Source organism: Xyrauchen texanus, chromosome 12, assembly GCF_025860055.1.
Source record: "Xyrauchen texanus isolate HMW12.3.18 chromosome 12, RBS_HiC_50CHRs, whole genome shotgun sequence".
NCBI classification, from domain to species: Eukaryota; Metazoa; Chordata; class Actinopteri; order Cypriniformes; family Catostomidae; genus Xyrauchen; species Xyrauchen texanus.
In genome coordinates, this window is record NC_068287.1 from 47,043,004 (window position 1) to 47,105,491 (window position 62,488).

Genomic DNA, 62,488 nt, shown 5'->3' on the forward strand with positions numbered 1-62,488 from the left:
GTTCCAGCTCGATTGGGGGCAGCCTCTGGAGTGTCGGGGACCCAGATCAACATCCCCACCTCCAATACCGGCACTGTTCGGAGATGTGACCCAGCTTTCTGCAACTGCAACAGACCGGCCCGAACCTCACACCCACACTAGTGGCAGCAGCTTTCCCCACCTGAGAGGAAGAATGGGTAGAGCTGGGGAGAGAGAAACATGAGGAATAATACTCCCCGAGGCCGGGGCACCGATTGCGCCCATGACCATTCCAGGGCTTGGGCCATTTGCTCGAAGGCCTCTGGATCTTCTTGCACCCCCATCTTCACAAGCAACACATGGGGGTTCGCTGCTGCCAGGGTCGTGGCAGAGAACCCCCATGCAGAGAGAGAAAAAAAAACACTTACTCGCTGGTTCTCCGATACGCCGTAGCTTGGTCCTCGGCCACTCCTCCAACCACTAATGGAGGACAGCTGTGCCTCCCGGGGCGGATCGGAGGCAGTCCTCTGGCCCTTGGCAGACGGAGCGCCTTGCTGTGTTCTTGGAGAACAGAAGGGGTTACCCCGCTCCAGGTGGTCGGCCGGGAGCCCCTCCCCGCTCGCAGACGGCGGTCATCACGACCCGCCCTGTTAAGCGGCTGGTAGGGGTCTCTCCCCGCCCCTAGCAGCCAATGGGGTTTTTACAAAAAATCTAGCTCCTAAAGTTGATTAAAATACCCACGGATGACCTCTTCCTACCCTCGCAATTGGTTAAGAGAAAAAGAATATCAAAAGAATAATAATAACAAAGAACCACAGAAAAAGTCAAAGTGAGGATCACACGTGTTGTGTAGAGCTCGTGCTGGTTGTGCAAACACAAAAAATACACAGAAAATGTCTTGATTAAAAGACCTGCATAAAGTCTCACAGATACAAACTATGCGTTTTCTGTTTTAATTTTTCTGGATTCCATTTTAAGTGTTTTAATTAAATGCCACAATCAAATGGATGTTTAATCAAATTGATACATACAGCTTTAATCAAATAAAAATATAATATATATATATATATATATATATATATATATATATATATATATATATATATATATATATACACATACACACTATATCATATCGTTTTGCTAATGAATTTTTTTGGTATCCCGATAATGTGTTAGTACCATTAAAGCATGCAACCCTACTCCCACCACACTGTTTATGAAAGTTCACTGAACCATGGAAAGTCATTTCTTTGGGCAAATCTTTGTCCATTGAGCATTTTAACAGATTTATATTGTGCCCGCAAATTTCTATTTATTTTTTTCCTGAACCTGTACCTTTGTGCACTGGATACATATCCTGACAAGTTCGACAAAACTCCCGGAAGTGACAGTGGGAACGCAACTGTCTGACAAGTCATAACAATAGTAAGATTATCATAATAAAAAATAAACAAACCAATGAACAATGTTATTTTCATTATTACTAAGTTTAATCCCTGAGGTCAATATGGTCGTATAAAAATCATCAAAATCCTCATGACCCAAGCAATCTATAGATCTTTAGGACAAACCGTTCATAAGTTATGGGCAAAAAAATATATTTTGGGGATTTCTTTTAAGGCATCAGTGGCGCTGTCACCAAACTCTGCATGAAACCTCAAATCATGGTCCTGATGAACCATACCAAGTTTTGTTTTGATAGGAAAAAGTGTTGCAGAGATACAGCCTGATTTCCAGTTTCTCATCTATTTGGACAATTTTATTATAGCCTAATTCTCTAATGTTTGTGTACATTTTGTGCAGCTCAGTCTGTAGATCATCTGAGACTAATTTAAAGACAATTGGTCAAAATTTGTAGGAGATAATGCAACAAGCATACAAAAAAAATAAAAAATAAGGTACAGTCCAATATGGCGACTACTGTACGGGTCGGATTTTCAAGGTAAGGGGTCCATTACAGTCACCATGCATGCATGGGAATTATTTCTCGTGAATCGTGTGAAACATTAATATAGGCATTTAAAGATATTGGAAATGTGTATAGGCTATAATATAGTATCTTATAATAATAAACAATAAACAGACACTTCACCATCACCATTCGATCTGAACTTGAAATCCCACCGTGTACATTTTCATTCTAACAATTTACACTTTAGTCCTATTGACTTCTCAGACTGAGTTTTAGTTTTTGATAAAGTATTGATTCATCCTTGAGCTTGTTGGATAATCAGTCTAATTGGTAGAATTCGGTATTCGCTTTGAAGTCATTATCCGTGCCTTTACAAATGAGGTATTTGGCTTTGGGCACATCCCTAAATGACACACTCACAAATCAAGAAACTGCAAATCTTTCAGTGTGTGTCTTGTAATTTGAGCTTGTCCTAAAAATAAGACGTGGGGTGTACATCACAAATAACATGGTATCACACACCTGACTGTCCTCTTCAGACAGTTGGACTTGCGGTTCATGGCGTCCTCCAGCTCCTCAGTTGGCATTCACTTGCTGCTCCTCGTCCTCCACCCCCTCCAACTGAGGCTTCAGCTGCTTCATGTCAGCCTTTCAGAATCAACCTTTAACTTCAACCACTGACTTCAAGCTTTTGTTATCTGACTTCTGAGGTTGATTTTAGAGTTAAATAGAGCCTCACCGCCTCACACTCCGTCTCTCGATGTCCACCTGCAGAATCAACTCCATCGGCTTCTTCTCTGTACGACGCAAAGTTTCTGATGCCTCTCCCTAAACACACATAAATTAATTCCCTTTGCCACCGAAATGGTGTTCATCCGGGGAAACTACGAATCCCGAAACCGGCCCACTTTTCCACTGACATGAGTACCGAATGATGATTTAAATGTCCACATTAAAACATAACCGGCCCACAAACAAACACAGTGGATCTTGGTCTTTGTTAACGAGTTTCACGAGTTTCAAAGCACAGCGTAATATCCAAAGAAATTTTGCCGCCTTCACGATCTGCTTTTGATGCAACATCACAGTTATAAAAACTAAAATTAATATAAAATGGTAAATGGTAAATGGTCTGCACTTATATAGCACCTTTTTAACCATAAAAAGTGCTTTACACTGCGTCTCATTCACGCATTCACACACACACTCACACACCAATAATGGCAGAGCTGCATGCAAGGTGCTAGCCTGCAATTGGGGGCAACTTGAGTATCAGTGTCTTGCCCAAGGACACTTCGGCATGTGGAATCAAACCGCCGGGAATCAAACCGCCAACCCTGTGACCCCAAATAACATTTATCATCTCATAACAAGGCCACAGGTCAAGGTCTGGGTGGAACACCCACATTGACTCCATTGTGAAAAAGGCCCAGCATAGGTCGAACGTCCTCAGTTCTACTCTGCAGTCATTGAGTCTGTCCTCTGCACTTCAGTAACTGTCTGGTTTGGTTCAGCTACGAATTCAGACATCAGAAGACTACAGAGGAGAGTTTGGACTGCTGTGAGGATTATTGGTTGCCCCGTGCCCTCCCTTCACAAACTATACACTTCTAAAGTGAGGAAAAGGCCTGGTAAAATCACTCTGGACCCCACTCACCCTGCCCACTACCTTTCTGAACTGTTGCCTTCTGGCCGGCGCTTCAGAGCTCTGAACACCAGAACCGTCAGACACAGGAACAGTTTTTTCACTCAGGCCATCCATATCATGAACAGTTAAATTAAAATGTCCCATTGAGCAACAATTATGTGCAATACATAGTTTAGACTATTTATATGTATCCAACATATCCTACCTCTTCTGCCATTACATTCCCTTGCAACAGATTTGCATTTGTACAAATGTATATATATATATATTGTCTTATTGTGTATTCTATATATACTTACATTTTCTATTCACTATTTAATTGTATTCAATTTTTTGTATTGTTTGTACACTAGAAGCTTCTGTCACCAAGACAAATTCCTTGTATGTGTAAGCATATCTGGCAATAAAGCTCATTCTGATTATCAGGCATTATCAACAAAAATATTCGTTTTCACTGTTATTCTGATGATACTCAGCTTTATATGTACTCGAGACCTGATGAAAGTTAGGAGAGTATATCAATAAAATCAGACTGAATGGCAAGACATTTCCTTCTACTCAATTCTGACAAAACAGTACAAATTATTGAACCAAAAACCTGTAAACCAGTGGTTCTCAACCCAGTTCCTGGAGCCCCAACCCCTACACTACACATTTTGGATATCTCTCCAATCAAACACACCTGATTGAACTCATCAGCTCTTAACACAAGATGCTAGAATATAATTTGATTCTCGATGGATGTACTGTTACATTGTCTTCTACAGTTACAAACTTGGGTGTTATGCTTGATAGCAATCTGCTTAAATATCACATTTCCAGTGTTTGTAGAAGAGAATTCTTCCACCTCAGAAATATTGTTAAGTTACGACTCATGCCCTCTGTTTCTGATGCCAAAAAGCTACTTCATTGGTTCATGACCTCTAGACTAGATTGTTGTAATGCATTACTGGGAGGATGTCCTCCATGTTCAATAAATAAGCTTCTGTTGGTTCTAACGAGAACCAAGAAATAGGATCATATCAGCCCAGTTTCATCATCTCTACAATGGCTGTTAAGTTTCATATAAAATTAAACACTCTGTTTATTCCTTACAAAGCTCTGAATGGCCAAGCTCCTCAGTACTTTAAGCAACTTTCTATCGCGCTATAAAGACTAAAGATTCATCTATTCAGCCGGGTATGCACCTAATTTATCCATCAACTCATAGTTATGCTCCATTAGTTAGGTCTGCCGGAACCACAAACACTTCTCAGATTCTATAACTCTGCTTTAAAGTGAATAGCATCTATGCTAATATTATTCTATTTGTTTCCCTGTCTAATTCTCGGGATACATATACCAAGGCTACCAGAGCCTGCCAGATCCAGCCCATTGTCCCACTTCCACCGCTATGTGTCGCTGAGCGATGACTACTAACTACAGCCTGTGCCATCCAGAGAGTGAGAGGCGCTTCTATGCTCACTGTCTGCATCTCTTTAGTCTACTACAATGGACTTCACTGAGGATAAACTGCTGCCAATTCCAACCGTACAACAAGGGATACTACACTGGCCACTGCTTCCATCTCGGACTTAAGATGGATTTACCGGAAATGAACGGCTACCAGTTTCCAGCTGGATTGCGAGGCACACCTCACTTACCTCTGCCTGCATCATCTTGGTCATAGGATTGTCTAAACTATCTTAAAATGGAATATATAGATTATACATTAATGCCAACTGAAGCCTTCAACAGCCAAATAAAATGGACACTGCATCTATGTGCACTTCCGCAGACCAATATAGGATGGACTTCAAAGAGACTCAATTATTAATCTTACAGTTCATACAAACTCCTTTAGATTTAAACATGCCTTCGGCATATTGCAGCGCCGTTTTGCAGCCCTCTTCAGCCTGTCTTGGCCTGTTTGGCATAACAAGGTTACCCGTTTCAGCTTATCGCTACTCATTCTGCCCCGTTTTGCAGCCGACCCACCAGGAAACGTCCCGGTTTTCCTATGGCCAATCCACCCCTGGTGCCTGGTTTCTCCCAAGGAGTTTTGGGTTCCTTGCCACAGTCGCCTTTGGACACAGTCAGGGGCAGTGTTGGGAGGGACATGTCACCAATATAATAACGTGCTTCAAACAATCAGATTACATTTTTAAGAGACGCACAAGTAATGCTGTACTTATTCAAATGAGTTACATGCATTACATTACTATTTATTTAATTTAGTAACTGACAAGTACAATTGTAATTGTGCCAGTGCACATGACTACAAGTCTTCACAGCAAGTGGTACAGAAACACAGCATGACAAAATTGAGGTGACTTGTGTATGTATTAGAGCAGGATGCTTGACTAATTGACCTTATTCTGTACATTGACAAATAGAAGAGTTGTGGCTGAGGAAGAGACAGAAGAGGAAGACTTTTATAATGCTATAACAACATGAAAGACACGAGTCATTTGGGATTTTTGACAAACATACCTGACTGGAAGTGAAGAAGTATAAAAGAAGCTGAGGAGAGATGCTTTGATGCAAGTCTTCACTTTCTCCTTTCTGTGCTTGATGATCAACGATATTCACTTCATCTGTTAGTGGTCATAATGTTTTTGGCTCATCTGTGTATAAAACATTTCTATAAGAAATGTACATGTCATGGAGAGCAATGTGTTTGCTGTCTGAAATCACATTATTACTCTTTACATGAACACTTTTTAGAAAAAACATACATGAAGTACTTTAAAATGGCACACACCGACCTCAATGCTTGGTACATGAAACACAACAAGGCTAACAATCAGGAATTGAACTGAAATTAAATTGACATTTTAAATACAATTCTGAATGAACAACCCTGAATGGTGTGTCTAAATTCATCATACAGCTATCAAAAGCCTGCTTTTGTAATTAATTCAATATTAAATATCCTTTAGACAACCACAGCCTGGTCAATTCTTAAAATAAGTAGTTTTTGCTCATCCCTGAAAGGCAGTACCTGGGCCTGCATAGTGCTCATCAGTTTCTCCAGGTTCCTCTTGGCCTCCGGTTCACTCAGACTGTTCTGCTCTTCTTCCAGCTGATGCAGTCGAGTTTTCATGTATATGTTTTCTCAGCAGTGAACATTTTCTCCGTTTTTCCCCACAAGACTTCCTTTTGGTCTTCATTTTGTGTCATCCACACTGTTTTTTCTCCATTTGATGACAGCTGTTTGCCGTGTATGTGCTAATCAAAGATTTGATTGGGTTGGTTGGTTGGTTTGGATGGGTTTGGATTGGGATTGGTTGGTTGGGGTGGTTGGGTTTGGTTTGGGATGGGTTGGGATTGGTTGGTTGGGGTTGGATGGGTTTTGGTTGGTTGGGTTGGGATTGGTTTGGGATGGGTTGGATGGGTTTGGGTAGGGATTGGTTGGGGTTTGGGTTGTAGGGGTTTGGGTGGGTTTGGTTTGGGTTGGATTTGGTTGGTTGGGGTTGGGTTTGGTTGGTTGGTTGGTTGGTTGGGGTTTGGGTTGGTTGTTTTGGGTTGGTTTGGGTTAGGTTAGGATAGGTTAGGTTGGATTTGTTGGTTGGGGTTGTAGGGGTTGGTTGGGATTGGGTTGGTTGGGATTGGTTTGGTTTGGGATTGGTTGGGTTTGGGTTTGGGTTGGTTTGTTGGGTTGGTTTGTTTTGGTTTGGGTTGGATTGGTTGGTTAGGTTGGATGAATTTGGGTTGGTTTGTTGGGTTAGGTTGGGTTGGTTGGGTTTGATGGGTTTGGGTTGATTTGTTGGGGTTGTGTTGGGATTGGTTGGTTGGTTTGGGTTGGATAGGTTTGGGTAGGGATTGGTTGGTTGGGTTTGCGTTGGGATTGGTTGGGTTTGGTTGGGATGGGTTGGGATTGGTTGGGTTTGGTTTGTGTTGGATGGGTTTGGGTTTGTTGGTTGGGGTTTGGGTTGGATGAATTTGGGTTGGTTGGTTGGGGTTGGGGTTGGTTGGTTGTAGGGTTTGGGTTGGTTGGTTGGTTTGGTTGGGTTTGAGTTAGGTTGGGTTTGAGTTAGGTTGTTTGTGGTTGGGGTTTGGGTTGGTTGTTTTGGGTTGGTTTGATGGGTTGGGTTTGAGTTAGGTTGGTTTGGTTGGGTTGGGTTGGGGTTGGTTTGGGTTAGGTTAGGTTGGATTTGTTGGTTGGGGTTGGGTTGGGTTGGGTTAGGTTGGATTTGTTGGTTGGGGTTGGGTTGGTTTGGGTTGTTTGGTATTTGGGTTGTAGGGGTTGGTTGGGATTGGGTTGGCTGGGATTGGTTGGGTTTGGGTTTGGTTGGTTGGGGTTGGTTTGTTGGGTTGGTTTGGTTTGGTTTGGGTTGGATTGGTTGGGTTTGGTTGGTTGGGTGGGTGGGTTTTGGTTAGGTTGGTTTGGGTTGGTTGTGTTTGGGTTGGATGAATTTGGGTTGGTTTGTTGGGTTAGGTTGGGTTGGTTGGGTTTGATTGGTTGTGGGATTGGTTTGTTTGGGTTGGATGGGTTTGGGTTGATTTGTTGGGGTTGTGTTGGGTTTGGGATTGGTTGGTTGGTTGGGTTTGGGTAGGATTGGTTGGTTGGTTGGGTTTGGGTTGGGATTGGTTGGGTTTGGTTGGGATGGGTTGGGATTGGTTGGGTTTGGTTTGTGTTGGATGGGTTTGGGTTTGAGTTGGTTGGGTTTGTGTTGGTTGGGTTTGGGTTGGATGAATTTGGGTTGGTTGGGTTTGGATGAATTTGGGTTGGTTGGTTGGGTTTGGGTTGGTTGGGGTTGGGGTTGGGTTTGGTTGGTTGGTTGTAGGGGTTTGGGTTGGTTGTTTTTGGTTGGTTTGTTGGGTTGGTTTGGTTTGAGTTTGGTTGGGTTTGGTTGGTTGTGGTTTGGGTTGGTTGTTTTGGGTTGGTTTGTTGGGTTGGGTTTGAGTTAGGTTGGTTTGGTTGGTTGGGGTTGGGTTTGGGGTGGTTGGTTGGTTGGTTGGTTGGTTGGTGTTGGGTTGTAGGGTTTGGGTTGGTTTGTTGGGGTTGGGGTTAGGTTGGTTTGGAGTGGTTGGGTTTGGATTGATTTGTTGGGTTGGGTTTGGATTGGTTGGGTTTGGGTTAGGTTGACCACGATAAACTCATTGATATTTTGATAGAATGCACCTTCTGATTTACTCACTCTTATAGCAAAATATTTCAGACTGGATGTTTTCAGGTCTTCAACCAAACTCTAGCATTAGATACAGTTATCTAATAATTACCAAGTAGGCTGAGTAAAATAATAACACATTTCTATTACATGATTTTGTATTTTATTTATATAATTAAACCAAAAATATAATAAATGTACTAATTCTCTGACATCATGATATTAAAGGAGACTTCCAACTGCAAAAGACTAGAGTGAAGGAAGTAGTTGTGGAAATACTGTGAATATGCAGTGGGAAGAAAACTTGAAAATGCCTGAAAAATGTGAAAACATCTGAAATATGTTCTTAGTGAATACCTGAAGTAGCAAAATCATTGAGCTATCTGAAGAGTTCTGATAGATTAGATCTGAGAACAGGTTTTTAGCTACAGGATGTTCATTTGTCTTGTTACAGTGTATGTTTTATAGCTGCCATTTAACAGCATGGCATTCGCTGCAATAAAATAGCAAACCGAGTTGACTTTTAATCATGTGTAAGATATGAATTTGTAGAGATCAACAGTTCAATGTTCACTAGTTAAAATGATGAATACAACTGCACTAGTAAAAACATTCATTCTTGATTTATAAAATGACGTCGTCACTCGTGGAAATAAACACTGTTGATTAAATTTTATAATTTCAACTAGTTAAAACAGTCCTTGATATCATAAATGCATTTTACTAGAATGAAAAAGCTTTTATGAAATCTTTAATTACCCTCCAATATATTGATATCTGAAATCCATTTCCAGAAATCTGAAATGCCAAATCTAACATGTTCAAATAAATGTATAGAGATAACGAGCGTTTTCACTAGTTTTTTTCATTTTTTCATATCAGGAATGGATATTTGTACTAGTAACAATATAATTGACAGTGAAAATTCAGTTAATGATATCAAAAATGTATTTTGATATAACAAATGTGTATTTCTGTGAGCAATGACCTCATTTTTGATAAAGAATTCAAATTTTTAATAGTGCAAATGTAATTACTGATATGAAAAATGTGGACATTGTAATTCATAGCACAAACAAAATAAATAATAAAAATAAAAATGATATTCATTCAAGAAATGGTCTGAAGTCACTTTAGTGGGAGACAAATGTTTTCAGAACCTGTTTGGACAGCTTCTGCATTGCCTTGTGATAATCCGTGTGCGCGCTCTAGTGGCAGTAACAGCACACACACACACACAATCTATTGTGTTATTAATATGCATTTAATGAAACTAACTTTATGTAGGAAAATAGACAGGGGTGGTATGACAAGCCCCCCAAATAAACACTCAATAGCGCTACAACCAGTTCAAAAATATTCACTCTTTTGCACTTAATTTTTTTACTTTTGGGCCTAGATAATTTTTTTGCCTCTCCTCATGGTGATTGTAAACTCTGACCCTTACAGTGGCCGCCATATTGGATTATTACGTACATTTTTATTAATTTTTTATTTTTTTGCTTTAACTCCAACAAATTTTGAAAACGTGTCTCATTTTCCAAATGAGCTGCAGAAAAAGTTAACAGCTTTTAGCTTTTCACGAGCATTACCGAATTACATTGTAAAGTTGGCCAAGTAGCGGAAAAACAGGAAGTCCGGTTGTATCTCAGTGAAACTTTGTCCCATAGTGAAACATAATTTGGTATGCTTCATTAAGAGCACGATTTGAAGGTACATGCAAAGTTTGGTGACACTGCCTCATACAGGTTGAAGTCTATGGATTCTTTAGGTCACAAGGATTTGGTACCAATATTTGGTATTTATATGGCCATATTGGCACTCGACCATTGTGAATTAAAATATTAAGTAATGTATCTTTTGAATGGTTTGTCAGACTTAAACGAAAATTGGTGTGCATCTTCGTAATCATGTTTTGAGAATTCCTGAGTAGTTTGGAGACAGCGCCACATAGTGGTCAAAAAGCTTAGTAACAACTTATGCATCATTGCATCCTTCTCCCAAGTCTTCAGAAAATGGAAGATTTCATTCAAATCTGAATGAACAACAAATGTGTATTCAGACCCCCCATGTCATTAAGGGTTAAACTTACTGAAATATCATAAGAATGCTCATTAACACTGACATTTCTCTTTCTTCCGTGATACACAACAGTGATTTTCATGTCGTTTTTCATGACGTCTCTGCCTGAGGGGAAGCAGCTGGTCTGTTTGCTAGTATAGAGAGGATTTGGGCACTTTCAGCTGGTCAGAATGGGAGACTGCTGGTCAACCAGTTGGCCAGGGTGCAAAACGAGTTTAGGCTAGCTAAGACCAGACCAGAAATCCATCTTTGGCTGATTTTCTCCCAACAGGTGAAGGCATTACACAAGCACAGAAAATATGAAGACGTCAGATACTTGGTAAAGCAGTTTTTAAAAAGCCATTTTATTGCAATTATACCAAAGATTTGACAAAACTCCAGATATCATTCAGGAGCTGCAGAGAGAGATCATAACACAACATCACAAAGTCATTATTGGGTGACGACGAAAATGCAAGACAAAAAGAGAGATAGAGAGAGAAATGCTCATGAACTATTCATACATAATCAATAATGGTACATTTCTGTCACTTCCCAGCAGTGTGAGCGAAAACGCAGAAACTGAGCACAAGCTTTCCGGAGGGAGATTTCTTTAGAGCATGCAGAGCATTGCCATGCTAAGAACCCCTTGAAATCTTTCTCCTTTGTCTGTCTGAAACTCCCAAAACAGAGGGACCCATTATAGAATGCAGAGAATCAATTTATGCTGTCACAATGATCAGAAAGGTTGCCATGGAAACCCAACCATTTTCCATGTTTCAAAAACTCCCGCCAAAAGTGGGTTCCGCACAAGCCCGCCCCGTGCCGCCGTGCTCAGAGTTTACAGTGTGTGTGTGTGTGTGTGTGTGTGTGTGTGTGTGTGTATGGGTGTGTGTGTGAGAAACCGTCTACCCCTCCACCCGTTATGCCCTGAACATTAATAAAGACACATATACTGAAAATAAAATGACCAAAAACAGAAAAACAGTAATCTAAAGAGTAGATTTTTAAGGCTATAGTGCATAGTGCCATGTCTAAATGAGTGTGCGCATTGCCTACTCTTTCTGTGTTCCTTCAATCCGATGCAGTAGTGCCAAAACACGTCTCAACAATCTCTGATATTCTTGGTGCTGGTCTGCATTAATCTCAGAAATTCTTTCATATGTAAAAGCCCAAAAGCGTAACTGTAAGATGCCTGTACAGTTATCTGACAAACGCATTTACCAGCAGAGGTGCAAGAAAGAGAGCGCTATCATAGTAGGGTACACTGCTCGTCTGAATACCATCACAAATACTAGTGAATAAAATACAGTTTTGTAGAACGCAACGATGCTTTGGTCCCCTTCAAATAAGTTCTCCTCTTCACTTTTTTTTTTTTTTTTTTACATTTTTACTTCAGTTAGAAAAATAGATCCAGAAATGGGACTATCGTTGACAGAATGTGTCCTTACAAAAATATCATTTCGGTTTTTTCTTCTATCCTAGACAAATGACATGAAACACAAATTTGGTCCTCAATGTGAGTGAAGATGTTCTGTGTGAGCGCTGATTGTCAAGAGAAACATTTTATGTCTGTGTGAATACACTATGGCACTAAAATAAGAAAAAAAAAAAAAAATCTATCTCTGAGATTTTAAATGGACGTTACCATCCACGACGTGTGTGTGTGTGTGTGTGTGTGTGTGTGTGTGTGTGTGTGTGTGTGTGTGTGTGTGTGTGTGTGTAAATGCTGTAGTTCAGTGCTCCAGACAGCAGGGGGAGGTCCGTTCACTCTGGTTTGGGTTCGGCGGTTTCACTCTTGGCCTCCACGTCTTCGTCACTCTCGATTCCGGAGCGGCTGACAATGCGACGCATGGTGAAGGGGAGATCTCCACGCCTGCACACAGATTTGAACATCAGATATTCACTTGACCTCACAGGAGAATGGAAGACTAACCTCATCGTCCTTTTATGTTTTAAGTCTGCAACTCAATGCCCCAGTATGTAGCCAGTGTCACCACGAGACACATGTAGTTGTAGACACTATGAGAAGTGATACGATCATTAGGTGTGTCTCCAACATGCAAATGAGCAGTGATGCACAACAATGAAACTGAAAATTTGAATGGATTTTCTTTACCTCTATCTCGCACTACGGAAGAGAAAACATCTCCCCAACCACTGCCTCATCCATATTGTTCTGTATCGATAGTCATTTACATGAGGTAAAAAATTTACCCACAAACTAGTCCATTATTTTTCTAGATCAGATTCTTCATTTACATTTACATTTATGCATTTGGCAGACGCTTTTATCCAAAGTGACTTACAGTGCACTTATTACAGGGACAATCCCCCCGGAGCAACCTTGAGTAAGACACTCAACTCCAGGACACAATGATGGGGACTGTGGGGATCAAACCAGCAACCTCCTGATTACCAGTAATAAACATATATTGTTGCTGTATATAAACGAGCAAAGAATTCACCTCACTCATCTTTCTGTTCACTTCAATCCATCTTTAACTCACTAAAAATGAATATCTCTCTCTCATTAATAAAGCTGAGTATTGCCAATGTTCTTCAGGATATGAAACACACAGTGACACATGTATTATGATGCAATAAGTCTCGAGCAATCACGTTATAGTCTGGCTGCTTTAAGTGTGTGCGCTTGAGGGACGAGTGTCCCGTGACAGAGTGTGCATCAGCCGGTGCAGTTTCAATCTCTCCCCATCAGATCAGACATACACAACTCATAGAAGAGACGCTCACTGCACAGAGAAATGACTGTTTCTGAGTTTGTAGTTATTTACATGATCTGCTTCCTAATTAATTAAACTTTAATAAAGTTATAACTGCATTAAATATAACTGCAATAAAGATGTAACTCCGGACAGGACCGGGTATCTCAGCAAGACACTAACTACCTCACGAGTTTGAATCCAGGGCGTGCTGAGTGACTCCAGACAGGTCTCCTAAGCAACCAAATTGGCCCGGTTGCTAGGGAGGGTAGAGTCACATGGGGTAACCTCCTCGTGGTCACTTCTCTCGGTGGGGCGTGTGGTCAGTTGTGCGTGGATGCCGCGGAGAATAGCGTGAAGTCTCCACACATGCTACGTCTCCACGGTAACGCGCTCAAGTCACGTGATAAGATGCGCGGATTGACAGTCTCAGGCGCGGAGGCAACTGAGATTCGTCCTCCAGCACCCGGATTGAGGCAAGTCACTACACCACCACAAAGACTTAGGAGCACTTTAGGAGCACTTCGGGAATTCCAAATTGTGGAGAAAATAACAAAAATCTAATATTAAATTAGTATTTATACTAATACAGAATATTTACTTATTCTGTATTTTTGCATTATAATTATATTTTGTGATGTACATCAGCTGAAGCTGTGAAAGTGTCGAGTGCATCTGTGATCTGTGTAACTCCTGAACTGCAGATCTGATCTCACACGTCATCACCACAGTTTAATGTTACATTAAATGACATCAAACGACTATTTGACAATAAACATTTTTGTTGACAATTGTTTTTATTTTTTTTATTGTCAACATTTCATTTCAGCCCTAGTTAAAGAGTATACTTTTAAATGTTAGGGTACTTAAACATGCGTGAGACGAAACGGCATGCAGACAAACCATGTACATTTAGTATTAAGAATAAAGATGTGTCGTGGGACGCGTGTATCCATGGCATTGTGCGATATCACGCACCTGAGTTTGCTCTTGAGACTGTTGACTTCGCGGTTCATGGCATCGGCTGATTCGGTGGCGTCCTCCAACTCTCTCTGCAGTTTCCTGCGGTTGGCATTTGCTCGCTGTGCCTCCTCCTCAGTCTCCTCCAACTGACGCTTCAGCTGCTTCATGCGGCTGCTCAGCTTATCAGCCTGAAACCAATCAGAATCAGCAGTTAACCTCACAAGCACCACACCTAGACCTTGTTTTATATGGTTTATAAGGTTGAGGAGAATTGTCGTTACCTGGTCTTTCTGTTGCTCGGTGTTGCGTCTCTCGTCGTCGACCTGCAGAATCACCTCCTTCAGCTTCTTCTCCGTACGACGCACCAGTTTTGAAGCCTGTTGCCTCTCCCTAAACACACACACACGTTACAGTAAGTCTGACATGAAAGCAGCATTAATATCCGGTATCAGGATGCAATCTTTGGGGGGGCATTTTGATCTTTAGGGGTGGCAAGTGCTTTTCTCTTCATCGAACCGGGGTAGGGGGCGCCCTTGATCATTTCGCCATCCAACCTGATCTATGGATGGCTCAAGGAAAATCAAGGGTGCAATGCCCCCCTTAGATCCAGCCATGAAAAATACAGTTTACTGTGTCCAGTGAAGAATTGATCACCAGCTGTACTCTCACCTGGTCTCTATATCGAGCTGCTCTTCCAGCTGAGCGATCTTGGCCTCCATGGCGGCGATAGCGGCTTTGTACTTGCTCTTGACGGTTCCCTCCAGCTCGGTCAGTTTGAGTTTCAACTCCTTGTTCTGGCGCTCCATCTGTGATCGCGCCCCCTCCAGGCGCTGGGAGGTACTGCGCTCTGCCGTCAGCTCTATGTTCACCTGGTCCGTCTACAGACAGGAGAGACAGTTTAACGATATGTTCACAGAGAAACACTTGTGTAAATGCAAGAAACATATTTTGAATTTCAAACATTGTGATCCGTAATAGACTAAAGAGTCTTAGTAGGGAAAAAGATATGCAGAAGTCACATTACATTCCATGTAAAGTAAAAAATATTGTGCAATTAGTTACATTGCCTTACTATTAATAAAAGCAACGCACAACTATTAAAAGTCTCAGACTGCTCAGGTGTGTGTGTGTACCTGTAGCAGTGCTCTCTTCATACGGTCGTTCACCAGCTCAGTGTTGTTCTGCTCCTCCTCCAGCTCTTCCTCCAGCTGAGCGATACGCGCCTCCAGACGCCTCCTCTCCTCTGAGCCCAGAGCACTAAACGCACACAAACATTTTTTATTTTCACCCAACTTTTTGGATGAGTACTGGATGATATAGCAAATGAAACAACATAGTTGTAGAAAATAGATTTTGGAGAATTGTCGTGGATATAGACAACAGCACTTTAAGGTAAGGAATGGCCATTGCAGTTCAGACTCTCCCCTACCATTATGCTAAATTTGCAGAGACTTAAGACTTCAATGGCAGTCTTAAAGTAAACAATTACATTTCTAGCCCATACGGTTCAAAAGTTAGAAGCTGAAACGTAAGCGCAAATCTGACCTTTTGGTGGCAATTGACGATTTGAGATAGAGACCCCAAATTTGCTACCAGAAATGTTCAGACTCGCCCTTACAAGTGTGCCAAATTTCACCAAATATTTCTATGGACTACATTAGACTTCAACTGCAGAGGAATAATAATAATGCTGGTGCAGAACGAGTAGTCAATTACTCGTGCACATCCGTATTCCCTATATTGTAATGAATAGAGTTATTAACCCAAATTATATGTGAGATATATAGATATATATATCACTCACTCCTAATTTATACATATATGTGTGATACAGCCTGCACGTGAGCAGGGTTGCAGTGGAGTCTTAATTTATACTGCATATAGAAGTTTGTATCTTACCCTTTGGATGCCATGTTGTTGACTTCATCCTGCAGTTCGTCTCTTTCCAGCTGTGCCTGTCGCTTTGCACGTTCTGCAGCTGCCAGTTCCTGTTGAGAGAGACAGACAGGTCAGTCAATCACACAGGGAGATGTGCATTCAGAACTATGAAGAGATATAAGAAAGATTTACAGACCTCCTGCATTTGGATCATCTCAGCCTCCATGCTCTTCACCTTCTTCTCGTTCTCTTTACTCTGAGCCAGAATCTCTTCTCTAGACACACGAGTGTCCTCTAATTCACGCAGCAGATCTTTCATCTGAGCCTAAAACACCAAAGACATACATCTGAACTCCAAAATCTTCAACGTCACTCAGAGCATCTCAGAAAGTTTATTTTCAATGAGCTCTGTTTGACATCATTTCATGCCCATGGACCAAATTTATGCCATTTTTATGGAGCATTTGTCTTCCACAGGAATATTGTTTTTATATTTTTTAAACGTACATAGGAATCAGAGTAAAAGGTTATTGCCCATACGGTTCAAATGTTAGGTTTGGCGTGAAGCAAATGTGAACAGGAATGTTCAGACTCGCCCCTACCAGTGTGCCAAATTTCACTTCTTTTTACCAAATGCTTCTATGGGCGGCATTAGACTTCATATGGCAAAGAAATACAAATTCAGAGTAAAAAAATAAGTTTCTAACCCAGACAGTTCAAAAGTTATAAGCAGAAGCGTAAGTGCAACTGTGACCTGTTGGTGGCGCTAGACGGTTTGAGATAGAGACCCCAAATTTGCTACCAGGACTGTTCAGACTTACCCCTACCAGTGTGCCAAATTTCATTTCTTTTTGCCAAATGTTTCTATGGGATGGGACTTCATTGGCAGAGGAATAATAAGCAGAAATCTAACAGATACAATAGAGCCTTTGGCTGAAGTTGAAGCCAATCTATACCTGTAGTTTCTTTAGCTGTTTGAGCGCCTCATCACGGTTCTTGTTGGCCTGGTCGATGGCCAACTCCAGGTCCTTCAGATCCAACTCCAGCTTCTTACGAGCTGCCATGGCAACTGAACGCTGTTTACGCTCGTCCTCCAACTCCATCTCCAACTCACGGACCTGAAAACACAGTTGTGCACGTCACGCGAACTCCCTCAAATCTTAGCTGAACCGATTTAGAGTTTTTTTGTAACCGATGAATGTTTAAGAATTGACTAGTGATGGCACGACCTAAGAGTCACCTCATCTTATCTTCGTACCTGTTTAACCAGCTGTCTCTTTTTCTCTTCTCCCAGCTCGTCTCGGCCCAGCAGGTCTCTCTCGTACTGCGCCTTCATGGCCTGCATGTTCACCTCCAGACGCAATTTGGCATCTTCAGTACCCTGCAACTCATCCTCCAGCTCCTCCAGCTGTGTCCTCATCTCCTCCAGCTGCTGCTCCATACCACGCTTGGACTTCTCCAGCTCGTGCACCTGAGAGAGAACGGAGCGGAGATCGTGAGAAGATTCCAGCTGAGGAATCATGAAGTATACCTCGGGTGTCTCAGACAACTCTAAAGTCTCTTACACTCTTGCCCACGTCATCTTTAGAGGACACCAGGTCTTCCATCTCTGCTCGCAGCAGTTTGTTGGTGCGGTCCAGTTCTTCCTTGTGGTCTGTGAGGGTCTCCAGCTCTCGGGCGAGCGCCAGCGCACGAGTCTCTTTCTCACGAGCTTCGGCCTCAGCCCGGTCACGCTCCTCAGCATAACGGCCAGAGATGGACTTCTCCTCGGCTAGCATCTACAGAGAAACAGCATATCAATCCATTAGACCAAGTGTATGACTGTTAGTTTGACCAAGCCTTGCCTAGAAGTGTTTTTTGGTCTCGGTTTAAAGATTCAAGTTTGTACAATACCAGTTTGATGGATTTGTCAAGCCAACCTAATTGACCAGAACTAGCAAGACCTGTATTCTTGCCATGTTCTACGATTTTTAACATCTTATTAGCGTTTCTCACCTGGTCAAACTTCTTCTGTTTCTTCTCCAGGTTAGACACAATCTGTCTCAAGTGGTCCTGGTCCACCACCATGTCGTCCAGCTCCTGCTGTAGACGTGTCTTGGTTTTATCCAATTTGTCATAGGCGGCGCTTCTCTCATCCAGGCGCTGAGTGACGGCCTCCAGGTCGCGCTGCAAACGCTTCTTGTGTTCCTCAACGTTCTCCAGAGAACCGGCCTCCATCTCGATCTTCTTCTTCATCTCGACCAACTACAGGAAGACAAAGAAAGCCAAATATTGCTCAAACATCTTCATCTAGTGGAAAACGAGAGCTGGGGCAGTGGAACTGTAGTAGGGATGGGTCAGTATAGTCACCTAATCAGCTAGTCGACTACATATACATTTACATCCTTTCAATTATGTGTAGGTTTTACATATCCCTGAACTGTAGTACCTGGGATTGCATGGTGCTCATCTGTTTCTCCAGGTTCTTCTTGGCCGCCTCCTCTTCATCCAGTTGTTCTCTCAGGCCCTGCTGCTCATCTTCCAGCTGACGCAGACGTGTGTTGAGAGACAATTTCTGTCGAGTTTCCTCTTGCAGAAGTTCCTGCAACCACAAACAAATTGAGTGAGTGAAACGGCGAGTGAGACAGCTCCACTCCAGACGTCCTATCATTCCACAGTGTGTCATACCTGCACGTCCTGTAGCTGAGACACTACGCTGGTGCAGTCCTTTGATGCCTTTATGGACTTGACCTCAGCGTCATTCAGTAGACTGTTGACATTATCAAGCTCCACCTGCAGAGTCGGATAAAACAGCACAAATCCATTCATGACAAAAAAATGGTGCACTCAGTTATTTTGTTGGGCTGGTCAATATGGCGGTCGTCTTGCACTTGCACTGCCACCTAGGGGCGTGGATGCAGTATCATTTAAAACGCAAAGGTGTTCAGTTACAGATGCCACTGTAGTAATTCGCTATTCATATAGACAGTCATGATTTATGTGATCATAACACGGCCGCCCCCATGAGGGGACCATCTCCGTGTAGAATAAAACAGCTTTTTTCTGATATGACTGGAGACTTCGTCTCATCCTAGTGCTCATGATTTTATAATTGTGCGTTTCCAAATTATTATTATTTTTGTTTACGATAAAACTTTTAAATTAGGAAAAACGTGTGCACCTTTATTTACAATAAACAGGTCAATTTAAAAGACAGTCAGACAGTTTGCACATTTTCTGCACCGAATTTGGACGAAAATATACAGAATTCTGCATAAAAAAAAAAGTCTGAATCGCTCTAAATTTGCCGTGTATCATCTAAAGACACTCGTGACAAAAAGTTAAGAGATTCATGAAGATAGACTGAATCGTTCTTGCATACGGCATCGATGAATTCGACGGCAACAACGGCAAAATGGAAGTGAGGATGTACCTGCCCAACGCTTTCACGCAAAACTTGGTTATGGTGAGTAGTGCAATGGCCGAGCGCGTCTGGGCAGAGCGAGGCCAGGAAGATAAGACGTGAATGAGGTCCACCTGTGTGCCACACCGGCCTCGCGTTCCAGTGAGGGGCGGAGGAGACAGCGGCAGATGGCAGAGAGAGACGCACAAAGCTGTCTGTGGCTGTCTCCTGCGAAAGCGTTGGGCGGGTACATCCTCACTTCTATTTTGGCATCGTCGCAGTCGAATTCATCGATGCCGTATGCAAGAACGATTCAGTCGATCTTCATGAATCTCTTAACTTTTTGTCATGAGTGTCTTTAGATGATACACTCCAAATTTAGAGCAATTCGGACATACGTGTGGGAGGAGTTCGGAAAAGTAGGTTTTCCGTAAAATTACAAATGGTGAAAAATCTAGTGAGCGGAGAATAAAAAGGATGCGACCCATTGGACTTTTTGTTATTAGATGATAAATGCCAAATCTAGAGCGATTCGCCGCTCGGCCCCGCCCTGATCGCTATATTGGTATATGTCATCACAAGCATAACGTGAGAGTTCCTGCACAGTTTCAGCACAGCGCCACCTAGTGTTCAAGATATCTGAAAATAATTGCCATATTTTTGTCTATTACTTCAGAATAATTTGGCCTTAAGTCATGAGACTGGTCGCTTTAGATTCCTTGGGGCATATGGAGTCAAATAATACCCAATTTTCCATGGTCGGCCATATATTCGGTCCGCCATTTTGAATTTCATGAAAAACCTACTTTTTCAAACTCCTCTTAGGATGCATCTCTGAATTGCACGACTTATACCAACAAGGATCTGAGGTTGCATCTCCAGAACGCTTCGGCGTTTTGACATGAAACCTAACATATGGCATTATGACTGAGCCCTGACAATACCATATCAATTTGGTGATGGTGCCACCTATTGTTCAAAAGTTATAAGCACCAGTCTGCTTAATATCATCAGTGGAATTATAAATTCAATCAAAATGTTTGCCATTGGAGTTCTTGGCCCTGTCATTGCCGCTTGCAGCTACATTTGGTAAGTTACTCTGGATAAAAGTGTCTGTAAATGAACGTGCAAGGGCCAGAAAATGTGTAGAACTTGGAGAATGACAGCCATTACAATTCTACTGATTTCCATGGCCGCAGATCCCATGCTGGCTTGGATACGAGGTCTTTACACACCTGCATCTTGGCGACTTTCTCTGAGAGTTCGAGACGGTGTCTCTCGGTCTCGGTGTGTTTGACCTGCAGCTCCTGCAGCTGCGTCTCTGCTTTCTTCCTGCGGTGTTCAGATTCTCCTTTACCCTGCATGAACGTCTTCAGCTCGATCTGCAGCTCGTTCCTCTCCGACTCCAGAGCCTGTTTGGCCTTCTCCACCGACACCTTATTCTACGGAGACAGAGAAACATGGCGTGTGACCTGATATTTGATACATGGACCAGTAAGATTGAACAGTGACAGAAATGGAAAACATGCCACAGACAAAACGTCTCGTTGCAGACTCGGCTAGTTTGTATTAAAACTGACATGACTGTGCCTTACCCGTTTGACTTGTTCTAGCTGCTCATTGAGCTCATCGAAGGCCTGACTGTGTTTTTGTCTCATCTCGACCACCAGTTGCTCGTGAACTTTAGCTTCATCCTCCAGAGACTTCTTCAGATGATTCACCTCCATTTCACGCTTGGTCCTGCACGAAACATCATGTCACACTGAGCTACATCAGAGCAATGCTTGATGCAGCACACTGATGTCTTTATGAACGTGTGGCATTAGGGGGCAGTCAGCACAGCTGTACAGGCAACACGTCTCAAACCCATGAGAACAGGAAGCACAGCCTTCCACAGACACACTTGAGCTTAAAGGCATCTGGACCGAGTAAAATGCAGTGTTCTCAAGACACGTTTCTCAAAGTTTCAAACTACATCGAACTTGACACAGTATGTTAAAACAGCTTGTGTGATTAAACCAAAGACGACCCAAAAACAACCAACAATTAAAAATAGAGCGGAGGGAAGGCCAATAATAGAGTTATGATCAATGTAATTGAAACAAGACAAAAACAATATTAGTTTAAGCTTCTTTTTGTCATCTAAACTAATTATATTTATAGTTATGTTAATGACTATACGCCAAATTATCTTTATTTGAGGCCTTTCTCAGTAAATATGGATTTATCAATTAATCGGCACATCATGTAATTAACATTTTCTATGGTTTAAATCGATTATATTATATTTATAGTCATGTTAATTACTATACAATAAATTATCTTTATTTGGGGCATTTCTCAGAAAATATTGATATTCGATTAATTGTGATTAATTAAATTAATTAAACGGCACATCATATAATTTGATTAAACATTTTAATCAATTGACAGCCCTATTTTGTACATGTAACCAGATTAATAAGTGATATAGAAGTATTGTTCATTCCGGTTAAATAATACAGCTAATATTAATAAAACCTTATATTGAAGTGTATATCATCAGCACGACTGAAGTTGACATTTTCTGGTTATATAAACAACATTAAAACTCATACTGCATGTTTCGGTCACTCAGCTTCCACATATTGCAGAAAAAAATTACAAATAATTATTTTATTTTTTTTTATAAAATTCTAAAACCGATTATACACAGACTATAAAGACGAGGGTGCCGGCTAACATCATGTTGAGATGTTACTCCCTGAAATTAAATGAAATCGTGAGTGGCACCACAGCTGGCCACAATCTCCCAGCACACGTTCTCATGCGTTTACCTGAGCTCCTGTTGAGCAGCAGTGGAGTCCAGCGTGTCCTCCAGCTCGGTCTTCAGCGCCTCCAGCTCTTCTCCCAGATCCCGCCGGTGTTTCTCGGCTTTGGTGCGAGCTAATCTCTCCAGCTCCAGATCTTCCTGAAGTTCACTCAGCTGAGCCTCCAGTTCACGGATCTTCTTCTGCGCCAGATTTTTCTGCGCCGCTTCCTCTTCGATTCTGACAAAACGACAAGTGCGGAGATTCTTTACTGGTTCTCATCAGACATTCAAATGGATTACAGATGCACCATATGACCAATATATGAACGGTGATATTATCAGCTTTCAGTATCAGCCAATCAGGTCAAGGTGGGTTTGGTCGATGTTACACACCTGGCCAGCGCCTCCTGAAGCTCTTCCTCTTTCTTGGCGAGTTGTGCGCGGAGTTCTGCGATCTGCGCCTGCAGTTCAGCGATCTGATCGTGCTGCTCCGTTGAGTCACCCTCCAGTTTCCTCCGGTTCTTCTCCAACTCCTGACGCTGTTTCTCCTCACGACGCAGACGATCTGAGGGACAAACGGTCATTTCATTACCTTCATTCCGCAGTCACGAATGACGTGTACCGAAGGGCATTTCAGCCGTAGGGGCAAATACATAGTTGTCGTTCTGGATTCCAGCCAAGCAAAAATACTTGCTCATCTAGTGGAGATTCACATCCTGAGCTTACTTCATAAAATAGGGGCTGTTCAACACCAAAACAAACCACACAGAGTGCGTTATAGATCTCCTCACCCTCCAGGTCGGTGATCATGGCCTCATGTTTGTTCTTCAGTTTCTGTAAGCTCTTGGATTTCTCCTCCTCCTCAGCCAGGTTGGTGGTGATCTCAGAGACTCTTTCTTCCATAAGTTTCTTCTCCTGTAGAACCAAAATAGACGCACAGTGAGAAAACCAGCCAGTGTTTCTCAACGGTTGATACACAAGACTTCCATTTCACACAGACCTTGAGCAGTTTGTTGTTCTGGTCGTCTAGAAGCATGACTTCCTCTTCGGTCTTCTTCAGCTTGGACTCCATCGTAACCTTCTCTAGCTGGAGTTTCTGCCGAGCAGCTTCCTCCTCGTCCAACTGCTGCTCCAGATCCTATTAGAGACCACAATGCACATTCTTATTTATTCAAGCAATCACAGCTAACTTTATTGATCGACAAGCCAATCATCTTGCAGGAAAACTTTTTAACCTTATTCCCGATTCAGGGTTCCCAATTTTGACCAATTAATTACTTTGACTTTTCCAGTCCTTTGTGAGTACTGACAAAAAAATGTATTTTTGACATTGCACTTGCAAAGAGCAATTTCCAGTCTATAACATATTTGAGATTTTTCTAGTTATGCTCAATGTATGTTTGCTAAGGAAACTGCTGCAGGTCTGGAAATCTCAATTTTAGAGTTGGTTGATCTTTCCAGATTTTTCATGCCCTTAACAACCCTCCATATTGCTATTTTGATATGATGAGGCAAAGCATGCTGGTAAATAAAAAAAAAAATACAAAGTGAAAATAAATAGATGATTAAGCCCATTTGTAGCACTAGTACTACTGTGATAGTGAAAGAAACAGTTATTGTGAAAAGTTATGACGTGATGGAGTGATGGTTGGAGGGAAGGATGAATAGATAGATGAATGGAGGGTTGATAGATGCACAGATGGATACACGGACAGATGGATGCATGAATGGAGGGATGATGTATGGATGGATGGTTGATAGATGCACAGATGGATACACTGATGAATGGATGGATGGATAGATGGATGAATGGAGGGAGGGAGGGAGGGATGGATGATGATAATGGACGGATGGATGGATGGAGGGAGGGATGGATGATAGATGCATGGATGGATGGAGGGAGGTATGGATGATAGCTGCATGGATGGATGGATGGAGGGAGGTATGGATGATAGCTGCATGGATGGATGGAGGGAGGTATGGATGATAGCTGCATGGATGGATGGAGGGAGGTATGGATGATAGCTGCATGGATGGATGGATGGAGGGAGGTATGGATGATAGCTGCATGGATGGATGGATGGAGGGAGGTATGGATGATAGATGCATGGATGGATGGAGGGAGGTATGGATGATAGATGCATGGAAGGATGGAGTGATGGATGATAGATGCATGGAAGGATGATAGATGCATGGATGGATGATAGATGCATGGATGGATGGAGGGAGGGATGATAGATGCATGGAGGGATGGAGGGAGGGAGGGAGGGATGGATGGATGAATGAATGGTTGGATGCGTGTAATAGATGTGTGTGTGTGTGTGTGTGTGTGTGTCTTTTTACCGAAATATTCTGCTGCATCTTCTTCTTCTCCACCTGTAGATGATTGGCTCTCTCCTCCTCCTCCTCCACACGGGCTTCCAGATCATGAAGGATCTCCTCCAGCTCTTGTTTCTTGGCCACCAGACGGTTCCTCATCTCATCCGCTTCAGCACACAGATCCATCTCAGCCTGCAGCTGCTCCTGCAATGCCATCTTCTCTGCGTTCAACTGCAGCCAGAGAAACAAACCGCTCATTAAAACTCATTTAAAGTCATTTTGAATGATTGAATGAAACTACTCAAACTGGAGCATAACCCCGACTGTTGACGTCACAGCTCTAATGACCTCGTCCACAGGATAGTGTGTGTGTTTTATACCTGCTTCTGTTTGACCTCCAACTCCTGGAGTTGATGTTCAGCGACCAGTTGTTTCTCTTTCACCTTGTGGAGTTCTTCATCTTTGGCCTGCATCTCCTCATCCTGTCTGCTCACCTGCAGCAGCGGCTTCACCTGGAATACAAACACAAAGTGTCAGTACAGAACAGACATCACGCATGCTTCGAATGTGTGTGTGCAAGTGTATGAACCTTTGTGAAGAGTCTCCACCACTGCCAGTTTCTGAGCTTCAGGTAAGCAGCACAGTTCCTCTGAATCACTCTCATGGCCGTCAGCTGCTGCTGTCTCTTAGCAAATGCTCTGTGCAATAAAACACAGTTAAATACCACATGAAATCAAAATGGCTAAAAACGGGCCAATATAGAGCCCAACAGTGCCCCCTCATTTAAGTTGAGCACTAATCATAACGCTCACTTGCGAGCGACGTATCCGCGGCACCAGGCCTGGAAGTTGATAATGACATCGGTGATCTTCATGTCGCGCTCCTCCTCAAGGTGAGCCAGAACTCCAGCGCGGAAAAACACTTTACTCTGTCCGATCCGGAACAGGTTTGTATCCAGCTCCAGAGCTTTAATCTAAGATGAGGAGTGAACAAGGGTCATGATTATAATAAAACTAATAAACATGATATATGTAGTACTAAAGAGACGGTGCATTACACAGATGCTTCCACAGTTAAAGGGTCTTGATGCTTTTATAAAAATGCAGTAAATGCAATATAAGACACCGATGTTCAATAAATAAATGTATTTACTAATAATAAAAAACACTGAATAAATAAACAGGTGTGTATATAAAACCGGCTTAGTCTCTATTCAAAATAAGAGTCCTGAAATAAGAGCATTTCGTGCTTGTTCATAGTCCAGCATTATGCTATCTTATTTTTCTGATAATTATTGGGACTTTGGTTTATAATAAACATCATCAGGGATTGTATTAATGTTGGGCTCTTGTAGCTTCTATGTCTGTCATAGAAAGGAAAGTCTAAGAACGTTTCTTTACATTCTATAAATCGATTTTAGAAACTATCAGCTGATTAATCATTTATCGGCGGTATCGGCAAAATCCACTATCGGTCGACCTCAATTCACAAGCACAAGAACAGTTTTTAGCATTCATGAGGGCTGCAACGATTAGTCGATGTTATCAACAATGTCAAGAACAAAACATTGTCAACAAAGTGTTCATTTTTCGAATAGTCGTTTGATGTCATTTAATGTAATCAAACGACTTACATTAAATGTACATCACAAAATATGAGGGAATTGTAATGCAAAAATACAGAATAAGTAAATACAGAAGCTCTCTCGTTGTGGAATAAGTAGAGTTGGAGCTCTTTAAAGGAAACATCCCGATGGTACATCTTTAATGCAGTTATATTTAATGTGTTATAACTTTATTAAAGATAAAATAATACAGAATCAGGTCATATAAATAACTACAAACTCCAACTCTGTCATTTCTCTGTGCGGTCAGCGCCTCTTCTATGAGATGTGAATGTCCCGATCTGAAACTGCACCGGCTGATGCACACTCTGTCACGGGACACTCGTCCCTCGAGCGCACACACTTAAAGCAGCCAGACTATAATGTGATTGCTCGAGTCTTATTGCATCATAATATATGTGTCACTGTGTGTTTCATATCCTGAAGAACATTGGCTAAATTGGTTAAAGATGGACTGAAGTGAACAGAAAGATGAGTCTCTCGCCCCGTTATACACTGCAAAAATATATGTTTTTGATTTGATTTGTTTTGGCTTGTTTTCCAATAAAAATATCTATAACTCTATTAAAATAAATGTACATTTACTTTAGCAACTATACTGCAGAATAAAATAATGTTATCTGAGAATGTTGAATATAATATTAAAATACAAATATTTAAAATATCTAAAATCATTTTAAATAAAGTTGCATTGACCTGAGAAGCAGCATATGAGATATTTACACTTGCTTTTAGAAAATAGATCTTGAATATATGTATATTTGATCTTTACTGCACTAGCAGAAGTATGAACATGTGATAAATACATACAAATAAATACACTTCCTGTACATTTAAGATAAATCCTCTTAAAGCAAGACTAAATATCTTAAGTTGCTTCTCTATTAAATGTTTCTTGATTTTAGGAGTTTTAGACATTTTTAAATGGAAAACAAGACAAAAACACTTGATAACAGGATATTTTGCAGTGAATTTCTTTACTGGATTAATCTTAATAAAAGTTTTTTCCTTTAATTCAGTGAATGTCATTTAAAGATATTATAAAAAATTGATTTTGTCCTCTTTATTGTTAGTAAACGCGTTTAATACCTTTTAACTCGGGACACAAGCTGGATAATCGGTTAAGAGCGAATGATTAATCGTTGATATAATCGCAGAATAATAGTTCGATTAATCGATTATCAAAATAATTGTTACTTGCAGCCCTACATTCCATAAATCGGCCTATTAATCCATTATCTGCCTTTTCCACCACCGCCAAAATCCACTATCGGTCGACCTCCAAAGGAAAGACTAGGATATCTTATTATAATCGAAATCAATTTTATAAAACTACTGGCTACTTTCCACCTCCTTTAGTTATCGTATCGGCCGAAAGTTTATTGAAACAATGAAATCTCACCATCAGCACACAGGCCTGTTTTCCATCCATGAAGCCTTTAGGAATGGCGTTTGGTGTGAGGATTTCATATCTGAACAACAGCACAAACCAACATTACCATCACAGAAGAACTTTTGTTCACTTTAATACTTCGTTTGTTATAAGGAGTTCACTTTGGTTCTTTAACTTCACATAAAACAGTTCAAGAAACTCCAGCAGCATCGGAGCCGCTCACCTCTGTCTGAACTCCTGGAAGACGATGCGGTTCGGGAATCCCTGTCTGCAGATCCTGATGCCTTCCAGAACACCGTTACACCTGAGCTGATCCAGAACCAGATGAGGGTCCAACTTACCCGCCTGAGATCCAGAGAAACACAGTTAAATTAATGGGGGCTCTGGGTAAAATTGATTTTATTTGACGTAAACATATGAGAGAACGGGGCAATTATTGCAACTTCATGTAAAAGTTATTTTCTGAATTATAGTGTCTTTTAATTAGAGTACTGTTGTGTACCTTTTTCTCGTGATTGGGAATGATGCAGCGGACGAAGTTTGGGTTGGTGTTTCTCAGAGTGGCCATGAGTTTAGAAAGCTGCTCCTTATAGAGCTGGCCGACCGTCCGGAACATTCCCTTACGAGTCTTAAAAGCTCCTGGCAACTCCGACATACCAGCAACCTTATCCAGACCCACGATACGATCCACTGAGAGACAAAGAGGGTATCAATATAACGTCTAAACATGATCTCAGGCATGCAGTCTGATCACGGCGTGAACTCACAGACAATAAAACTTCAAACACACTTCAGCAATGGTGACAAACCACAACAGCTGTATGTGGGGGTGGCGGTGGGGATGGGACATGATGCTGGTGAAGAGTGAGGGGGAAAATCACACACAGACTAATGGAACCAACTCAATGCAGTGCAGGCGCAAATGTTTGTACTAATTAACTGTGCATTTGTCATCTTCATGTATGAGTATGTACAAGGTCCTCAAGTAATATATTGTTTTGGCAAATAAATTAAACAATTTTTAGTGTTGCCCAATATTTATTATGCTGTTTATATGTTGTTTGAATTCACAATATCGGAATGATAGTCTGATTCTGCTTTTGTCTTGAACAAATCAAATTTCAGAAATATAAACAAAATGGTTTACAAGTGTTTCATAATGGTTTTTGCAGTTTTGTATTGTCGTAACTCCAAAATACCATGTGACGACGCATTCCTGATGTGAAGCCACAGCAACACTAATCTAACGAACAAATAACGATGTTCCAATGTTTTTGCCTGAGACTGATTGTACAATGCACCGAAAATCTGATGACCAAATAACGATGTTCCAATGTTTTTGCGCGAGACTGATTATTGTACGATGCACCGAAAATCTGACGAACAAATAACGATGTTCCAATGTTTTTGCACGAGACTGACTATTGTACGATGCGCCGAAAATCTGACGAACAAAATAACGATGTTCCAATGTTTTTGCGCGAGACTGACTATTGTACGATGCACCGAAAATCTGACGAACAAATAACGATGTTCCAATGTTTTTGCACGAGACTGACTATTGTATGATGCGCCGAAAATCTGACGAACAAATAACGATGTTCCAATGTTTTTGCGCGAGACTAATGTACGATGCACCGAAAATCTGACGAACAAAATAATACCATTTCAATATTTTTGTCATAGACTGACTAGTGTGGGATGCTGCGAGTGTCACAATGGCCTGCGCTATTTACCACAAAAATACAGGAGAAAACAAGCAAAATATTTTTTTTAAATATAAAGTATATTATAGATATACTGTATACATACTGAACATATATACAGTATATATAATTTGCCAATTAAATGCAAAAAGTTAGTTTTGAACCTTGTGTGAATGTGCGTAACTGCATTCTGGAGGTCATGTTTTACTGGTGAAAACAAAACTAAACCCATGCAGTTTATACCCATTTCGGCAGTACCAAAGACCAACAGCGGAGGCGCCAAAGCACACTATTACACAGAGAGACAGGGGAGGAGAGAGAGACAGCTCACGTCAGAGACGATATATCCATTAGAAAAACAAGTACACACATACAGGGCAGAAAACAGCAGGAGAAGAAGAACTCATACTGTGGATGAAGAGAGAATTTAAGTAAAATGACAGAAAATCAAAGATTTCACCTGGTTCTAAGTGAAGGAAAGGAAAGCGCAGATAGAAATAAGCTCTCTGACAATTCTGGAGCTCTGAGAGAGAGAAAGACGTACAGTAGAGGGGGGAGGACAGAGGGTTCAACGGGACACGTAAAGAACGGATGAATGAAGAAGAGTAGAGACAGAGGAACCGAACTCTAGAACAGACCGGAGAACAAATCCAGTAACTCTTAACATCATGTGGTTACACTAATGACAGGTTAACAAGGGGGCGGATCCAAAGCGCCACATCCTCCAGTTAGCTATACTGATTTCTGAGTATTGTTAAGGAACAGACCACTAGTGTCGGATCGATTCAGATCTATCGACTCACCGTCCTTCCACAGCTCTGAAACAAACTTGTCAGTGGATTGATTGAGCAGAGTGGCCACATTATCATTCAGCGGATCCATGTTCTTCATCAGCCACTCATCGGCCTTATAATCCACCTGACAAACAGTTAGAGACGGTTAGAGATCACAAAACTAAATCATTTTTACAACATCAATTCATAGAGTCTATAATCACCTTCCCAGCATAATGAATGATGCAGAAATCGGCCTCGTCCTTCAGTTTCTTGGGCTTGTGGAATTTGGGGTGTGTTCCCTGCTCCTGGAGAACCTTCTCCACAAAGCTCTTATCCGTGGCTTTGGGAAACCAGCACTCCTCGTCCAGCAGAGCCAGGATTCCCGGAGGACTCGCCTGCAGACGCAGAATAGGTTACCATCCAAGAAAGTAAAGGTTTAATGAAAATGGAACTGGTTCCGCGTGAGAACCAGTTCTCGATATTCAACTCTAGAAATCGTGTGAGCCACTAACAGGTTTCTCGATGAGGTCGATGCAGGGCTGCAGGTCCAGGCCGAAGTCGATGAAGCTCCACTCGATGCCCTCGCGCTGATACTCCTCCTGCTCCAGGATGAACATGGTGTGATTGAAGAGCTGCTGCAGCTTCTCGTTAGTGTAATTAATGCACATCTGCTCAAACGAGTTCAGCTGCGGACACAGACGAAAACAAACACAAAACGCCACCGTCAGTGCAGGAATTATGGACAATCGCAACGCAAACACACTTAAAAAGGTACATCATATTTTTGGTGATTTACAACAGATTTTTTCGAAGTATCCAAGTATGTGAACTCTTAGATAAGCAAACATGCAAACATGAATGTAGCGGTCTCGTGGTGCATACTTAACGTGCATTATTGCAATAATGACGCGGTAATAAACCTCAGTCCTCAAAGGGGCAATAGAGTTACCTTTAAATGTCTGTGACATTAAACTGATTGTGTTATAATCCAGGTATCTAGCTATAAAAATTGACAAACCTTTCAAAAAGTTAGTCGACTAAAATATTTTGTAATTTAGGGCTGCCCCCTAATGGTCGACCAAACGTTAGTCGATGAGAAGAGGCTTGGTCGACCAAGTTTTAATTAGTCGATTGGTCGCAGAACAAAAAACTCTACATGAAGTTGCAAAGTGGCGAAGTCTGTGACGGACAGATAGTAAGTAGTGAAACATGTTAGCAGTAGCCTAAAGTTAGCCACTAAACATGGCCGCTCGCTCTAATGGTAACCTAGATAAATGTGCTCTATTATTAGGCGAACATCAAAGTGTTCGTGTGGAAGCTAATTTAGTACCGCGCTTACTACATGACATAAACTTAATGTGCATTTCTCTCTATAGGCGCATCCACTATACTGATGACGAGTCGGCGTCATCAACTTCATCATTGCAGACGACACAGAAAACACTAGTTCATTAATAAATTATTCAAATGTTCAGACAGTTTTCTTTGTTTTTTTGACACATTCATAATCATTACTTTTGCTGGTGCGCTGCGGCAAACTCCCCCCGTATATATTTAAGTAATTAAATTAATATCATAAACGTGCGACTAGTTGACTAACGGCATGTTTAATGAAGATCTGATTGAACTGTTGCTGTGCCGTGACATTATTTGATCTGAAAGAGAAAATGGACCATAAACGACGACAACTGACACCAATGACTGTTACCGCGCCCCTTGTGGCAACACTGAGAATGCAACGCGGTATGAATTGCATTTTGACACATTTCAGAACGACGTGTTGTGTAGCTTGAAGTGTTTGTTCACGTACTTGCGTCAAGCGTGTTTCAGGTCACTGATGTCTTACACCAGAATTATTCTTCACAACACATTTCGTATAATCATGCCGTCTCGTTGTACATACTTAATGTGCGTTCTTGCTTTACAATGGCGGTAATAAACCTCAAATGAGACGATAGTGTTACTAGAGGTAGACAGATATATCGGTTTCACCGATTAATCGTCCCGATAGTCGCTTTTTGGAACTATCGGTTATCAGCAAACATCTGTGCCGATACATTTTATAAAATTTCATATTTTCGATATATTTAATTATACTTTAAAGTCCAGCGATATGCACCAAATATAAATTTTTTTGGTTATTACTGGGATTTTTGATGAACAATAAACCGCATATGGGATTTTATTCATTTTGGACTCTTATGGTGCGTTCACATACAACACGAAGAAAATTTTCGCCTCACATTGCTAACGCGAGTTTGACCGCTGGATTATAAATATGTGTTCAAACTCGCGTTCACGCAAGTAACGCAAACCCACAAGTATTCCCGCTTCTCTTCCGGAAAAGGACGGGAGGCGGGGCTTCTACAACTTGGTTCATAGAAAAGTAAAACCAATAGCTGGAATCAAGTAGACGCGCATATTTTCAGAAATTACCAGGAAGTCCAACTTCCTCGCTTACCTCCAAGCGATGTCTTTATTCCAGATTTCTTCTGCAACAACATCAGTATGTCAGTGACATCCAGACAAGCTCAATGCTGATAGGTTTTTGCGACAAAGCGTCATGCGGATTTGCCTTGCGCGAATAAGCGAATGAAGCAATTTCGCGCGTTCGAGTCTCGGCATTCGCGCAACCCGGCGCAAATTCGCGTCTATTCGCATCTTTGCATTGACTTTGTATGTAAATCGCGTCGCGCAAAACGCTCGCTTCACGTTGTATGTGAACGCAGCATTATTCTGTGCCCACCATAGTAAGAAAATAATCAGCTGATTAATCGGTTATCTGCCTTTCCCACCACCTTAGTTATCAGTATCGGCAAAATCCACTATCGGTCGACCTCTAAGTGTTACCTTCAAATGTCGGACATTAAACTGGATGCGTTTTTATGCCGGTAGTTCGCTATAAATATGTCTAACCCTAAATGTAATTCCTGAAATCTTGCCAATAGTTATTGCATTCGATAATTGTGCTGAACATGTGAAAAATGAAGATTCAATAAAAATGCACGGCAATGTCTGCTATAGCGCCCCTTGTGGCATTCTGTATCATTTTAGAACGACGTGTTGTGTAGCCAAACAGTTGGCATTCAAATTCTTGCCTACGGTATGTTTTAGAGGTAGACCGATATATCGGTTTGGCCAATTAATCGGTGACGATAGTTGCTTTTTGGAACTTTTCGGATTGGTTATTGGCAAAAACCTCTGGCGCTAGTTTTTATTTGTACTTTTCCTCATCAATAAACCTAATCTTGTGAAATATATTAACTTATACTGTATACCCTGTATACAAAAACTCTTCATCTGGTGAATATATAGGCTATAAAAAGCTTAATTTGTTTATTCCTCACATATAGAGAGCACTGTAATGGAGCCAAGTCCCCAGTGAATTTTGGGCTAGTTTATAGTTAAGTCCTATCGGCCTTTCCACCACCTTGGTAATCGGTATCGGCAAAATCCACCATCAGTCCACATATAGCATTTTCAGGTCATACTGTAGATGTCAGAGACCAGAATTATGGCTCACAACACATTTCGTTTCGGCATATCCCATTATCGTAAAAGTGGCATTATTCGGCACACCAAGATTAAAAACATTCTGCCTTACCTCAAAGATCTCAAATCCGGCGATGTCCAATATGCCGATGAATGACGCGCCTTGACGTTTGGTTTTATCCAGAGCTTTGTTGATACGCATCACCAACCAGCGGAACATCCTCTCGTAAGTGGCTTTAGCCAACGCTTCCACGGCGAACTCCGCCTGCTCCTGCGTCTGCGCCTTCTGCACGTAATCACGGCCCACTTTGATGCGTGGCGAGAGGATGGCGCGTGTGAAATCAGTCACGTTCATTCCCATCAGATGAGAAACCTTCTGAGCAGCTGTCCGGGGAAAAATCATACATAAAATAAACATGGATAATACAGTTGACTAGCATACGGAACTAGCTTAATTCTGGCTACCGTAAGATACACTAAGTCTTATGGTGGTCCAGCTGTTTTTTTTAACATAGTAGCTGGTTTGTTGAAGGTTTAAGATGGTCTACCAAGCCAACCTCGGCCCCACCCAATTCAGTTGATCAACCACATAGACCAACTTGGACCAGTTAATGACCAATTTCTGTTTGTGACGTCAAAACTATTCTTACCAGTGTCATCAGGCATGGAGGCCTGGTCAGAGTGACGCTCCTTCTTGAAGCTCATATTACCCAGCTGTAGTACAGACGACACGACCCTCAGAAGACCTGAAGAGGGTGCGCACAAATCACAGCAACACAATACATTTATAAATGCACCTCAAACACGCTGCGGATCATTTTATTGCCATGTTTGCAGTAGTATCCATTTACCGGTCTGTTCATCTTCAGGAATACCCATGATCTTCATGGACTCCATAGTCTCCACATACATGTCTCTGTCCTGCTGTCCCGGGATGGTCACGTTCCCATTGGAAAGGAACCGATATTTGTTATAGTTCTCCAGACACAGTTCAGCTGAATGCGATAGTGAAACAAATCAAATCTATTCTTAAACGCTCAACCACAATGAGGTCTCATGCTTATTGCTATTAAATCAGTTTTAATCATTTATAAACCCAAAACATTGGGCCGGATGTTCAATAAGCACGTATAACAGCAGTGAATGTTGATACTCACAGCGCAGTTTGTCTCCCGCGCCGGAGAGCATGTAGTAGAACAAGTGGAAGGTCCTCTCTTCTTTAGCTTGACGAATTGCACGAGATTTTTCCAACAGGTCTGAAAGTTATCGGTCAAAGACAAACAACAGGACCGAGGAGCATCGTCCAATCACACTACCTTCACATTTTTAAGTATCATAATAGCCCTGGTCCAAAATCTTGTGAGCTACCTTGCTATTGAATGCCAACATAGGGTGCTACCTTCCAAGACAGCAATCCTAAATGAATAGGAATGTTCCACATAGGAAGCGACTTGCACTACACAATACAACAGACTAGACAGCGGTCTAGTAATTCGAAACCCCCTGCTCTAAAAGCCCATTGGAAATACCGGAGGAACCCATAGCGAATTAGCCTTCATGTTATGGGTGCAGTCTGACGTCACAGCTGAACAGCTCTATAGAGTTTGATGTTAGCATGTTGCTAAGCTAACAAAGCAATACTCCAATAAGCGTAAAAATACGTAGCTCACAAATATTGGCTAAAATGATTTTTATAGATGCTGTTTGCTATTGAATAAACTATATCTTGAATTTTAAGATTACATTTCATATCCCTGCTGGAAAATCCAACTTAAACTGGTACTGTGTTTTGGAATATGGTAGCTGGTGTTTAGCTGGTCCAAGCTGGTCTTCTAGTGGTCCAAGGTGGCCTTCCGCTGGTCCAAGGTGGCCTTCCGCTGGGAAATCATCTTGGACCAGCTACCAGCTGGACGTACCTGCTCAAGGTGGCCTTCTAGTGGTCCAAGGTGGCCTTCTAGTGGTCCAAGGTGGCCTTCCGCTGGGAAATCATCTTGGACCAGCTACCAGCTGGACGTACCTGCTCAAGGTGGCCTTCCGCTGGTCCAAGGTGGCCTTCCGCTGGTCCAAGGTGGCCTTCCGCTGGGAAATCTTCTTGGACCAGCTACCAGCTGGACGTACCTGCTCAAGGTGGCCTTCTAGTGGTCCAAGGTGGCCTTCCGCTGGTCCAAGGTGGCCTTCCGCTGGTCCAAGGTGGCCTTCCGCTGGGAAATCATCTTGGACCAGCTACCAGCTGGACGTACCTGGTCAAGGTGGCCTTCTAGTGGTCCAAGGTGGCCTTCCGCTGGGAAATCATCTTGGACCAGCTACCAGCTGGACGTACCTACTCAAGGTGGTCAAGCTGGTTTTTGGAATGGTAGTTGGTCAACCAGCTATGAACCAGCTCATGACCAGCTTGGACTAGTTCCCATGTTCCAAAACACAGTTACCAGCTTAAGCTGGATATTCCTAAAGGGATAAAGAATATATAGGATGATATTTTATATTTTAAAGCAAGGTCCCTTATAAGGCTGCATTAGGTTACTTTAAAATGCTTTCTGGACAGGCAGATCACAAGGTTTAGACACAGAGTTTATATCAGCTAGCTCAAGGATACAGGTTTCGATATTGGCTCCAACGATGTATCCGTTAACGTCAAAGTTGATTCTAATGAATTTGCCCTAAAACATAGAAAAGACGAATGTTGAATGAGATGCATTTACAGTCAGAATATACAGAAAGCTCGTTATATCAGAGCAGGTCTTACGAATCGTGAAGAGTTGTCATTCTTCACAGTCTTGGCATTACCGAAAGCCTCGAGGATTGGGTTAGCTTGTAGTAGCTGCTTCTCCAGCTCGCCCTGGTGGCCAGAGAATAGTTTTTTAGTTTGGGTGCATTATAGTGGTTCAAACAATCGAAGGGAGTGGATCAATTTTGATTTTCACTTCCAATGCAAAGCTCTTCAACAAACCTTTTCACGCACAGACGAGCACATGGCGTGACAAACCCGGCCCAAGAACACCACATAGATAAGCACAACTTGACCCCACAAAACATATTTGGAAAAAACATAGCAAGCATGGCCCAAGGAAAGATACTTCCACCAATGTGAGCAGCCCATCACCTCTGAAAACAAAACATTCATGCTGGAATCTCAACAATAATCTCATACAACCATGTTTGGGATAAAAAGCGCTCCAATGGAGGTGCATAAACCTACGGCTCGAACTTCCATTTACTTTAAAGAACACGTACATAATGAAACAAAGCTTTACGTACAAAGAAATCTGTGGTGCACCATTGATAACCACGGAGAGCGATTAGAGCGAAAATTTATTCATCGTCATTTGACGCAGACATGTGATCCATTCAACCAAGATGGCGGCCGACATTGGACGAGCGACTTGTGGAGATCGTCAGTGTGGACGAAGAGCATTTTGAAAATGCTGTTATCAAATGTATCCGGATTAAAGCGGATGTAGCCTAAGAGGCTAATGAGGGCTGTCGATTAAACATGTTAATATAGTGCAATTAATTATATTAAAAATGTAATGTTATTAACGCAATTTGTAATGATATGCGTTTTGGTGTGCAGCGTGCAAGACCATCCTGACGCGACTTAAACGTAAGTGATTGCATCACTAGTCTCATGCAACATGTGTTTTGTTTGTGTAGTTATGGATATACTTTATATTTTTAAAGTTTATTCACAGTGCTGAATGTTGGCCTGCTAGACTTCCACCGTAAACACATTTATTTGTTCCATCTTTACAAATTGAGGGGTGAAAAGCATAATTGACAGCACGTCACAATGTTTTACTTAAAGGTGCTGCAAGTGATTTTTTTTTTAATGGAAAGGGATGCAAAACATTTGACTGCACCCTGAAATATATGAATGAAATAAGTGTTGTGAGATCTCACCGGTCTCTTAAAAGCTCTAGAGTCTGTAAACAGCAAACAGAAATGTGTCCACAGATAATGACGATTTCTGCCTGTCAATCACTTTGCGTGTTGTCATGGTATTGAAGTTGCAGTGAATTATTGAGGCTTAATGCCATTTTTATTGCATGTTGTTCATAACCGTTGCCAGTTGAGGGCGCTATTGTGCTGATGTTGCTTTTGACAAGTTCTGCTTGAGTTGGTCTCAAAAGCTCATTTGGTATGTTTGGAGTGAGGGTTTTGGAAATGGGGGGCGTGGCTAATCCAACGGCTCATTTTGGGGAAATTCTAGAAATCGCTTCTAGCACCTTTAATTCCTGTTAAGTTGAAAACAAGTTTTGTACTAGCATTTAAGAGTTTTTTCTCTCTCTGCAACACCTACTTAAACTGCAGTAAACTGTTTTACGTGCGAGTCTTATTAAAGTCTTAATCACAGTGAGCTAAAGAACATTCCAGCGGCATGACCGGATGAGTCGCGTACACATCATCTCTGACACACGCACATGGCAAGCGTACACACAGATGACATCACACATACCAGAACAGATGTCCAACGGTATCTATATATAATCACACAGCAAACAAACATTCACAGCTTTCTGGGTGAACCGGTCAAGAACATGTCCATGTCAGGTTGGTGTGCCAAGCAGAATTTAGTTTTTAATTTGTCACTTTAGAGTGATCAGGACAGGCTCTTTAAGCGATTCACCCATCTGTTGCCGGTTTCATGTGTCTGATTGTTTGGCTACGGTTGGCATCACCCAGGAGCTTCAGAGAGACGACAGCGAGATGAGAATGAGAGATAGAGAGACAGAGAGAGATGACAGGAGAGATAGAGGATGTAACTCACATGTGACAGGATTGAACTGCCCTGTTGATGGAAAACAAAAACACTATAAACACACACACACACACACACACACACACACGTCACATTGACTCTGAGCCAAATTCACTGATCGGCCAAAAATCAGTAAACTAAAACACAACATGTGGGAAGTGCCACGAAAATCCTGAGAAGCCATAAAATATTTTCCCAAAAGTATTACATGTTATATTTTTGTTCAAATAACCCCTCTGTGAGGCACATTCCATGACTAGGGGACAATTCAGTGTCCCGTTACTCCTTTAAACAATGAACAATGAGCTGTTTTGTAGAGGGAAGCATTACATGTATCAGAAAATAATAATAACAACATGAAAAACGGCTGTTTTTAAGCATGTTAAAATGATTATTTTGGTTTTGACCATCTCAACAGTATCCAACAATTAAAATAACACAAAATGTTGACATCACTAGCTGAATTCAAAGTTCAACAAAAATATTTCTACCAACTTATTTTAATTATCAAACATTCGTTAAGCTCAACCACTTCAACCCTGTTACTGAAGTTATTACAAGAAAAACGCACAAGATTGTTCTCTTGCATTTACAGGAAATATATGTTTTTTTCAATAACATTTGGTCCCAATTTAGCAAGCCCCTTTAAACGACGGCTTCATTTAGGCTGAATTAGCAACCTTGTTACACATACTTGATGTATATTGCTAGAAAATCACTAAAAACACACAAATCAGGGTGTTTAACTGTATTCAGTTGTGTGTATATATATATATATATATATTTGAGGTAGACCGATATATCGGTTTTACCGATTAATCTGTGCCGATAGTTGCTTTGGGAAATATCGTTATTGGCAAAAATCTCTGCCAACAGTTTATTTTATTCCTGATCAATAAACCTCATGTGGTGAAATATATATATATATATATAATAAATATATTAGAGGTCGACCGATAGTGGATTTTGCCGATACCGATAACCACAGTGATGGAAAATGCCGATAACCGATTAATCGCTGAATATTTTTTTAATACATGTATTGATGAGGTTTATTCATCAGGAATAAAATAAAAAACTAATATATATATATATATTCAGCGATTAATCGGTTATCGGCCTTTTCCATCATCGTGGTTATCGGCAAAATCCACCATCGGTCGAACTCTAATATATTTGTTCATATTTATGTCCTAAACTTTGGTAACGGTGGTGAAATATTGCAAACCACATATAAAATTGAAAATAGCTCATTTAATATTTAGTTTGACCTCCTGAGGTGGACAAACAACATTTTCCGAAGGTTAAAAAAAAAAGAAATGTTTTCGGAGAGTTTCGAACCCTGTTAAGTTGCCTTATCGTGGAAGGTGCGAGGAGAAGGTAAAACGTTTTCGGGTTCTGTGAACGTTTCATCTACGGCTGAAAATTAGTATTTTAACATATCATCACTGGCTTGTCACATCATAATGGGTATTTGGCGACCGTTTCAAACAACCCCCTTAAACAAAACTATACTCCTCCGTCATGGTTTGATCTGATAAGAGGATGTGGAACCAGATAAAAACAGGGTGAGAACAGAAGAATGCAAAAGTACTGAAAAACTAAGAAAGTGAGAACTGACCTGATCTTTCTTGGTTTTGTGAGATGAGGCGACGTGCGCCAGATACTGAATGACTTTCTTGGTGTTTTCGGTTTTCCCTGCTCCAGATTCACCTCTAAACACACACAAACATGCACACGAGACGTCATACAGATCTTAAACGCTCAAAAGATCAAAAACACACAATGCTTGACCATGTGACTCACGTGCACAGAATCGATTGGTCCTCACGATCTGTTGGAAGATACACAAAAACATACTTTAATGTGAAACATAATATTCAGCAGGAAATAATGATTTTTATTCATCAGGATTTGACGGTTTGCTATGATACTATTAGTTAATATTAATGAGCTCCGCCCACACGGTCTTGGTGACATCAGCAAAACAGAAAAGTAAAAGGTTATGAAAACAGGGATGTAAGACTGGGAACATTTGTTAATAAGTAAACCGGGTCATTGTCTTGAATGTCATGTTGTCTTGAATGTTCTTGAAGTGTTTGCCGACAACGCTTTATTATGTTCAGTTGTAGTTTAAAAACAGAACTACAGCAGGGTATTGATACAGATTTCACCATGAGAGTTGATTTTGATTCACAAGCTCTTGATTCGATTAAAATGTTATTCATTCTGATTCATTTGGATCCATTCCAGATTCACAAGCTCTTGATTCGATTCCAATTTTGATTCATTTGGATCCATGTCAGATTCACAAGCTCTTGATTCATATTTTGATTTTATTTGATCCATTCTGATTCATTTGGGTATAAATTCAGTAATAATGTCCATTATGCAGCTAATGCTGTAAATGATTCAGGGAATCCTGTAACTTGGTAGTTAAAAGGTTCTACATTATGAAACGAAGATTACGCAAAATGAACAATAAGGACTGCAGTTCAACTGCTTTTTATTTAAATGGATATAATAAATCAAACTTAAACTAAAGTAACTACAAAAGTAAACTAAAGTAAAAGCAATCAAATCTATATTTTTACCCGACTGAAGCATAAACCTTAACATTATTGAATCTAGCAACACTGCGTTCTTTGTCATCTCAAAGTCTAATAAAAAAAGTGGACAAGGAAAAGCAGACAGAACATGTTTTAACATGCATTCATGTCAAACTAATGAGATTTCTCATGTCAGCAGCAGTAAACAGTGTTCCCTTGGGCAGCGCTGCAGTAATAACGGTGCAGGAATCAGGGTCAACGCTCGCTGCAGGAGAGACCGGAGAGGCGTATTAAAGCCTGACGGGGGGCTGCGAGTTAATGAGTTCTCTCAGAGCCGAAATCACCAATGAACAAAGCTTTATGAGTGCTCAAAGCTGCAGAGAGTCTGTACATGGGTATTTCTTTAACTTCAAGGGTTTTCATGTCCCTGGGGTTGTGAAAGTGCAAGTTAAAGAAACGCTGCGTGTGTGTGTGTGTGTGTGTGTGTGTGTGTGTGTGTTTACCCTGCATCATGCTCCTGTAAGCCGTGTCTGTGATGGCGTAGATATGAGGAGGCATCTCGTGTCGTTTCTTGCCCTTGTACATTTCTACGATCTCCTCCGAGTATATGGGCAGGTTCTTATACGGGTTGATCACCACACAGAACAGACCCGAATATGTCTGCACACAAACATTCAATCAATTCATGCCAAACTAATACTCATTAATATACAGAACATCACAGTCTGAATGATACCACAGCCGATAGAAGAACATGTGTTGAGACCATAATGAAAGTCTCCAGCCGACCCCTACATGACCTCTGACCTCATGATATCTGACCTACTGAATGGCATCCATGTCTGACCGTTTTCACCCGTATAATTCACTAACGCACCATGTCTCTCTCTCCATCTTTGGTGTTATGGTGATCGGCCCTTCATTTAGTTTTTAAGGTGTTTTCGCACTAGAGGGTGTTTTTAATCAAATCTCATTCACAGTTGTGCACGTTCAAATCTGGCCCGTGCAAGCTTTGACCTTAATCCTAATTGGTCACAAGATGCACAAGAACCGACGATGCTTGACGTCACTGATGTTAAACTGGACGCAAGGCATCTTGGGACTCCAGGTTTGAATGTGCAGAAGCACAAATGATATACGAGAGCTTTAACAGACACTAAAGACGCTATGAAACGCACGAGTCTTGATAGGGTTTTGAGCTCGTATGGGGTGAACTAACCCTGAAATCCAGAGCCGATTAGATGGACATAACGGTCTAGAATAATCTCAAACAGATGCATCATTTCAAGTCCCCTCCCAACACTGTTCTACATGTGTTTGCGACTCAAAGTCATTTGTTTCTTTCTTCAGCTTCACCCCCTACACTGCACTTTTTCCTGTCCCAGAGGACCACATTGTTCCTAAAGTTTCCTGTTGGGAGAGAACGGCACTGAACTCTTTGAGAGTGTGTGTGTGTGTGTGTGTGTGTGTGTTTGTTCTGGATGGTTTGGTACACATTTGTCATGAACAGCCATTTTTAACAAGCTCCTTTTGCTAAATCCAATGTTTTCCTTGAATGCTGGGAACGTTTATATCAGGTGCTTGTTCTACAATACATTTAAATCCAATTACACATTACAAAGGGGGGGTTTATATATGGCGCCAACCCATTTATTCAGCTGTCTTTGTTCCAGAAGCATTTCCCATTAATTTATCGCACAGGGATTTCATAAAGCCATGAATTAAACCAAACAGCTCTGAGATTAATCACAACATTACAAACTTTCATTTGAAGCAAAAAGGTGGCCGGTCGCTGCAGAGCACTTTTGGTGCACTTTGTTGGCCGTAACACTCCAATTGGTGGATTGTTTCCCTTCAGGATCGTGGGTAAAAAAATTATGTTGAAATTGCACGAACTGATGGCTTTAATAGAAGCATATAACCTTGATTAACAACCTCGGAGTTCACCACAGGACTACCTTTAAAGGTTTATATGTTATGGTTAATAATCAGCTCCCCTACGGAGGAAATAAATACGATTTTGACTCCTAGAACCAGCACTATCTGACATGCGTTTGACCGCTCGTACTCACGTAAATGAGTCCGGAGTAATATCTCTCCTTCAGGTTGTGCAGTACGGACGCCTCGTTCAGGCAGGTGAGTTCGGCCATGTCCTCCACCTTACTGAACTTGGGCGGGTTCATCTTCTGGACGTCATCTTTACTCACGCGCACCTTCTTCCCAGAGTCCACCAGCTCCACCATGACCTCATCGCCATGTTCCTCCTTCACCGAGCCCACCTCGAATCCCAGACGTTCGGACGGGATCCACACTAGCTTTTTGGTGGCCCAGTCGGCCTGCGCCAGCGGGTTATTCACCAGAGAACGATCCACGTACAGGAAACGGTCAGCGTCCGACATGATTTCTGGAGACACAGAAGAGAGCAGAGGGTTAGGAGTCAGTGGGATGAGTATAATACGAATAAACCTCTACTAGGATGAATTTGTATTTAATTTTTAATTGCAATGTCATTTTTATATTTGTTTCTGTGGTATAAAGTGGTGAAACAGTCTCGAGAGGTGTCATTAAAAGCTGAAATTCTTGAAGAAAATTGTAATAAGTAATAACATTTAATTTTTTTTAAAAGCAGTGAAACAATTTTCCTTAAAATAGTATTAATATTTTGAGATACTTCTGTCCACCAGTTATATACAGACAGACAGACAGCGAGAGAGAGAGAGAGAGAGACAGACAGCGAGAGAGAGAGAGACAGACAGCGAGAGAGAGAGAGACAGACAGCGAGAGAGAGAGAGACAGACAGCGAGAGAGAGAGAGACAGACAGCGAGAGAGAGAGAGACAGACAGCGACACAGATAGTGGATTTTGCCAATAACGATAACCAAGGTGTTGGAAAAGGACGACAACCGATTAATCGGCCGATAGATTTTACATTTGATTCAAAGAATGTTAAAACAATGACTATATTATAACAATGACAGAGGCAATAAGAGTCCAACAGGAATAAAATCCCAGATAAAAATGAAGATTTGGTGAATAATGTTGGAAACCAGCTTGAAACACACAAAAGGACTCTTATTTTGAAATGCTCTATAATTAGGTTAACCAAATTAAGCTTTTAATAGCATTATATATATATATATATATAAAAATTTTAATATTTAAAAGATAACTATGTATAATCATTTTATATATAGTTCTTTTTTTTTTTTCACCAGATGAAGAGTTTGCATTTATATTCCTTGAGGTTTAATGAGGAATAAGGTTAATTATTATTCACTAGATCTGAAGTTGTAGACAGTTGTATGCGCTGTCAGGTTTCCATATACAGGTGAAACTCGAAAAATTAGAATATCGTGCAAAAGTTCATTAATTTCAGTAATTCAACTTAAAAGGTGAAACTAATATATTATATAGACTCATTACAAGCAAAGTAAGATATTTCAAGCCTTTATTTGATATAATTTTGATGATTATGGCTTACAGCTTATGAAAACCCCAAATTCAGAATCTCAGAAAATTAGAATATTGTGAAAAGGTTCAGTATTGTAGCTCAAAGTGTCACACTCTAATCAGCTAAACACCTGCAAAGGGTTCCTGAGCCTTTAAATGGTCTCTCAGTCTGGTTCAGTTGAATTCACAATCATGGGGAAGACTGCTGACCTGACAGTTGTGCAGAAAACCATCATTGACACCCTCCACAAGGAGGGAAAGCCTCAAAAGGTAATTGCAAAAGAAGTTGGATGTTCTCAAAGTGCTGTATCAAAGCACATTAATAGAAAGTTAAGTGGAAGGGAAAAGTGTGGAAGAAAAAGGTACACAAGCAGCAGGGATGACCGTAGCCTGGAGAGGATTGTCAGGAAAAGGCCATTCAAATGTGTGGGGAGCTTCACAAGGAGTGGACTGAGGCTGGAGTTACTGCATCAAGAGCCACCACACACAGACGGGTCCTGGACATGGGCTTCAAAGGTCAAACGTCTTACCTGGGCTAAAGAAAAAAAGAACTGGTCTGTTGCTCAGTGGTCCAAAGTCCCCTTTTCTGATGAGAGCAAATTTTGCATCTCATTTGGAAACCAAGGTCCCAGAGTCTGGAGGAAGAATGGAGAGGCACACAATCCAAGATGCTTGAAGTCCAGTGTGAAGTTTCCACAGTCTGTGTTGGTTTGGGGAGCCATGTCATCGGCTGGTGTTGGTCCACTGTGCTTTATTAAGTCCAGAGTCAACGCAGCCATCTACCGGGACATTTTAGAGCACTTCATGCTTCCTTCAGCAGACAAGCTTTGTGGAGATGCTGACTTCATTTTCCAGCAGGACTTGGCACCTGCCCACACTGCCAAAAGTACCAAAACCTGGTTCAATGACCATGGTATTACTGTGCTTGATTGGCCAGCAAACTCGCCTGACCTGAACCCCATAGAGAATCTATGGGGCATTGCTAAGAGAAAGATGAGAGACATGAGACCAAACAATGCAGAAGAGCTGAAGGCTGCTATTGAAGCATCTTGGTCTTCCATAACACCTCAGCAGTGCCACAGGCTGATAGCATCCATGCCACGCCGCATTGAGGCAGTAATTAATGCAAAAGAGGCCCAAACCAAGTACTGAGTACATATGCATGATTATACTTTTCAGAGGGCCGACATTTCTGTATTTAAAATCCTTTTTTTTTTATTGATTTCTTGTAATATTCTAATTTTCTGAGATTCTGAATTTGGGGTTTTCATAAGCTGTAAGCCATAATCATCAAAATTATATCAAATAAAGGCTTGAAATATCTTACTTTGCTTGTAATGAGTCTATATAATATATTAGTTTCACCTTTTAAGTTGAATTACTGAAATTAATGAACTTTTGCACGATATTCTAATTTTTCGAGTTTCACCTGTAGTCGCATTATTCTTTGTATGTCCTCACTTCAGTTTAGATTACTTGATTATCTAAATCAAAATAGCGCCAGCCACAGAGGAACACGGAGGAATAAAACTGTTGGCATATATTTTGGCCAATAAGCTATAGTTCCAAAAAGCAACTTTCGGCACTGATTAATGGTAAACCGATATATCGGTCTAGTTCTACATCTTATTTGCTATTGTTAAATTGTATCATGTTTATCTGCATTTATATCAGCAATTCTGCTCTCTACATATCGGTCATTAAACTCATATCATCGACCAGTATTTAACACATTTTACTCGATTGTCATTAAATATTTGCCTTTAAGAAAATGCTCTAAATGTTGTTCAAACATTTATAAAAACCAGTACAGACACAAACATGATATTATAAACTAGATTTATAAAAAGATTTATAATTTTTATCATCTCAAACAACCATTTTGTCAATGGCCCACTTACCGATATCACTACTAGAGGTAAACAGATATATCGGTTTGACCGATCAATCGGTGCCGATAGTTGCTTTTCAGAACCATCACTTATCGGCAAATATATGTGCCGAAAGTTTACATCATTTTGTAATTTTGATATACTTAATTATACTTTAAAGTCCAGCGTTATGCACCAAATCTTCATTTTTTTTCCTGGTTGTAATTGGGATTTTTGCTGAACAATAAACCGCATATGGGATTTTATTCATTTTGGACTCTTATTCTGTGCCCGCCATAGTAAGAAAATAATACGATTAATTTTCTGATATTCTATAAATCGATTTATCGGCCAATTAATCGGTTATCGGCCTTTCCCATCTCCTTAGTTATCGGTATCTGCAAAATCCGCTACCGGTCGACCTCTAATCACTACTCTCTAATTAGTGGCTGAAAGTATTATAAAAGGAGCCGAAATGTGATATAATGAACATATGGTGTAGGGAGATGCAAACACAGATTCATAGTTGCCTAATTGCAGACCTCTGATGTGAGGTCCACATCCCCCACCCACACGTCTTACACAACTCCTGAGGAACGCTGGTCTGTAAAACACTGCTTACATCAGCAGCTCGTAAAACACGCTGAAAAGGGTAACAGTGAGATTTAGTTTTCTGCCAAACAAATAAAATTATACAATGCTCTCGTTCGACCTCTATAATCACAGCAGAGGAGACGTTTCAGACACACAGTTGTGATGATGAACGTTGTGTGTGAGATACTTTGTTTTAATGAGGTGGAGCCAAACACGTTGTTGCTTACACTCTTCAGAGACTATGTTTAAACAGTGCTTCTTTAAACAATGTGTCTTTCAGCAGCAGCTCTCAACTGGTGGGTCGTGATCCAAAAATAGGTTGCAAGGTAGTGTCGCGGACAGTAGGGGAAAACAATGCCAAGAACCGGTTCTCCATTCCCAACCCTACTTTCAATAGCTTTTGTTGTCACTTGTCATCATGGACAGGTTTTGTGACATGTCCTCATCCTCAAACACCATCGACTAAACCACACGAGGTAAATGGAAATGCCAACAGATTCCAGTCATGCCACATTGAATACAGGTTCACATGCAGGGAGGATAAAAATGCGTTTTGGTACCGTGTTGGGTCGCTACTTGATGTCCAATGTCAAATCTGTTTTTTAGATCCTGTGGTGTCCAACGAGAGCTCTTGGTGGGAAGGAACTCGACAGACGCAAGGTGTGGCGTTCACGCAGGTTAACGCAGTCGCCTGAGGGACAAAAACAAATTCGGCTGAACAGCACTGCAAGCCCGGACAGGCCCAACATGGCCGCCAGCAGTTCCCACGCACCACTGCTTTTCAAAGAGTGACAGTAGAGGGAGGGTGCGCAACAAGAATTACCAAAACACACGGCCAATGTCAACATACGCCTCAGTGATCTGAACAAGAGCTGACGTTACAGCTGAAGTGTGCTTTTGGATGATAAAACACTTTCTATCCCAGTTTAATGTGCAAAGTCAGCTATGAGCGCGCCATTGGAGTAGTCCGATTCCTCCAAAAAGTGTAAACACGGCTGGTTATGTAGGTTTAGCCTTCCTTGCGGTGACAGAAATCCCAGATTAGGTTTACTGCGCAAAATCCCAATAAAAAGCAGAAAAAAAAATAATAATAATAATAATAATAATAATTTGGTCCCTAATGTGGGACTTCCAACCATTCACAAGACCGAAATACGCTGGGGACTCTTATTTTGCACGCTTAAAATCATCTATAATGTATTTCAATATAAACGTTACAAAGTAAACATTGTCGTATAACAAATATAAGCAGTAATTCATTAAAGTAGATCATCAGCGATAGCGTGCATAAACGTCCTGTATTCCGGTATTATAAAACAACGTTTTTCTTTAGAGACACCTAAAAACAACACGACCTTAAGTCAATAACGGTTATAAAAATAAACGTCCATTAATGGCCATTAATCGGCAAAACCAATATATCGGTCGACCTTCTGCGAATCTATATCTTGAATTTAGTTTATTTCGCTATTGAAGCGCAAACATAAGCACTTGTTATGCATTGAGGTTTATGCATACTAAAACTGCCAATTGGGGAAGAAAAATGTAATTAATTCGGGAAAGATGCGTAAACAAGTTTTATTGCTTTTAGGTATTTATTTAGATATTTATCATGTTTATATATTTTTTTACTGGAAAACATGACTATTTTTAATCCGTATTTTTGTCTTAAGCAGAATAGTCAATGGATCTGAAAGTTTGCAGCATCAAATCAAGTCTCTTCCTATGCAAGAAGGCATTCTGGGCCAGAGTAAGTGGACCACAGGGGACCGCACTAAACTAGTTAAACGTCCAGCTCTGCTAAAGTACGTATTGGTTTCACTAGTCCAAGCAAAAACAAAACACGAGTCCTCCCTTCCTGGAATGCCAGAGGTTAAAGGTTAACAGCATCTCCGAGTGTCTCATAGGTCATTCCCACATTGTTTCCTGTGGCAATGTGCCGTCCCTCTATTCTCTCACAACTGGTTTGGGTGGTTCAGTTAGTTTAAATGTATAGAGCAGCCGGCCATATCTCACTTGTCTTGAAATGTATCTGGTCACACTGCAGTGTTTTCTGGTCAAGAGACCGATCGACTGACATGTAAAGCGACCAACCAATCTTTCCCATTTTATATAATGTTTATGGGCGAGGAAGTCTAAAATCAGATGCCAAAAAAAAAAAATGATTATATAATTAATATATATATATATATATATATATATATATATATATATATATATATATATATATATATATATATATATATATATATATATATATATATATATATATATATACACATACATACACACACATATATATATGAAAAAGTATTTGCCCCCTCTAGATTTCTTCTATTTTTGTGCATTTTCCATTCCAAATTGTTTTAGATATTCAAACGAGATATACAAGGTCCTTGGATGTTGCGGCTTCCCAGAATGATATATTTCAGTCACCTTTATCCTCATCATTTCTGGAATTTATTTCAACCTTAACACAATGTGCTAGTCGTGGGTGAGACCTTTTAACCAACTTCAAATAGGTGTTTGATTTGATTGAACAGGTCTGGGTGTGTCTAGTTCAGCTGAACCCCATTATGAATGCGGTTTCATAGATTCTGGGATTTTGTAAACTAGTGGGGGCAAATACTTTTTAACACAGGCCTCAGTTGGTATTGGATAACTTTTTGCTTCAATAAATAACATTACAATTAAAAAACTGTATTTTGTGTTTACTCAGATTGCCTTTATGTTAGGATTAGTTTTCATTTGAAACAATTTAGTCTGAGATACACACCAAAACTGAAGAAATCAGGATGGGGGCAAATACTTTTTCAAAGCACTGTAACCACTAGAGATTTTCAATAATTCGTCGGTCCCGGGGGCCTGGATGGCTTAGCATTTGAAGACGTTGACCATCACACCTGGAGTCGTGAGTTTGAATCCAGGGTGTGCTGAGTGACTCCTTAGCAACCAAATGGCCCGGTTGCTAGGGAGGGTAGAGTCTCATGGGATAACCTCCTCGTGGTCGCTATAATGTGGTTCTCGCTCTCGGTGGGGCGTGTGGCGAGTTGTGCGTGGATCCAATGGAGAAAAGCGCAAGTCTCCACATGTGCTACGTCTCCACGGTAACGCACTCAACAAGTCACGTGATAAGATGTGCGGATTGACGGTCTCAGATAGGCAACTGAGATTCATCACCGCCACCCGGATTGAGGAGAGTCACTACGCCACCATGAGGACTAAGAGTGCACTGGGGATTGGGCGTTCCAAATTGGAGAGAAAATCCAAAAATATTTCAACAGTCCTTCGTCAATTATTCCTTATGACCAATACCCATTACGTTCTACCCATAACTCCCTAGCGACAACTCTGAACACTTTCCCAATGGATTAGCAAATACTGGGAAAGCAGTCATGTCAACAACATCGCTCACAATCTAGTTAAGATTACCGTAACTCTTGCCTTTTTATTTTGCAAAACCTATGGCTGGCACGATTCAGTTTTGTAAAGGCTTTTGACACATTGCTCATTTTTGTTTTAAATGCAGAACCATCAAAAAACAATTATCATTCTCACCCCACGTTCCAATGTGATGTGTGAATTAAGTGAAAACTCCCTCAGAACTCCATAAAATCACTGAGTGAATGAAGATATTAATGCAACTTCCTGTGAATCAACAGAGCTTCGGTTCACATCATAATGTGTGAGGTCATTCTGAACACAAAGATACTGAGAGTCTACAGCCACAGTGTGACACACATCTGACACACTTGAGTCTCTTGGTGCTTCTGTAAACCTCATATACCTGATGAGGAAGAGTTCATAGTCATTACTGTTTAAATCATGATTTCCTCTGAATCAGTCACAGGCTGAGCCCCAAACGAACTGCCGTTTCAGTAATTCCCACCCATCCGAAAGGTCTTAAACTAATATTCTAGGTTCAGCTCAAACAACAGCATTTGTGGCATAATATGGATTACCATAAAAACTTATTTCGACTCGTCCCTCTTTTTCTTTTCTCCCCTTTTTCTCGCTAACGTGGAACACCCAATTCCCAATGCACTCTAGGTCCTCGTGGTGGCGTAGTGACTCACCACAATCCGGGTGGTGGAGGACGAATCTCAGTTGCCTCCGAGTCTGATACAGTCAATCCGCGCAGCTTATCCCGTGACTTGATGAGCGAGTTGCCTTGGAAACGTAGCACGTGTGGAGGCTTCACGCTATTCTCCGCGGCGTCCACGGACAACTCGCCACACGCCCCACTGAGCGCGAGAACCACATTATAGCGACCACAAGGAGGTTACCCCATGTGACTCTACCCTCCCTAACAACCGGGCCAATTTGGTTGTTAAGGAGACCTGACTGGACTCACTCACCACACCCTGGATTCAAACTCTTCAAGCTTTACGTAGTCATGACATGTGATGAAAGATTGAATAGATTGAAAAGATTTAAATATGCACAATGTTAGTTAGCGATTCTATCCCGCTACTGTTGTGCTAACAAGTATTAGAGTTTATTCCAATGCAATGCATTTCTCCATAGACTTCCATTGTAAGAGCATTTACTGTAAACTATATATATATATATATATATATAAAATGAGGGACAGGTGGAAATGAGTCACTTCATGGTTCTTTGTAGATTAACAAAGATTTGTGATGTTTCAAAGGTTTTTTTAAAGGCATGCAATGTTGCAGAACGTAAGAGAGAGGAATGAGGGTACAAAAGCAGGAAATGGTGCAATAGGGAGGGAATTTACTAATGAAATACACATGTAATCACAGCTACATTTACTCCCGCCGTCCCCACACGTCTCACTGGATCATTTTGTTCCAGATGATGATTTGTGAGCAGTAAAAACACTCAGGAGCATCCAGTGTGATGGGCCAGTACAAAGCAGAGCATTCTGGGAGATACGGCACGAGTTCAATTATAATGGAATGTTTTGCTTTCCATTTTTAGATGCGAGACTGTGATTGTCCAGCAGCATAAGTGTGTGAGTGTGTGCGTTTCAGCTCATTATATAATAAAAGAACAGATCAATACATCTGGTCAGTCCAGACCATTACAACCCGTCAAATTCACTTCCAGCCCATCAGATTGTGAGCTGCTGTTTTCCAAGTCAACCCGTGAAGTTCTTTGTACTGTTCAAATTTAGCTCATATTTAAATATTAAAGACTGCCACACCCTTTCCGTAACTCACTTCCTGTGTGTGTGTGTGTGTGAGTGTGTGTGTGTGTGTGTGTGTGTGTGTGTGTGTGTGTGTGTGTGTGTGTACTTAAGGAATAATTCAGCCAAACATACAAAATGATGTCATCATTTATGCACCCTCATCTTGTTTGCACTGGCGTTTGGCTATTATTCTTCCATGGAACACCAAAAGTGAAGTTTTAAATGACGTTTTATGCAATTAAAGTGGATGATTTCAGTCCCTAAAATGCTTCCGAACATCTCCGTTTGTGTGCCACAGAAAAAGGTTATAGATGTTTGGAACATTATGACCTTTAAGAGACTTTTAGAGACCGAGAGGTTGGTGGAAAAAGGTGGAAACAAAAAAGGAAATGACAAAGTTGACGTATTTTGACATATGAGGGTCTGTTATGTGAATTCGTCTTTCCAGTTATCAGCATCCCAGACCTCATCACACTGATATTTTTACAGGTCAAAGGTCATGATTTGTAGATCACCAAAAACACACAGAAAACGACCACACATCCTGAAACTGTGGGATAAATAAAAATTGACTTTCTTAAAAACGCACCTAGTCTTCCGGTAAAAATATCTAAACCTCCTTAAAACAAGAAAAAGCAGCAAAATATGGCATTTGATTTCAAGTCATTGTTTTCAGAGAAATGGGACCAAATTTGGTGGGTTTTATGCTTAAAACAACATAAAACTATTTGCCAATGGGGGAAGAAAAATAAACTTGTTTTCTCTTTGAATCAAGGTTTTTATTTTTTACCCCATTGGCAAATAGTTTTCTCTTGTTATAAGCACAAACGTCACTAAATGTTGTTAGAGTTCTCTAAAAACAAGAAAAATATCTTCCATCATGTTGCTTCTCAAATAAATGTATCTTGTTTAAAAAAAATATATATATATATTTTTACTGGGAAACAAGTCAAAAATACTCAATGAGAAAAAGATCGATTCATCAATGCACATCATTTAAAAGAAAATGTTTGCCTTCATAATGTTTTATCAAGGCAGTTGTGCTTGCTCTGCTTTTATTTAAGTATTGTTAAGATGTAGAAAAGTGCGAAATGCTCCTATTGTACTCTACTGTTCTGCACAATTACCACATAACCAGATTCATTAAAGGTGCTGCAAGCGATTTTAACCATTCTACTTTCATGAGAACGAGCCGTTGGATTAGCCACGCCCCTTCTTTCCACTCCAAAGATACCAAATGAGCTTTATTGAGACCGACATGATGCAAAACAGTAGTTAAAACAACAGCAGCAAAAGTGTTAAAACGTGTTAATTTTGCTCATCAAAAAATGTATGCTTGAGTAAGTAGCCTAGAAAATGACAAGGTGCCGACTACTTAACAGGATAAACTATCTTTTATTCTGTGTGCACGTCATGTATAGGATACATTAGGTTTATTGTAGGCTACATCACAGGACTATAGTTACTTTTTTTTGTTATTGGTTAACATTATTTACCGAACAAGTGTAATATTTGATCAATGGCTACATGTTGTTAAAAAGGCAACATTTCAGTGCATTTTTTTGTCTCTCATAGATTTGGCTTAGTCCATCTGTTAATTATTTTCAACAATGTCCTGACTGGGGGGGGGTCTGGCTATCTCAGCGAGTAAAGACGCTGACTATCACACTTGGATTCACGAGTTCAAATCCAGGGCGTGCCGAGTCACTCCAGCCAGATCTCCTAAGCAACCAAATTGGCCTGTTGGCTGTTTACGGAGTGTAGAGCCGTCCCAGAGATCGATGAGATATCTCACAACACTCATTTCAGTAACATCTCTCCGGGAGTAGGATCATGTTTTGCATACTTTTCCAAATCGCTTAAAGCACTTTTAATACGATGCGGCACGATCCAAACCCCATCTAACCCACTCTGGCCCGTGTTCTCGAGATATCCGCATCGACCGTTGAAAAACTCCTATCACTAATCCAAATCTCATCTTTATAAGCTCAGAAGACAGTTAGTCTGTGACTGGTTTAAGAAAATATTTATGAGCATCTTTATCTAGAAATAATCGTCCACCGCCCACTGTATGTCTCTTCTCTTTGTTTTCCGTTGCCGAGCATCTGATCTCTCTGGACTGGAGCTTATCAGTGTTTCGTGATGCCATGCCCAGTGAAATCAAAGCCCAAAGTGCAGATCAGTGTGGACTTTGACCCGTCCCACCCAAACCAGTACAGCGTTACAGTAGTTACTAATGAACCAACCCAACACGTCCCATAAACCGACCCAACCGAGATGAACTCCAAAAAACATTTTATTCAACTGAATGTCTTTTATTTCCACTTGAGATGTGTCCAGAAATTATATAAGACTTTTTTAAAGAGTATATGTCTTGAGTAAGTTTGTGTTTGTTTTAATCATAAACCTCAAAAAAAAATGTCTTAGATTTATGGTTAAAATCATGAAAATAAACCATTTACCATTGGGCTACAGAAGGAAACCTAAACTCAACTCAAGAAAGGCTTTGCAACCATTGAACAATACAGTTTGATGTTTAGTTCTTGCGCAAAACAAGTTAATACACACTCACATGCAGCTGTGCAGGTCTTCTCAAAACACAGCATGAACTGTACACTACTAATCTTACTCTCAATTAATCCAGGATAAATCCAGACAGCCATTCAAAACCATGTTCTGGCTCCAGGAAGTCTCCAAAACGGGGGTTTTCCTCATGAAGCCAGACAAGGGCAGTACAAAGTTTATCCTGAGCCACCGTCACACTTGGCTTGTTCCAACAGGAAGTTACATCATAACCCTGGCAGTCATCCAGTCAGCAGGAGAATTTGTCATGCAACAAATCATGCAATAAACGCAACTATTAAAGTTTGACAATTAAATGCACAGCCATATTTCTCTTTAGTCAACATTCATCAGGCGTTTTCAGGCCCTCAATCAGGACGTGACTCTTTACTCAATGGTTGTCTGGATGTTTGCTCCCGTTCGCTCATTTCCTGTGATTGTTGGATTCTCCCGCTTCACAGGTGCACAGCGGGAAGTACTCTTTAAAATAGGGAAGAAAGCAAACCAAACAAGGAGAAGGAGGAAGAGAAATTGTGGTGCTAATCAAAGCGCAGTCCTCAAGTTAAAACTGCAGCGAGGTGAAATATTAGACGGTTCTTGCCATGACGATGATTCAGATAGAGCGCCAATTATCGCTTTGTTCGGTGACGCGTTTCAAATGTATTGCATCGACAGCCAAGCGATCATTTTGACAAACTTCGTGAGTTGAATTGTAATGATACATTTTTTGGGACCGCTGCACTGTTCAGCGTGAACTTCTCGTCTCTATCTGAAGGGATTTATGCATATACATACAAATTGTTTGATGTACTACGAGTACTTTCTAGATAAACTTTATAAACCTTTAATCATTTATCGATATTGATTTCTAGATAGACTTGGTTTAGATCAACTGTGCCGCACAAGCCCTCAAAAGTGAAGCCAAAACGTCTCGATCGCCCCCCGGTGGCTGGTCCTAGTATAGGTCATAAGCCCCGCCTCCCCATGTTATTCAACGGGACGTGAGACCAACTAAACAATTAAATTACACTTCACATATCTTTTTTCCAAAGATAGAAACGACAGTAAATGACAGAAACTATCACGTTGATGTCATTTCAAGTGTTTGTTTTCAAAATAAGTTTGTTTTTAGTGATTTGATGCTATAAAAACGCTGCTGTGACATCATGATTGACAGCTGTGATTGACAGGTTCTCTGAGCGAAGTAGTCACCGAAGCACCAACTGACTTTTTTTCGGGATCTTCAGAGGACTGAGGAGATTGGAGCTTTAAATTTAATATCTAAATTTCTATAATTAATTATTTCACACCGTCATAAGTCAAAAGGGCCGTGTGCTTGCAATTGATTCAGCGAGAGTGAGGGCGGGGCCTTGATTTCGCGGCTTTACTTCCTGCTCACTACTGCGCAGGTCTGGTCCCGAAATCGCAACTGTGCAGACTCAAGTCCCAAGATGTCAGCGCCATATCGGGACACTGGCGGCTTCAGTTCTCACCAATGGAAAAGAGTGAAGGGGCGTCGGCCATCTTTTTTACAGTCTATGGTTTAGAACAAATGAATACCTACACTAGCTAAGTATTTAGCAGTTTTCTTATTCTATTATTTCTAATCTGGCTTTATTCGATTTTTGTTAATTTTACATTTACACTGTTGACAACTTCCCCCTGTAGGGGAATAACAATACCGGTTATTAAAGTCGTACTATTTCCTATGAGCAAAGACGTACAATATCTTACACTTTGCCATCACAAACTAATGATTACCAATTGTCCTAAGATGGTGTTGTTTTTGTCTTATTGCATTGCTTTCAAAGCGTCACAGCCAATCAAAACTCAGCGCAATCTTATAAAACATCGCTATGTAGCGTTGGGAAGTCAGATTAATTTAATGAATTGGTTCACTTGAATGGTTCATTTAAATTCACCAATTCCAAAAAAAGGCGATTCCCTTCGTTGAGTTTTACGTCTTTTTAGTAGTAAACTCATAACTACACGATTATGATTATGAAAAAACGTTCATAATTGTCAATTATTTGCCTTGATATTGCATTTGTATTGCAAAAATAAATATGCAACGAGTAACCGAATTTGTTCACAGATATTTTCTTTCCTTCGAATTCAAATTTGATGCCTACATTTGTTGTACCGGTCTGAAATTCTGTTTGTTGATTGGTCAGATGGGAATAAAAGCTTCCCTTACGATATCGCTATCTCATTCGAATTATTACGAGCTGTCATGAGATGGTGTCATTTTTGTCTAACTGCATTTAGTCCAAATCTTAACTGCCAAACTGAGCCAATCAAACTCAACGTAATCTCACAGAGCGTCGCTATGTAGCGTTGGGGAGTCGGATACGTTTTAGTGAATCGGTTCGTATATTGTAGTGTAGATAACTAGCCAGACTGTTTGTCCCAAAAGGAAAGCTTGACTATAGTTCAAATTATACACAATTATACACATTTAAAGTAGCGTCACCAACACTACTGGAAATGTAATTGCAGAAACTAAAGCAGCACATGAAAGCTCACTGGAAGTAACATGACTCATGCAAAAGATTACAGGGTCAGGCAATGTCATCACATGAATCACAGACGAGACACGATCCTGGACGTTCACGTCGACATGAAGACACCTGAACATGACCAAATTCAAACACACCAGCAGCATGTCAAGACCCAACAGGACACGGGATTCAGAAGTCAATGCTATACCCACACTTTCACGGGCTTTGACTAGAAGCAGCCAGTTCCTGTCGGAATAAACGACACCTCAAGCTCAAAGACCTCATGCAGGTCCACACCCGCTCAGAACAGCCTCGTTCCCTGCCATTGTGCCTGCGGATTAACATCTGCCAGCCTGCAGCCATTTTCCCTCAACTCAATCCCACACTGCCTGAAAGAGCCGCTCAACAGTGTTCTCAGGAGTCATTTAACGTGCCAAATTTATGGTTTAGCACTGAAGAATGCGGCTGGCATGGTCTCCTGAGGAAAGAGCTTGGTGAAGAATTACGCAATCAATGCACAGAATTCACACAAAACTTCAACTCTCAATCTTTCTCAGAAAGAAGGGCGTCACGAGTCCACAATGAAGGCAATCAACGCCACACGACAAACTAGCGCACTTCCAGAAGCTTGCCGTTATCGTGATTATAATGGGAATGCTCTAGATCGTCATTGTGCATCACTAGCAGAGCAGTCGCGATGTTCATGCACAAATACTAGCGTACTATTTACTGCACATTAGTGAACATTTTTTGGAAATGCTCACATTCAAGACCTTTGAGAAAAAGGTGCTTTTTATGGCAAACAATAATGCTAAATGGCACAAATCGCAACCTTTGATTGGCGCGTGCATTCCCTAATTTGCAGCGGAATTTTATACAATACTTAAACTCTAATGGTTGACACGTTTCAGTCAGGACATCACCCACCCCTAACTGCAGTTTTTTAGTTTTTAAATACGCAAAACATTATGAATTACACAATGTTACTGATTCCCAACAGTAGTGTGCAATAGTGGTCACATGACCCAACCTCCTCACGTTTAATTCAGCGGGTGCCGTCCAGCTATCATTAACAAATATAAACATGGTTATTTAGTATTCTTAATTTCACCCCAAAATTTCGTCATTTTTGGCCGTCAAATTAAATGAATAAAAACGTATAATTTTTTCGGGTTATTATTGGGATATTGAGCGGTTTTACCGATATATCGGCACCGATATTTGCTTTTTGGAACTATCGGTTATCAGCTAAATTCAATGCCATTAGTTTGTTTTATTATTATTATTCCTCCGTTTCTGCCGCTGCAGGGATCTACAGAACAACAGCGGCCTCTAGAGGTGAAATACATTCACAGACTCCACGTGGAGTTTATTGTACAATGTTTGACAACGACTGAAGAATGATCTACTCTTGATGAATTACTGCTCACACAGTATTTATTAGCCTATGACAGTGTTTACGTTATTGTGTTTACACTGTTAAGCATTGTTGATGACTGTAAGAGTGCATGTTTGGCTTCCCTTATGTGTTTGTGTGAGCGCAGACATTTCTAAATAATAGTTCTTGCATCTGGGATTTTATTTATTTTGGACTCTTGTTGACTCTTCGTCAGTGCCTGTCACAGGAAGGAAAGACTTCAAAAAGTTTTTGACATTCAATTGATCGATTTTTATAAAATTATCGGCCGATTAATCCGTTATCTGCCTTTTCACCAGATTAGTTCTTGGTATTGGCGAAATCCAATATCGGTCGACCCCTACGCCGTTGAATACTGCACATTTTGACAAATGACAGCAGGTCATCTTGGTACTGAATGCATACTGAAGCACATCCTGCAGAAATAGTAATAGTTTGCCATTCCAAACACAGCCTGAGTTAAGAGACAGACCAAACAAAATGTATAATTATCAGTGTGTGCTTTTAATAGGTCACATTGCCCTAGACTCACTCCCTCATGTGTCTCTCTCTCTCTCTCACACACACACACACTCTCTCACTCTCACACAGACAGACACTCTCTCACACACACACACACACTCTCACACAGACAGACAGACAGACAGACACACACACACACACACTCTCACACAGACAGACAGACAGACACACACACACACACACACACACACACACACACACACACACACACACACACACTCTCACACAGACAGACAGACACACACACACACACACACACACACTCTCACTCTCACACAGACAGACAGACAGACACACACACACACACACACACACACTCTCTCTCTCTCTCTCTCTCTCTCTCTCTCTCTCTCTCTCTCACACACCCTGCCCAGGTGTCTTTGATAAAAGTGTAACTGGTTGGTTTGCATATTAATTCAACAATAGCTGCACCTTATTGACTAAGACATTATAACCTAAACGTGCACACAAGCATATCCTCACAAACACCTGGTACACACTTGAACTGAACACATAAATGAAACGGACTGGACACAGATTGTGTTATTTGACATCTCTGTATAATGTAGGTTTCCAGCAGGCTCCGATGAACATGATTTGGAGTTCTTAATATAATTATAATGTTCCTCAAAGCTTGCAGGACACCGAGAAGAGAGAAGCGCGCACACAGCGGTCTACGGCAGGCGCGTGCTCGTGCAATCTGCGTAACCCGTTTATAAACTTCACAAACTTGCAGAAAATAAATGTATCATGTTTCACTCAAACACGGACACTATCGCTCATCAGAGTTTGTTTTGGGGCCTTGGGTCAGAGAACGCGCGCTCCGACCCAGTTTGACCAGGCAATGACGTAGAGTGCCCTGCGCAACGTCAAGCGTCCCAACAGCGCGCAAAGAGACGTCATAAACAAATCTGCACAAATATCATGTTTTCAGCCATTTTTGCGCGTTTCTGCAAGATCCGAACCCTTCTGAACCCGCTCGGGCCCGCGTGAGCAGGTGTCCCTGCGCTCGAGCACTTCCTGAAACACACCGCGCGTTCTGACGCGTCTATGAGGTAACGCGTCGCGTTACGGACGCGTCACAGAGTTAACAGTCCCCATTCGCAAGATATCATGGAAAACATTTCGACATTGGAGAAGTTTGAAAGAGCAGCGAAATAAGGTCGCGTCAGTGAGTTCCCACAAGCGGCGCTTCCTGGTTCTCTCTGCGGCGTTTGAATGGGTCGAACCGGCACCGAGCGGCGGCTTTACCTGCTGTTCAGATGCAGACGCGTGGAGTTCGGGGTCGGCTGTCAATAAACTCCAAGGACTCGACGTGGATTCGTGTCGCTGCGCTCCAAACTTCTCTTTTCAGTCCACAGCAACTGAGCACAAGTTAGCTTCTTTCTCTCTCTTTTTTCTCTCTTTCTTGCTCTCTTTCCTCCCTCCTGTACTCGTTTAGTTGAACTCCGTCCTGCGTGTTCGGGGTGCGGTTCCAGCGGGCGGTGTCTACACCGCGAGGCTCCGCCCCTCCGCCAATCACAGCCCGCCTTATCTGCCTTCCCAGGGGCTTCGGCCAATCACAAGCGGCTATGTTCGCATAATAGGGTGAACTTGAAATAGTTGGGCCGCAGGGGCCCGTATGTGTTTAATGTCTGAGGTATGTGCGCGTATCTGGGCTTTTAGGACCATATAAGTAGCCGGACCGTGTTTACACACACACACACACACACACACACACACACAGCAGGAATGTCTGGAATCAGGACATTTCTTCACAAAAACACTTTCTCTTATTGGATGAGGAATTTTAAATTGCATTCCACAATATGAAGAGTTAAAATCACTGTTTTCATTCAATTATTTATTATTGTTTAGTTTATTTTACTATTTTTAGTGTAATTTACTCGTATTTGAGCACAGATATGTTTAACAATGTTTTATCTATTTATGCATCTTGTTTCGTTTGCACACACACACACACACACACACACACACACACACACACACACACACACACACACACACACACACACACACACATATATATACAGACATAAATGCACATACATATATATGTATACATACAGTACATATATGTACGTATTACATACTATATATAGATATACTATATATATATATTATACTGTATGTAGTATATAAATACATATAATACATACATATATACTGTATATATAATACATACAGACAGTATAAAATACATTATATACAGTTTATAATTCATACAGTATAATAATATATATATATATATATATATATATATATATATATTAGTATATAATACATATTTATGATACAGTATATACATATATGTATATATATAGTATATATTCAACTTGTATGAATCATTTGATGCTTTTGTTAATTTTATTATTATTTTAAATGTCATGTTTAAACTGGATTGACTGCTTTTAAAACTATTTCACCTGGAGTAATTTGAGTGTTAGTCGCTGATAAGAGACTGTAGGAAGTTTTTAAAGTGCTTGAGGCTGCACTTTTCCCACTGACACATTAAATACTCTTGCTTGCATTGAAAAAGCATGTGTGTGTGTGTGTGGAAAAATGTGTAGCATGATAAACATCATCTGTCTAGCGCGTGGAGATACATGTACATGTGTGTTTACAGTGACATGATCATTGGAGACTCCACACTGTAACCATGGAGATGATGGAGGGGTCGTCACGGTGTCAACGGCAATAACACAGATGCAATTAGCTGTTGTGAGTTCCAAAGAGACAGATTGACACTTTCCACTCATGCACAACATAACAAACGTCCGTCAGACTGGCAATGAATTAAAACACTCTCAGCTCCAACAGCAAAACCTTCATGATATCAGCGTCCGGAGTGTGTCACACTGACCTCCCACCACAAACATACATGCAATAACTCACTTCTGAACAAACTATATTGGGGGAACATAGATGAAACGAGTCTGACGCTACAACTATGGAAAGACATGGCAAAAGGTTTTAATGTGACTTTCATATAACGAAAAGGAAAATGCTGAAATCTGTTCGTTTTACTCAAAATAAACCCCTGGGACATGTCTCAAAGTTGAAGAAATACCCATATATGACTGATAATGCAGCATGTTGTCATGTGATGTGATTTCGATTTCCTAACACAATTCCATCAAACTGAATTGAGTAATCTTACATGAATCTTTTAATCATCTAATTAAACATTACACAGTCTAATTTGATAGACCTCTTATGAAATTGAAAAGCGTAAATCCTAAATATTTTGAGTGTAATATAATGATGCTAATATTATACCTCGCTTGGGCCATATTCTAAGGCAGCGGCGGGGAAGGCAATCCCAGAATACATTGCGTCAAACTCGAAAAGTGAACATCCAAGATGTCAGACGAAGAATTACATCT

General features: G+C 41.0%; 1 protein-coding gene across 2 annotated transcripts; it reads right to left on the reverse strand.

Moving 5' to 3' along the window:
- Window positions 1-11,299: 11,299 nt before the first annotated feature.
- LOC127652409 (myosin-9-like) lies at window positions 11,300-60,559 on the reverse strand. Of its 2 annotated transcripts, XM_052138531.1 has the most exons (41): window positions 60,354-60,559; window positions 43,100-43,431; window positions 41,531-41,687; window positions 40,285-40,312; window positions 40,100-40,193; window positions 38,488-38,508; window positions 36,466-36,558; window positions 36,316-36,379; window positions 34,880-34,978; window positions 34,574-34,717; window positions 34,373-34,468; window positions 33,835-34,106; window positions 30,743-30,916; window positions 30,452-30,625; window positions 30,258-30,372; window positions 28,251-28,438; window positions 27,972-28,093; window positions 27,758-27,827; window positions 25,544-25,704; window positions 25,321-25,429; window positions 25,112-25,243; window positions 24,756-24,962; window positions 23,413-23,550; window positions 23,204-23,327; window positions 22,806-22,977; window positions 22,438-22,650; window positions 21,217-21,361; window positions 20,857-21,063; window positions 18,907-19,011; window positions 18,668-18,820; window positions 18,235-18,483; window positions 17,805-18,017; window positions 17,498-17,710; window positions 17,196-17,357; window positions 16,436-16,564; window positions 16,261-16,349; window positions 15,495-15,618; window positions 15,031-15,239; window positions 14,643-14,751; window positions 14,377-14,549; window positions 11,300-12,551 (listed from the first exon to the last, which is right to left on the reverse strand). In XM_052138531.1, the coding sequence occupies exons 2-41, from the start codon at window positions 43,424-43,426 to the stop codon at window positions 12,443-12,445; spliced, it is 5,883 nt and encodes a 1,960-aa protein (XP_051994491.1). In that variant the 5' UTR covers window positions 43,427-43,431; window positions 60,354-60,559; the 3' UTR covers window positions 11,300-12,442. The 2 variants fall into 2 exon arrangements, with proteins under 2 accessions (XP_051994491.1, XP_051994492.1); XM_052138532.1 differs by lacking the exon at window positions 38,488-38,508.
- Window positions 60,560-62,488: the final 1,929 nt, after the last annotated feature.

What these genes read in the sequence shown, in the direction of transcription:
- LOC127652409 (XM_052138531.1), bottom strand. Translation starts at nt 43,426, where the DNA reads ATGTCGGACGCTGACCGTTTCCTGTACGTGGATCGTTCTCTGGTGAAT. An exon ending in AGATGCAGCAGAATATTTCG is followed by an intron (nt 23,551 to 24,755) that starts GTAAAAAGACAC and finishes GGTCTCTAATAG; the next exon opens with GATCTGGAGCAGCAGTTGGA. An exon ending in CCGAGCAACAGAAAGACCAG is followed by an intron (nt 14,550 to 14,642) that starts GTAACGACAATT and finishes GATTGGTTTCAG; the next exon opens with GCTGATAAGCTGAGCAGCCG.